The 68980-nt window shown below is 38.2% G+C and overlaps 1 protein-coding gene across 2 annotated transcripts; it reads right to left on the reverse strand.

Annotated features, from left to right (window-relative positions):
• Positions 1-5743: 5743 nt before the first annotated feature.
• On the reverse strand, positions 5744-55720 carry LOC106084662 (uncharacterized). Of its 2 annotated transcripts, none has more exons than XM_013248525.2 (5): positions 55573-55720; positions 13626-14176; positions 13450-13566; positions 9154-11896; positions 5744-9092 (listed from the first exon to the last, which is right to left on the reverse strand). In XM_013248525.2, exons 2-5 carry the CDS (start codon positions 14001-14003, stop codon positions 8542-8544), a joined length of 3789 nt encoding a protein of 1262 aa, XP_013103979.2. In that variant the 5' UTR covers positions 14004-14176; positions 55573-55720; the 3' UTR covers positions 5744-8541. The 2 variants fall into 2 exon arrangements, with proteins under 2 accessions (XP_013103979.2, XP_013103978.2); XM_013248524.2 differs by lacking the exon at positions 55573-55720 and adding an exon at positions 16350-16929.
• Between the last annotated feature and the right edge of the window lie 13260 nt (positions 55721-68980).

Here is a 68980-nt window from a genome sequence, read left to right on the forward strand (position 1 = left end):
TAAAGCTTCTACCCCAACAAACAATTTCTAACTCAAAGCTAATGGCCACTCCCCCATTTGCTGAGTGCTCAGTGTAGAAGAGGAAAAGCCAATAATAAATGGAAAAAAAAAAATAATAACCTCTGGGTTTAGCCAATGGTTTAAAATCCTTTTTGGGTTTTGTTTTTTATAAATTGTGTTTTTATTTATATATAAATTTATCATTGTTGTTGTTGTTTGTTTGTGGTTTGCTTGTGGTTTCTTGTTGTATAAATCTTTTTGTTGGTTTATTTTCATTTGTTTGCTATTTGTTGGTTTAACTTTAAATCTTACAAGGGTAACGTACAAATATTGTGTTTTTTTTAATTGGTTGCTTTTGTATGGGTATGGGTATGGTTTTTTATTCATTTATTGTATATAATATTGTATATAATAATAATATAAATATTTATATAAAGTATATGCATGATTTTTTTTTTTGCTTAGATTTATTTATATATTTATGTGTATGTGGTTGTTTTTGTTTTGTTCACTTATTTCTGCTTTAATTTGTTAAGGAAAACTATGATTACACAGTATTTAGTTGTTGCAGCTGGCTGGCCGTGTCCTTCAATCTTGTCCAAGTTAAGAAGCTATGTGGCAGGCCAACCTTAATTGTTGTTGTTTTCTTATTTATATCTATTTATACATTTTTTCCAAGAAGTTTGCCTTAAAACTAATCAGCCTCATGTTATAAATTTTCAAAAATTTCATTTTCTTGTTGTTGCTTTAGTTTGTTTTTCTTGTATTTATCTTTTTTTTTTTATAAATATTATTTCTTCTTTTTGTTTATAATAGTTTTGTAAAAACTAAGGGGGGATGAGTTTGGGGTGGGGGGGGGGGGGGGGCTTGAGTGGTAGGGTCAAATAAGTTCTAGGTTTTGCTTTAGATTCCCCGAAATCTTTATAAGATCAACAAAATACGGTGGGTTTTTAAAATTAAGGAAATTAAGTTCAGTTTTTTGTTGTTTTTTTTTTTTTTGAGAATAAAGACAAGTATGTCTTACATTTAGGGATCTAGGTTTTGGAAAATAATTGGTACATTTTCTAGAAATACTGTTTCATTTTTTTTTTCATTATATTTATGTGGGTTTTTATACAAATTACAATTCTTGTTTCTATTATTTTCGGTAATATAATTAATAATAATACATAATGTTAAGATTTATTTCTTTAGTTTCTAGTTTTGAAAAAACATAATATTTTCCCAAAAATATAAGCCTTTTCATTTGGTTGTCCTTCATCGGCATTTGGGATTTGGATTTTCTTGCCATTATTGTTGTTTTTTTATATATAATTGTGAACAATTCCAATGTGATTTTTTGGTTGGGGCCCTTTCTCTGGTATAGTCCTCAACTATGTGTTTTTTTTTCATAATCCAATTCCAGACACCAAATGAAAGCTGGCTCTTAAAAGCACCGATTTTTCAGCTACAATTTTTTTTTGTTTTCTTTTACTCTTCAGTATTAAACTACGCTACAAATGTAAAAAAATCTACAATTACAAGTATCTGCTAATTCTAGGCTTTTTCTCATTCACTAATTTTATATACAAAAATTATATAAAATACCAGACGTGAAGCCGGTGCCTATGGGAGGCTAAACGTTAATGACCAGAGAGTGGGAAACTTTTTTTTCTCTTTTTTAAAAGAGAAGACAAACATTTGCAGGGTGAGAAAACAGAGTAACTAAATAATAAAACACCTTTTAAAGTTGCCTTTGCCTGGAACTCTCTATTAAATGCAAATTTTTAGGACTCACTTGTCGATCGCTACTTCTTAATAGAATTGGAGGGAGGGGGTTTTTGTTTTAGAACTGTATAGTGCAAATAATCTTGAAATTTTCACAGATTATGTAGGTTGATATGGAAGGAAACATAGGCTATATAATTTTTTTAATATCGGGAGGGGGGGCGGACCCTCCCCCTTACCCCAAAAGTACTACCCAAAAATAAAAGTAAAGCTATGGGAACAATATGGTATTCAAATAAAAGGTATTCAAGAGTAGAGCACGAATTTCATAATAAAAGTTGGGTCCAAGTACCTGGGGGGCCGCCCCAGCCCCAAAACCCCTTCAAATAGGTTTATTTGACGATCATGACAATATGGGACTCAAATGAAAGGTATTCGGGAGTAGCTTACGAATATGGTCAGGAAGAAGACGAATATGCTTTATAATTTGTTAATATCGGGAGGGGGGCGGACCCTCCCCCTTACCCCAAAAGTACTACCCAAAAATAAAAGTAAAGCTATGGGAACAATATGGTATTCAAATAAAAGATATTCAAGAAAAGAGTAAGAATTTCATAATAAAAATTAGGTCCAAGTACCTGGGGGGGCCGTCCCAGCCCCAAAACCCCTTAAAATAGGTTTATTTGACAATCATGACAATATGGGACTCAAATAAAAGGTATTCGGGAGTAGATTACGCATATGGTCAGGAAGAAGACGAAAATGCTTTATAATTTGTTGATATTTGAAGGGGGGCGGACCCTCCCCCTTAACGCAAAAGTACTACCCAAAAGTACTAGGGGGGAGGGGGGATTTGCGCCCTAGCCCCAAAAACCCCTTAAAATATGTTTATTTGACAATCATGATAATATGGGACTCACATAAAAGGTATTCGGGAGTAGATTACGCATATGGTCAGGAAGGAGACGAATATGCTTTATAATTTCTTAATATCGGAAGGGGGGCGGACCCTCCCCTTTACCCCAAAAGTACTACCCAAAATCACAAGAGGACCGATAAAGACAATATGGGTATCAAATGCAAGGTATTGAAGAGTAGAATACGAATATGGTATTAAAAATTGGCTCCAAGTACCCAGCAGGAAGTCGCCCTAACCTCAAAATGTCTAAAAACAGACAAATTGCCTGAGTCTTAAATGAAAGGTATTCAGGAGTAGATTACAAATCTGGCATACGAAATCAGATCGAAGTGTTAAAATGGTTCTGAAGCATGAGTACTTGTGAAATCAGATGAGGCAGTGCTAGGAGTATTTGAGAGAAAGATTCTTCGTAAAATATATGGACCAGTTTGCGTTTATGGACAATATTGGCGACATATGAACCACGAGCTGTATGACGACGATAGCATAGTCACACGCATCAAAATACAACGGCTGCGTTGGCTAGGTCATATTGTCAGAATGGATGAAGAAGCTCCAGCAAAGAAGTCTTTTGAAGGCAAACACGGTGGTACACTCAAACCGGGAACACCAAAAGCCCGATGGAAAGATCAAGTGGTGGGAGACACCTCGAAACTTGGTGTCAGAGATTTTAGAATGAGCGCAGAAGATCGAGGCGCTTGGAACACTATTCTACGTTTGGCTAGTGGAAGAAACTATTCTGTCATAGCCCCCAAAAACTCCCCAAATGGGCATGTGACCCATCACGAGTATATGGGACTCGGTTTATTTGTTTGTTCCGTAGAATCAAAATAAAAAAAAAAAGGAAACATAGGCTATATAATTTTTAGATATCGGATGATGGCTAACCCTCCCCCTTACACCAAAAACGCCACCCAAAACCAAAAGAGGACTGATGGGCACAATATGGGGTATCAAATGAAAGGTCTTTGGAAGAAAATGTAAATCATATTAAACTTTGGATCCATTTGGATCCAGCGGGCCGCCCCCACCCAAAAACTTCTCTAAACAGAAATATTCGAAGTTCCTATCAATATGGGACTCAAATGAAAAGTATCCTGCAAAAGATTACAAATATGGCATAAAACATTAGTTTCAAGTAATGGGAGGTCGCCTCACCCCCAAATACCCCCCAAATGGGCATATCAGCCGACCGGAGTAGATTAAAAATATGACATTAAATTTTGCGTACAAGTCAAGGTGGCTCTTTTCCTCCTAAAAATGCATCGAATTGACCCATTATGGCAATATGGAACTCAAATGAAAGGTATTTGAGAGTAGAAAACGAATTTGATATCCAGTTTTGGGGGTACGCCCTAAATCACTCTTAAACTGAATTTTATTACCGACTATAACAATATGGAGCTCAAATTAACGGTATTTGGGAGTAAATATCGACTTTGAAATCTATTTGCAGGGCAAAGTGCCGGTGGTCTTCCAGCCCAAAAAAAAAAAAAACATCGTTTCTACTGTTTGGGACAGGTGCCGCGGGGACAGCCCAAAACCAGCCATATGGATTTATGGACCAATCACTACATTATAGAGCCATGTGTTTGGGAGCCGTCCCACCCCAAAATACCTCAATATTATATAAAAGCTATTTGGGGTGGATATTTTTTGATTTTCGGGACAAAGACTTTTATGGCCCTAGGTCGAATGCTAGTGATTTTGATAAAAATCGGTTCAGATTTGGATATAGCTCCCATGTATATGTATCGCCCGATTTGCACTTAAATGGTCGTAGTAGCTAAAATTTTCAATCGATCTTCACAAAATTTGGCACGGATTGTTCTGCTACTGATTTTAACATATCTGCAAAATTTTATCAAAATCGGTTCAGATTTGTATATAGCTTCCATATATATGTATCGCCTGATTTGCACTTAAATGGCCGTAGTAGCTAAAATTTTCAACCGATCTGCACAAAATTTGGCATGGATTGTTTTGATACTGATTTTAACATATATGCAAATTTTCATCAAAATCGGTTCAGATTTGGATATAGCTCCTATATATATGTATCGCCCGATTTTCACTTAAATGGCCGTAGTAGCTTCAATTTTTAACTAATCTGCACAAAATTTGGCAAGGATTTTTTCGTTGCTGATTTTAACATATCTGCAAAATTTCATCAAAATCGGTTCAGATTTGGATATAGCTCCCATATATATGTACCGCCCGATTTTCACTTAAATGGCCGTAGTAGCTTCAATTTTTAACTAATCTGCACAAAATTTGGCAAGGATTTTTTCGTTGCTGATTTTAACATATCTGCAAAATTTCATCAAAATCGGTTCAGATTTAGATATAGCTTCCATATATATGTACCGCCCGATTTGCATTTAAATGGCCATAGTAGCTAAAATTTTCAATCGATCTTCACAAAATTTGGCATGTATTGTTTTGATACCAATCTTAACATATTTGCAAAATTTCATCAAAATCGGTTCAGATTTGGATGTAGCTCCCATATATATGTATCGCCCGATTTGCACTTAAATGGCCGTAGTAGCTACAATTTTCAACCGATCTGCACAAAATTTGGCATGGATTGTTTTGATACTGATTTTAACATATATGCAAATTTTCATCAAAATCGGTTCAGATTTGGATATAGCTCCTATATATATGTATCGCCCGATTTTCACTTAAATGGCCGTAGTAGCTTCAATTTTTAACTAATCTGCACAAAATTTGGCATGGAAAGTTCCTTTATTGATTTTAACATATTTGCCAATTTTCTTCAAAATCGATTCAGTTTTGGATATATCTCCCATATATATGTATCGCCCGATTTGCACTTAAATGGCCGTAGTGGCTACAATTTTTAACCGATCTGACCAAAATTTGACACAGATTGTTTTGTTACTGATCTTATCATATCTGCAAAATTTCATCCAAATCGGTTCAGATTTAGATATAGCTCCCATATATATGTATCGCCCGATTTGCACTTAAATGGCCGTAGTAGCTACAATTTTCAACCGATCTGCACAAAATTTGGCATGGATTGTTTTGATACTGATTTTAACATATATGCAAATTTTCATCAAAATCGGTTCAGATTTAGATATAGCTCCCATATATTTGTATCGCCCGATTTTCACTTAAATGGCCGTAGTAGCTTCAATTTTTAACTAATCTGCACAAAATTTGGCAAGGATTTTTTCGTTGCTGATTTTAACATATCTGCAAAATTTCATCAAAATCGGTTCAGATTTAGATATAGCTTCCATATATATGTACCGCCCGATTTGCATTTAAATGGCCATAGTAGCTAAAATTTTCAATCGATCTTCACAAAATTTGGCATGTATTGTTTTGATACCAATCTTAACATATTTGCAAAATTTCATCAAAATCGGTTCAGATTTGGATGTAGCTCCCATATATATGTATCGCCCGATTTGCACTTAAATGGCCATAGTAGCTACAGTTTTCAACCGATCTATATAAAATTTGACATTGATTGTTTTGTTACTGATCTTAACATATCTGCAAAATTTCATCAAAATCGGTTCAGATTTAGATATAGCTTCCATATATATGTACCGCCCGATTTGCATTTAAATGGCCGTAGTAGCTAAAATTTTCAATCGATCTGAACAAAATTTGGCATGTATTGTTTTGATACCAATCTTAACATATTTGCAAAATTTCATCAAAATCGGTTCAGATTTGGATGTAGCTCCCATATATATGTATCGCCCGATTTGCACTTAAATGGCCGTAGTAGCTAAAATTTTCAACCGATCTGAACAAAATCTGGCTCGGATTGTTTCGTTGCTGATTTTAACATATCTGCAAAATTTCATCAAAATCGGTTCAGATTTAGATATAGCTCCCATATATATGTATCGCCTGATTTGCACTTAAATGGCCATAGTAGCTACAGTTTTCAACCGATCTATATAAAATTTGACATTGATTGTTTTGTTACTGATCTTAACATATCTGCTAGATTTCATCAAAATCGGTTCAGATTTAGATATAGCTCCCATATATATGTATCGCCCGATTTGCACTTAAATGACCATAGTAGCTAAAATTTTCAACCGATCTATATAAAATTTGACATTGATTGTTTTGTTACTGATCTTAACATATCTGCTAGATTTCATCAAAATCGGTTCAGATTTGGATATAGCTCCCATATATATGTGTAGCCCTATTTGTACTTAAATGGTCGTAGTAGCTAAAATTTTCAACCGATCTGCACAAAGTTTGGCGCGGAAAGTTCCTTTATTGATTTTAACATATTTGCAAAATTTCATCAAAATCGGTTCAGATTTAGATATAGCTCCCATATATATGTATCGCCCGATTTGCACTTAAATGGCCATAGTAGCTACAGTTTTCATCCGATCTGCACAAAATTTGGCACGGATTGTTTTGTTACCGATCTTAACATATCTGCTAGATTTCATCAAAATCGGTTCAGATTTAGATATACCTCCCATATATATGTATCGCCTGATTTGCACTTAAATGGCCATAGTAGCTACAGTTTTCATCCGATCTGCACAAAATTTGGCACGGATTGTTTTGTTACCGATCTTAACATATCTGCTAGATTTCATCAAAATCGGTTCAGATTTAGATAAAGCTCCCATATATATGTATCGCCCGATTTGCACTTAAATGACCGCAGTAACAACCATTTTCAAACGATCTGTTTAATAGTCGGTTCAGATTTAGATATAGCTCTCATATACATATATATTTATATGTTGCCCGTTTTCATTTATTGTAGGGTAGGTGTAGGGTATTATATTGTCGGCTCCGACCGACTTTTGCCTTTCCTTACTGGTTTTAACTCGATTTACAACTTTCTAGTTGATGTTTTTGCTGTAGTAGCAGTGTGTGGTACACTGAGGCGGCAGCCCTTGCCGATGTTAAGGAATTCTTCGGGTCAATCTGGTACGTACAACCGGCCTGCCTGGGATTGGGAATTTTCTAGTCATTAACGTTTGCATGTCCCACATGATTTTGAGTTTTTGTTTTAATTTTGTTTTTAATGCTTGTTCATACTAGTTGTTTGTTTGTGTTTAATTAAGAATAATTCTAATGAAATAAGGCAACTTTTATGTAATTTGATATTTGTTATTTTAACGATATTTACAATATGGTTTCGTTTCTTCTTCGACTTCTTCTTCTCCTAATAACTTTATGTATGCTGTCTGTATAGCCGTGTATGAAATGGTATCAAAGGTTTATAATTTTCCATTGTGGTTGTATTAAATGCACTTTCATTTACTTCATTTTTTTTTTTTTTCATATAAATGTGTTTCTATAAGTTATGACGATATCGGAGTATGATTTTGTGTAATTTCTTTATGTAAGGGGATTGATAGGCTTTTCTGTGTGTGTGTGTGTGTTTTAACCGCTTTTGATGACTTTAAAAGAGGGACAGGGATTCAAGCGAGTTTTACACACTCTAGATACTTAAATATATACAAAATATTTTTTTTATTTTATTTTTTAAGTTATATTGGGTGATGAGAGGGGGTGTTTAATTTAGTTGAGTTAGGGCGGTTTTTTTTTTTGTTTTGTAATTGGCTGCCAATTGTTGAGATCGACTGTTTTTGAAAATTTTCATCATTTGTGGTTTTGTGTGAAATTAAAAAAGAGCAGAACGAATGATGGGTTTTGTTAATGTTATCAATACCTCTCTGGCTCTCTTTAGACTCTCTGCTTCTTCTACTAATACCGATTTGTGTATTGCACTTTGTTTGTTGCTGTGTTGAGGAATCATTGTGGAGTATAACCAGACTCCTTGATTTGATTTTCTCTCCCATTGCTTTGATTTTGGCCACTCTGAACCTTTCGCCACTCATGGAGAAGGCTTTGTCCAATGTGCTCTCTCTCTCTCCGATCTACGTGCACTCTATGATCATGGGCTGATTGGATTCAATTACCGAGGGTCGATTGTCTTGGGGCGCTGCCAAGGAATGGGAATTGGCCGCCGCATGGGCAGCCGCAGCAGCTGCTGCCGCTGCATGTGCCGCCGCTGCTGCTGCCACATGGGCATGAGATACACCGTTGACCGTGCCTGTTGGCGCATTGTTATCATGTGGATTTCCCGGCATCATATGTATCTGGGGCTTCACTTTCAGCGATTGTTGTTGCAGGAGATGTTGCGGATGCTGGTGTTGCTGTTGATGCTGATGCATGGCTGGCTGTTGATGCAATTGATTGGCTGTGGTCAGCAGCATTGAAGCGGCCGCCGAATTTGGTGGGGGCAAGTGCTGATGCATCATGCTGACATGTTGCTGTTGCATATGGGTCATATGTTGTTGCTGGGGATGGGACAAAACTCGATGGTCTGGCCCCCCTCCACCGGCAGCCATGTGTCGCAGATGGGGATGAATATGCTGTTGAATTTGTTCAAATGCCTCCCGGGAGTCAGGTTCAGGATGATCATTATCTGTAAAAGACAAAACAAAATTAAAATAATTTAAATCTATTTTCTTACCTAAAGCACTTACCCAAACATTCTGTAGTCGCTGCTGCAGCCATGGCCAATTCCTCCTCCAAATTATTCGGCTTACAGCTGGTGGTTTTCCAATGGGTTCTCAGACCCGAAGCACTAATGTACTTCTTATCACAACCTTGACATACATAGGGCCTGTCGTTGGTATGCAGCCGCTTGTGCAGTTTCAGATGCACAAACTGTGTGAATTTCTGAGGACACAAATCGCAGGCATAAGGCTTTTGGCCACTGTGCAAACGGAGGTGAGTCTTCAAATTGGAGGTGGAGGAGAAACGTTTCTTGCATATGTCACACTGGTGGGGCTTCTCACCCGTATGCACTAAATGATGCTTCTGTAAATGCGCCAGTTGGGTAAAACTCTTGGTGCAGACATTGCACTTGAAGGGTCTTTCGCCTGAGTGTGTTCTCAGATGAACTTTCAGGTTGCTCAATTGGCCAAAGGTCTTACAGCAGACATTGCATTCGTAATGCATTTTGCCATCTTTCTTCTTTAGGGGATATGGCAGAGATCGATAGCCCCGCGAGCCCAATGAGTTGGGACTTAGGGGGCTGCCGCTGCGTGGACATGAATTGCCATCGGGACTAAGACAACTGGGCGGGGAAATGCGTAACGGAGACAGCCTTTGAAGCGGCGTCAGAGGCTGCATGAGAGGGTGATTTAACATTTGAGAGCTGCCTTGCAGCATGTGCAGATTTTGATTGGATCCACTGGAGGAATGTGACTGCCGATCGAACGGCGATTGAGCACTGTGTGGTGGCGAATGGAACGTGGAGGTTGGAGCGTGCAATACGCTCACCGACTGGCCATTGAGGCTGCCATTCGAATACGAGGAGTAGGTGGAATAAGGCGGTGTGTGATGGCCATCATTAACATAGGCCGCATGAACACCATGTGGTGAAAAGAGGACATGATGTTGTTGATGTGGGGCTGGTGGGGGCGAGCAGAGATCTTTTTTGCATGTCGGCGACGAGTTGAGATGCAAGTCGGTTTCTGTTTCATGGCCCGTATGATCGCCTCCGGTCACCATGTTATTGGAACTGGAGTCGGGGCTGACTGCATTGCCATAGCGATGGGACTTCTTATACGAATAGGCCATTTCTGTGGGTGAAGAGGGCGGGGGAGTGGCCGAATTGGCCTGGCGACAGGCTACCGCAGCGGCTGCTGCCGCAGCAGCTGTTTCCAAACGATGCTGATGCTGGCCTGTCAATATGGTCTCCAAAATGCTCGAAGGCGGAGTGTAACGTATATAACCTTGGCCGGCGGGAGGTGGAGAACTGGACTCGGCCTCATAGTAGGGTTTAGTCAATGGAACTATTGTGCGTTTTTGGCTATTCTCCAAGACGATGACAGTACTTGAAGCTGGCTGCGTGGTGGTGTGGGTGTGGGTGTGATTGTGGTTGTTAGAGGCAGTGTTGGTCTCCATAATGCTTGATGGCCGGCAATCGGCCTCCATCAGCTCATCGATTTGCGTCGAAGAGCTAATGGAAGTTGTGCGCTGTTCATCCTCGCTGGAGCTTGCTTGCAGTTCGTCCAGCTTGAGGGTTGTGGTCGAGGCGGAGGGGGAGGAAGAGGAGTTAGTCGTGCTTGGGCTGCTAATTGTGGTGGCATTGTTTGCCTCAGTCTTGATGCTATTCTTAAACTCGTACTTCAGTGGCATTTTTACTTTGAACTTTCGGTATTCGTTCTTACCGCAATCGCCCGATGTGACAGCGGCAGTTACCGCCGCCGCTGAATTCGCTACAATGGCCTTTTGTGAGTGGGCAATCACAGTCTCTTTGGGAGCTATCGCCTTCTTGGAACAGTCCAGCACATAGTTGTGTTCACTCTCGCTGTCGCTGTCATCGCCGCCCGAGGGCGTCAGTCTATCCTCATGGTACTCATTGCTGTGATAACCCTCATCGGAACGAACTGAACGTACACTGCCATCATTGGGAGTGAGTTGATGTTCGTATTGTGGGTCCTTCTGGGATAGCGGCGAACTGCCCGCCACCTCTTTGAGTTCCTTGCTGGAGCAATCCATTTGCTGCAGCGTTGAGCAATGATGATCTTGAACAATCACCGACGATGGCTCCTGTTTTAAATGCAGCACATTGGGGTGAAGTTGTTGATGGGTGTGGCGTATCAGGGAGCGTGAATGATGATGCGGGATACCTTGGCTGTGATGTATATGCGGATGTGTGGTAGTGTTGGTGGCATTGCTGGTATTTTGAGCTTGATTTGTGGCAGGTGGAGAAGGACTCAAAGTGGGTGAACGTCTGTCGTTCTGTGCCGTAGATGAAGTGGCTGTGGGTGGTGGCAAATGTAGGCCCATGACATAGGTGATGTGATTGTAGGCAATCTCTTGTGGTATCTCTGGCGCTGGCATGCTGTAGGGGGAGGATGCACGCCCTTCGGTTTTCTTACTATGACAGGGATAGTCCGCTTCAGCATCATCTTCAGGATCTTGGTCTTGTTCGACTTCATCGTCCTCATCGTTGGCCTCCTTGCAGGCCCCAAACAAGGTGCGCTCCGGATCAACATCATAGCCCAGACGTTTGGCGAAATCCTTGCAATACCAGACCATCAGTTCCTCATTGGGCATAATGTCGCGTGTGGTATAGAAGTATATATTCTCCTGATGCTGACAAGCCACCAAGTTCATGGTGTCCAGACTATAGGCGGAGGCAACGTAACGCATCCAATTGGCTTGAGAGCGATCGGATCCATCCAGATAGTAGTAGTCATCATCTTTGAAGATCTAATTGAACAAAGTAAAGACACAGGGTAAATGTTAGCCAAATTGGAAATTCTCTCAACCATATTCTAATAACTACAATTTGCTTGCAAGAGCGACATACAGAGTAAGAGAATGAGACAGAGAGAGAGATACAGAGAGTTGGAAATAGAGTTTTATGTATAACGACCCTCCAGCTTTATCAGGCCTGACAGTTTGTTCTGCCTGGCAAAACACTGCCGCTTGAGTTCAGGAGGTCTAGCGAGCATTACAATAGGTACCATAACATACAACTGAGAGAGAATGACAGTTATTGAGAGAGCAATACAACAAAATTCAACATCAATAGTAATACAACATACAAAATAGCGTTATACAGAGTGTGTGAGAGAGAGAGAAGGAAAGAGTAGCAAACAAAAACAGTACCTTTATGTTTCCATAGGTAATATGGCGTGTTCCCTGCACCTGATTGTTTAAAGTCGGTTATGATGTTGGATGGATGGACAATTGGTTGTTTTTATTTTAGATGAGTGGGTTAATTGTGTGGTGTATTTTTTTTTTGTTGTGGTTAAGATTCGCATGAGTTTCAACATAAAATAAAATAGAATGATTTTGTTCGGATTAGTAAAGTTTTGGTGATATTTTTTGTTAGTAATTTTTAAAAAAATGTTAAAAAAAAGTTTTTTAGAAACTGCGTCAATTGTATTAAAAATAATTTTAAAAATATTAAACAGGAAGCTAACTCAAATATCAAATAGGGTTTCAGTTGTTGTAAAGAGAAATTTTATTCCATGGGGGAAATTTTAACGCGGATGAAATCACATGACCTTACTGTAACACGTTAGCAGATGTGATATAAATAATAGTGTATGCAGGTTAGATTAGGTAAGAGTGACAGTCCTTTACAGACAATTTTTAGTGACTTGTGATACCACAGTAGCGACAGACGAAGGCCTCTTGTGGGAATCGAATCCACCACCCACGCACTGCCAATACGAGCACGCTATCAACTCGGCTACCGGGGCGCCTAAAAGTATATGTTACATTCCATTCCGTTAGAAGGACATTTCCCAATTGCACAAATGGGCTAGATTGAAGGTAGGCTAGAAATGGAGAGCCGACTGAGAGGAAAACTTTGAATGTACTTTGAAGACCAGATTGGTTCTAAAGGTCCTCTGAGCATATATAATTAAAATGGTAGGCCAGAGTTTACACGAAAAATAGGCTGATGAATTTTTACCACAAGTTTTATCGCAAGAATGCTCTAAAATGCTAATAATTAAAAACAGTCTAATCGAGGAACGAGTTTCAAGAGAAAGAGAGAGAGAGAGAGAGACACAAACTCGTTTCTAAGCAAGAATCATCTAAGCGACAATAGACATTATGCTCTTTAGTCTTAGGGCTTATGACAAATCCCCCCCCCGCAAGACTTTTGGGTCTTTACAGAAAATGAAAAATTGGCAGCAGCAGCAGCAGAGACAGTTGGTGATAGTGAGATAGAGAGTGAGAGTTTAAAACTGGGTTGGAGAAAATTGCCTTAGTAATGTCTTCAATAATTTTTTCATAATATTGCTTACCCTCCAAAAGTAGCGGGCTGTATTCGGGTCATTGGGATAATGCGGTGTGGGCACACCTTCGAAGGGACCAAAACGTGTACCCCTAGGTATAACCCCTGTGCTCCAGACACCTTCAGTCTATAAAAAAAAATTAATTTAGATCATTTGCCACAATTATATTTTGCGACATCATTTACCTTAACATTTGCTGACGAGAATACCAGCGAGGGTTTTAGAGTCAGGCTGCGTGGCAACGTTTTATCTGCTCGATTTGGCAGGCCCCTTTCACATTGTACATCGGGCACCAGATAAACGGCCAAACGTTCAAAGTCTTCTTCTCTCATGCGGGTTACATCATAATCACGTGTACCGTCAGGCGATGGACTGCGTCCAGCTGCCGGACTAGGCCGATGGGGGATTTGTGAAGAAGCCACGTTTGGCGCCACCGCCGTTGAACTTGGTTCTTGTAGGCTGTTGTGTTGTTGCTGTTGTTTGCTGTTAGAGGCCGCCAGTGTTGAGCCTGATTGATTGCAGCGGCTGCTTGTATTGTTGTCTGTTGGCAGGTTGATATTCATTTTTTGGATTAGATATGCGGTTGGGTGTGTGCAATGCAGGGAATGGAAAAACTTCCAGGAGGGGTTTCAGCAGATTGAATTCGACTTGTTCTCCTTCGTGTGGAGTTGCCTAAATTATTATGCTAAGGGTCTGTTTTCTTTAGCTATGTATGTGTGATATATATGAAGTTAATCTGAAAAGAAGAAGAATAAAATCAAAATTTTGATGCATTTTTCTTTTATATTCTATATATTATGATTGTTTTTTTTTTAGTCTAAAGGCGTTCATTGAGAAATTAAACTAAAGTTCAAGGTTATCCAGTTGCCTTGGCTTTTTCCGTGTCGCTGGCTCTGTTTAGCTTGTTGCTCTTGCTTTATTTTTTTTTTTGCTTGCTTGACTATAAATGTTTGTATTTGTTGTTTTACACAAAGTGCATTTCCCTTCCCTCGTTCTTTGGCCTCTTTACTTGGGTAATAGTTGTTTGTTTTTCTTTGCATTTACATTTGACTTAAATTCACTTTTACTTTAGTTCATTCGTTCTAATATCGTCTCGTTCTCGGTCGCGGTCGCGGTCTTGGCTGTCTGATTGACCATACCCTTTGCCGCATTATGGGGTCCCCCCCGCCACTTCTCTGCCCATAGTTCAGGGCTCAGACTGGCGTTTACCACTTTAAGCGAATGGTTTCATTGCATTTAACCTATGGTGGTGTGTGTGCGTCAGCATGGACGGATGTGTGGGTATGATGAATTGTGATGATACTATAATTAACAACACTCACTTTTGCAATTGAATGCGTTCGATATTGCTATGTGTGTCATGGTGTGGGTGAAAATGTCTGCGTATTTGAGCTCAGGGTTTTCAAAAGCTTTTCTCTTTTATATGCCCGGCTGCCTGGATATTCTGGTTTTTTTGGATGGATAAAATTATCCTTGAAATGTTTTTAATAAAAACCAATTTTTTTCAGAAATTTTAGCTTAGTTCCATTAAGCTTTTTTTTATTTGTAGTTTTTACTACCTCTTAGTTACTTGCTTAAAGGTCCAACTCATTTTTCTTAATATATTTGTAATTTTTTTCTGGCACCCTTACACGACCACATAACAAATTATACTTCGGACGAGTCATTCCCCCAGTAGGAAGCCAACCTAGAGGCGGCATTATTTTTCATATTTCACATTTGGTCTTTGAATTGTTGTAGCTGATAGTGTAGCAAACATTGTTGTTGTTATTTTCTATTTTTTTTTGCAAAAAGAAAAAGATTCTAAACTTTTACTCCATCAAAAAGTTCTATGCACCAATACAGGGACAAATGCGGAAATCGAAATTGTTCAAAAAAAAAAAAAAAAAAACAAAAACGAATGCATATTTCAAGCACTAACCAGGGCCCCTTAAACGACACACCACCCTCTTTGTGGCTGCCAACACCACCTACTGACCCATATCTATGTGTTTGTGTGTGTGTGTGGATCTGTGTAACAGTGATGAGTTTTTGCAAAATGCATTCGCACTCTAAACGCACGCTCTCATACTCATTCTCTGGCGCACTTACACACACACACACACACTCTCATACGCGTGCAATGTCAATAACAGGCGGTAAATGGGAAAAGTTTTAATGTAAGTTCTATGCAAGCAAACACATATAAACCCGGTCTTTTTTTTACTAGTGTTGGGGTGAGAAAGAGTGTGTGGTGAGAACATGCCAACACACCAAAGGCAGAGAAGATGTGCAGGCAGACAGACCCCACAATGATGTTATGTGAAGTGCATTTGAATACAAATTAACAAAGCTTTTCGATTGTGGTGCTGTTCCTCTTCCGTGTTGAAAAAACAGACAACCCTAACATAACGAGAGAGCGCAAAGTAATGGAGAGAGAAATACTTAAGCAATTAAAAAGATAATAGAATTTTTAAAACTTAAGTAAATAAAAGCCATAAAATAACTGTTTCTTATTAAAAAACACAAATTGAGGTTAAAAAGTTGAAAAAAAAGAAAAAGTTTTAAATATAGAAAATAAAAAAAAAAAAAATAGAAAAAAATATTATGAAAAGTAAAAAATACAAAAATTTTTTTTTATGATTTTTTTAGTTAATGTTATTATTTCTATTATATAGTCTAGAAAAAAATGTTTTTTTAATTTAAGTTTTATTTAAAAAATGAATGATATAATCCACCTTAAGACAGACTATATTCAATTATAAAAAAATTAAAGGAAATATTTAGCCACCATTTTCATTAAATTTTTTTTGAGATATACCTAGCTGAAAGAAAATTACGGTATAAGTAATTTTATGACGTTTTTACGAAAAAAAAAAAAATATGGGAAATGAAAATAGTCTCGCTCTTATGCTTAAATAAAAACATACCTTTTGATGTTTTTAAAACTAAATTTAAAAAAAAATATTTTTGCCCCTAAGGCTGGCAGTTTTAAGATGTTGTGGTAAAAAAGATTTTGCACTTATTGAAAGGGCTATCTGCTTAAGCCCTGATATTTTTCACTTTACAAGAGATATTCCAAAATGTCAAGTTTAACATGGTTTATTCTTGATTTTATGTAAGATAAGAAAAAATGCTTTTATATTTCTTCCTACTTTTTTTTATTTCTTTTTAAGGATTTTCCATAAGTTTTTTTTTTTTTTTTTACTTAAAAAAAAAACTTAAAATAAAAAACACATATTTTTATTTTGAAAATTAAATTTTCTCTTTTTAGATATTTTTTTTAATTTAACTTTCCCTTTCAATGAGGTTTCGTTTTTATTTTTCTTCAAATTTTTGTGAAACGATCATCAATCAATTTGCGTTGAAATTCATTTTCTTTGGCCGATCGCCTTTGCCCGCAACTTGCTTTTTTTATTCATCGGGTCTTTTTCGATTCGATTCGGATTGTATAGCCGATATTCAGACGCAACGTTTATACTAACTAAACGCGTAACATAACCGTTCGAGCCACTTGCAAAAACATTCTAAGTACCTAAAACATGCGGAAAACTGCGAAACCGCGAAAAACGTTTTACTACTACATAATGTAGGAATAGAAAAGCAATAGGCAACAATAACAATAACAAAACACAAAAACCACACACATACAAAACTATTCGGCAAATTCTAGCCACGACACATTACTCGGTGTTTGTATAAGTGGCTCACTGCCCGCCTGCCCAATGTAAAGCTTCAATTGATAATGATCGTTTGTAGTGGTAGTAGTGGTGGTGGTGGTGGTGGTGGTGGTCTACTGCCAGTGTTGTTAGACAAATCAGAAGAATGACGGACAATGTCGGTGAGTGTACCGCCTCCACCGCATGTCCACACATAATTCTAGATTGGTGGTGTAGGTCACAACAAAAACAAAACCAGGAAAAGAGAACCTTATTTGTTCCTTGTTGCAGAGAGATAAGACCGACATACAACCATTTGTTGTTCTTCTTGTAATCCTTGTCTTATCACAATCAAAGCTTAGGCACATGAATGTAGAGATTTCTTTCGGTTAATTGAGGAATATTAACGTAATTGTCATTGTGGTTATGTTGTTGTTACTCATGGCGCCATATTTTTTAAATTGTTTTTGATTTTCAACACTATCACCCAACAAGTGAAGCAATAAGGAAAAGCTATGAGTGATATAAATCTGGGGACCCTTACACTCAGTGGCGGTTATAGCAAAATTTTTGATAATGAAAAACAAAAACATACAATCAAATGCGGAAGAAATTAGGAAGAACTTAAATTATCGGAAAGTTGAGGGCTTTGAACCTTTAGATATAGAAATTTATTGAAGGAAGTAACGAGTTTTGTTTTGTACATTTCAAGTATAAGGTGTTCAAGCAGAGCTATGCCAAAACGACGAAGTCTTAACAAAAGAATTCTTTACAACTTAACAAGTAAGAGCGTGCCAAATGCGGCCGGGCCGAATCTTATATACCTTTCACCATGGTTCACATCTGTTGATTTGATTTGACTTCTTGAGAACGCAATTATTATCCGATTTGGCTGAAATTTTGCCCATAGAGTTTTGTTTTGATTTCCAAAACACACGCTTCATACCTCATAAACCGAACGCCCGATTTGATTCTTAGGCCCCTAGAGGGCGCAGTTAATATCCGATTTGGCTGAAATTTTGAACGTGGTGACATGACAAATACATTCAACATCCATCCAAAGAACCTATCCCATGCGATACATGTTGGCGGATTCCCAAGATTAGGCCCGCCTAAACTTAATACCCTTTTACTTGTTTTTTACATAATTTTTTGATATTTCAATATTCTTATTCTTATTTGTAATACGCATCGCAGAAACGCTCCCCTAAATCATATAAATTTCTATTTAAAACAAGGAAGTGTTGCTTTGCACTTAGTATTCATATGAAAAATGAAAACGAAACGACACAAATTGAGTGCGAGTGTGTAATTGACATAAAAATAAATGCATATCAAAGCATTTTCGCTTGTAAATAAATATGCATATATATGCGTATGTATGTGCAAATGAAAATATATGCAAATACGTAAGTGAGTAAGTATAAATGGATATATGGATAGATGGACGGAAGACGTTAAGTGCAAAGAAGAAGAACACGTATGGACAATCATTTGATTGTGTTTGTATTTGATGACCATAACTAAAAGCTGGGTGCCTTAAAAAAAAAAACCAAAACAAAAGTGAGAGAGAATGCGAAATATGTTAGGGTATACAGGTACATGTAACTACTCTTCAGATACTTTACTTTAATAAGTATTAACCTTTTTTATACCCACCACCCATAGGGGTATATTTAATTAGTCATTCCGTTTGCAACATATTGAAATATCAATTTCCGACCCTATAAGGTATATATATTTCGGATAATCGTAAAATTCTAAGACGATTTAACGATGTCCGTGGGTCTGTCCGTCCGTCTGTTGTAATCACTCTACAGCCTTCAAAAATTGAGATATTGAGCTGAAATTTGGCACAGATGCGCCTTTTTGATGCACGCTGTTTAAGTTCTTGAACGGGCCAAATCGGACCATATTTGGATATAGCTGCTATGTAGACCGATCGGCTGATAATGGGTCTAATACCCATAAATGCTTTATTTTTTATTCGATTTCACTGAAATTTCAATCAGTGAGTAGCTTAAGGCTTTCCGACAATTGACCCAAATATGGTTCAGATCGGACTATATTAAGATATAGCTGCCATATAGACCGATCTCCCGACAAAGGGTCTGAAGCCCATAAAAGCTTTATTCATTTCCCGATTTTACTGAAATTGAAAACAGTGGGTTATTTCAAGCCTCCCAATATCTGATCTAAATATGGTTCAGATCGGACTATATTTAGATATAACTGCCATATGGACCGATCTCGCGATAAAGGGTCTGAAGGCCATAAAAGCTTTACTTTTTATCCGATTTTGCTGAAGTTATCAACAGTGAGTTATTTTTCTAGCCTCCCGACATCTGATATAAATATGGCTCAGATCGGACTATATTTAGATATAACTGCTATATAGACCGATCTGCCGATAAGGGGTCTGAAGCCCATGAAAGCTTCATTTATTACTCGATTTCGCTGAAATTTAAAGCAGAGGGTTATTTTAAGCCTCCCGACATCTGAGATAAATATGGATTAGATCGGTCCATATTTAGATATAGCTGCCATATATACCAATCTCCCGATAAAGGGTCTAATGCCCATAAAAGCTTTATTTATTACGCGATTTCGCTGAAATTGAAAACAGTGAGTAATTTAAGGCCTCCCAATATCCTACCTAAATATGTTTTACATCGGACTATATTTAGATATAGCTGCCATATAGACCGATCTCCCGTTAAAGGGTCTGAAGGCCATAAAAACTTTACTTATTACTCGATTTCGCTAAAAGTTAAAGCAATGGGTTATTTTAAGCCTCCCGACATCTGACCTAAATATGGATTAGATCGGTCCATATTTAGATATAGCTGCCATATTGACCGATCTCCCGATAAAGGGTCTGAAGGCCATAAAAGCTTTATTTATTACCCGATTTCCCTGAAATTTAAAACAGTGAGTTGGTTAAGACCTCCTAACGTTCGACCTAATTATGGTTCACAACGGATTCTATTTAGATATAGCTGCCATATAGACCGATCTGCCGATGAGGGAACTGAAGCCCATAAAAGCCTTATGTATTACCCGAAATTTGAAACGGTGAGTTTTTTTAAGCCTCCCGATATCCGACCTTAATATGGTACAGATCGGTCTATATTTGGATATGGCTACCAAAAAGACCAATATTTTGTTCTACAAAATTTAACAATGCCTTGTACCTATTAGACCTCTCAATATCCTTGACTATTTTCGTTCAAATCGGACCATATTTCGATAAAGCTGCTATGGGGGCATAAATTATGTATTTTACACCAGATTATAATGAAAGAAGGTTTACATATATGCCCAAGGTGGTGGGTATCCAAAGTTCGGCCAGGCCGAACTTAATGCCTTTTTACTTGTTGAATGTAGTTTTTATACCCTACACCACTACTGTGGTACAGGGTATTATAGCCTAGTGAATTAGTTTGTAACACCCAAAAGGAAGAGAGATAGACCCACTGATAAGTATACCAATCGACTCAGAATCACATTCTGATTCGATTTAGCTATGTCCGTCTGTCTGTCTGTCCGTCTGTCTGTCCATGTTAATTTGTGTACAAACTACAGGTCGCAATTTTCATCCGATCGTCTTCAAATTTGGTATGGGCATGTTTTTCGGCCTAGAGACGAAGCCTATTGAAATTGGAAACAATCGGTTCAGATCTGGATATAGCTCCCATGCATATGTTCGTCCGATTTTCAGTAATAATTTAATAAAATGGTCTTTTGTTAACCGATTCTCTCAAAATTTGGCAGGAGGGATTTTCTCTTTACTCTCAATATTTCAAATGAATTTCATAGAAATCGGTTCAGATCTGGATATAGCTCCCATATATATGTTCGTCCGATTTGCAGTAATACAGCAATAATATGGTCATTTGTGAACCGATTTTCTCGAAATTTGGTTGCCCAAAAAGTAATTGCGGATTTTTCATATAGTCGGCGTTGACAAATTTTTTCACAGCTTGTGACTCTGTAATTGCATTCTTTCTTCTGTTAGTTATCAGCTGTTACTTTTAGTTTGCTTTAGAAAAAAAGTGTAAAAAAAGTATATTTGATTAAAGTTCATTCTAAGTTTTATTAAAAATGCATTTACTTTCTTTTAAAAAATCCGCAATTACTTTTTGGGCAAACCAATATGTTCGTCCGATTTGCAGTAATACTGCAATAAAATGGTCATTTGTTAACCGATTTTCTCGAAATTTAGCAGGAACGATTTTCTTATGACTCCCGACATTAAAAATCGGTTCTGATTTGCATATAGCTCCCATATATATATTCGTTCGATTTGCAGTAATAATGCAATCAAATGGTCATGTGTAACCCGATTCTCTCGAAATTTTGCAGGAAGGATTTTCTAATGACTCTCGACATTACTGGTTAATTTAATGGTAATCGATTAAGTATTAGTTATAGCTCCCATATATATGTTCGTCAGATTTTGGGTAATTTGCAATAACGTTGTCATTTGTCAACCGTAGTTATTACAGTTTGAACATATTTTTGCTCGCCGAGGTCCATCAAAAATGGTTCCAAATTGGATATTGTCCCACATTGTACATATAGGGTAGGTGTAGGGTATTATACAGTCGACACCGCCCGACTTTTGCCCTTCCTTACTGGTTATGGATAATTTTTATTAAAATTGGCCACAATAAATTTGTATTTAAATCGTTATACCTTTTTCCTTGCAATGCCTTTCTATTATAAAAATTATTTCTCTTTTAATTTTCATTATCTATTTTTTACTTATATCCTCATGTCTTTAACACTTGGGGCTTGGGGTAGGATCTCATAGTTCTTGTGCTCATGTTTTTTTGTTGGTTTCCCTCTCTTTTTTTTCGTCTATGGTTGGCGCTGCTGGGGTGGACATATTATTTATAGCTGAGCGTAATAATGTAAACAGCGCGCCAAAATGTGTATTTTCGCATTCAAACGTTGGAGCTGTAACAAAATGACGAACACGACAATAGTGGCGGCGGCAACGCCGGCGACATGCCTCTGATGCAAACAAAAGCATTTTGAAGGACATTTCATTTCGTTGCATTAAATATACAAATGTTGCGTTTTCTTTACAATAGATAAAAAAATGTCTTGGCATTTTTGCAGTCCACACACACACACACACACAGACAGCAACGATTAGCATTGACATTCAATTTGAGCGGAAAAGAAATTTAGAATGCGGACGCTCACCTTTCGAGGAAGTAAGGTGGGTTTTTATTCTCAAATAAATGAAAAAAATGACCTATTTAATAATTTGAAATAAAATAAAAAATTTCACTTTTATGTCTGCCACTGTGCTTGGAGCAAAGCTCAATGGAGGCATTTTTTTTTTCTCCGGTTTTGATACTTAGATACTCTATCACATATTTGTTATGCATTATTGTAATGTTGCCGTCAAGGTCATGATGCGCTGTAGTGTAGCCGCGTTTATTGTTATTTTTAATAGACTTCACTTTTTTTTTGCATTTTATTGTATTGCTATGTTTTGTTCTACAAACTCTCAGTTACATTATTATTCGTCTCATTCGATTTCCTGGTTCTCAAGTGTCCACTTGCATGTACTAGAACGAGTGTAAAGAAGACGTTGCAAGGCGGAAAAGTTTTCAGTTTTTCTCAAATACGGAAACTTATACGCCACACAATACAAATCCCAATACGTTACTCATACGCACTGTACAACACAACAAACTCTTGGGGCAAAGTGAGTAAATGAGCAACCAAGCAACAAGACTGTTAGAGAGCAAAGAGGGGTTATGCGAACAACGAAGAGAACTACAACGTTCAACTAATGAGTATTGGTCATTTTGGTTGTGAAAATGGGAGGAAAGTTTTGATAGGTTAAAACAAAAACTCTTGTTGTTATTTTTTGGGAGACTATTTGGATTTTTTTTTTTTTTTTAAATAACAATAATAATATATTGGGTTGCCCAAAAAGTAATTGCGGATTTTTCATATAGTCGGCGTTGACAAATTTTTTCACAGCTTGTGACTCTATAATTGCATTCTTTCTTCTGTCAGTTATCAGCTGTTACTTTCAGCTTTCTTTAGAAAAAAAGTGTAAAAAAGTATATTTGAATAAAGTTCATTCTAAGTTTTATTAAAAATACATTTACTTTCTTTTAAAAAATCCGCAATTACTTTTTGGGCAACCCAATATATAAAAAAAATTTCTTAAAACTTTTCATAATTAATCAAGCCTGTTCCGGTTTTCGAAAACGCTTAATGCAAGATGTTTTTTGTCTTATATCTTGCAAAACCCGCCATATCCATGTTGGGAGGCATAACTCAATCAAATTTCCGAAAACCGCAACAGGTCTGATGTTTTTTATAAACTATTTATTTTTATACCCACCACCGTAGGATAGGGGGTGTAGTCATTTAGTCATTCCGTTTGCAACACATCGAAATATCCATTTCCGACCCTATAAAGTATAAATATTCTTGATCAGCGTAAAACTCTAAGACGATCTAGACATGTCCGTCCATCTGTCTGTTGAAATCACGCTACAGTCTTTAAAAATAGAGATATTAAGCTGAAACTTTGCACGGATTCTGTTTTTGTCCATAAGCAGGTTAAGTTCGAAGATGGGGTATATCGGAATATATCTTTATGTAGCCCCCATATAGACCGATCCTCAGATTTAGGGTCTTAGGCCCATAAAAGCCACATTTATTATCCGATTTTGCTGAAATTTGGGACAGTGAGTTGTGTTAGACCCTTCGACATCTTTCGTCAATTTGGCTCAGATCGGTTCAGATTTGGATATAGCTGCCATATAGACCGATCCTCCGATTTAGAGTCTTAGGCCCATAAAAGCCACATTTATTATCCGATTTTGCTGAAATTTGGGACAGGGAGTTGTGTTAGACCCTTCGACATCCCTCGTCAATTTGGCCCAGATCGGTTCAGATTTGGATATAGCCTCCATATAGACCGATCCGCCGATTTAGGGTCTTAGGCCCATAAAAGCCACATTTATTATCCGATTTTGCTGAAATTTGGGACAGTGAGTTGTGTTAGACCCTTAGATATCCTACGTCAATTTGGCTCAGATCGGTTCAGATTTGGATATAGCTGCCATATAGACCGATCCGCCAATTTAGGGTCTTAGGCCCATAAAAGCCACATTTATTATCCGATTTTGCTGAAATTTGGGACAGTGAGTTGTGTTAGACCCTTCGACATCCTTCGTCATTTTGGCTCAGATCGGTCCAGATTTGAATATAGCTGCCATATAGACCGATCCTCCGATTTAGATTCTTAGGCCCATAAAAGCTTTACTTATTACCCGATTTGGCTGTAATTTGCAACAATGGGTTATTTTGAGCCTACCGGCATCTGACCTAAATATGGTTCAGATCGAACTATATTTAAATATAGCTGCCATATAGACCCATCTCCCGATAAAGGGTCTGAAGCCGATAAAAACTTTATTTTCTAACCGTTTTCGCTGTAATTTGGAATAGTGCGGAAATAAATTTCAGTTTAAGGGGGTGTTTTTGGGCATACCCCAAGCACTTAGCTCCAGCTTTGCTGGGTTGCCCCCTGGGTACTTGGTACCAAATTTTATTATCATATTCGATTTCTGGTCTCCAATACCTTTCATTTGCTTTCGTGGGTGGCGTTTTTGAGGTTAGGGGGAGGATCCGCCTCCCCCCAATATCTAAAAATTGTATGGCCTATGTTTCCTTCCAGACAAACGTATACAATCAATGAAAATTTTAAGAAAATCGGTTCAGCCAAGTATCCTATAGTCATAATGGGTCTATACTTCGATCTGATTTTGTATGCCAGATTCCAAATCTACTCCCGAATACCTTTCATTTGAGACCCATATTGAAATGAAGTATATCTGTTTGGAGGAGTTTTGGGGTTGGGGCGGCCCCTAGGGTACTTAGACTCAAATTTTAATACCACATTCGTATTCTACTCTCCAATACCTTTCATTTGATACCCATATTGTCCCGATCGTTCCACTTTTGATTTTGGGTTGTGTTTTTGGCATTTGGGGAGGGTCCGTCCTCCTTCCGATACCGAAAAATTATTTCTGCATTCGTAATACCCCGAGAAGTAAAAAAAATTTCCGCGGTAGTCATTTGTGAGGTACTGTACCTTATCAGGTATGGCAGCCATGTAGAAGCTTCTCCATAAAGAACGCTGCGGAACGCTGTTCGGACTCGGCTATAAAACAGAGGCCCCGTATCAGAGAGCTTGGAGGCCACCGTAGCGCAGAGGTTAATATGTCCTGGGTTCGAATCCTGGCGAGAACAAAAGCATACATTTTAGCGGTGGCTATCCCTTCCAGATGGCGACGTTTGTGAGGTATTGTACCATTTGGTATGGCAGCCATGTAAAAGCTTCTCCCTAAAGAGGTGTCGCATTGCGGCATGCCGTTCGAACTCGGCTATAAAAAGGAGGTCCCTTATCATTGAGTTTAATATTGAATCGGACAGTATCCATTGATGTGGGAGAAGTTTGCCCCTGTTTCTTTATGGAATGCTCATGGGCAACATATCCAATATTGTTTTCAATTATGAGACAGAAATTTATATATTTCATAATTTCTTCAAAACAAGGTATATTTATGTATCTCAAAAAAAAGCTTCTTATTTCTCATTTTTATGTTGTTCCGTGATTTGTTTTGTTGTTTATTTCTTGCTTTCAGCTTGATTGCTGTTTTTATGTCGTATTTTTGCATTGTTGTTTCTGTCGTTGCCGTTGTTGCTCTAATTTTGTGAAAATGCGTGCCAAGTGCAAGTGCAGCGAGCGAAAATTAAATACAACAATGCTTAAAGTGCAAAGTGTCTAATTATAAAACGACGACGATGACAGCTCTCTCAATAGCGTTGGCAGCGGTGCTACACAATAACATAAAAACCCCACAAAATGCACATTGTGGCGGCAGTTGCCCCCTCCGACTATGATGAGGAGTATGAGTATATGTACATAAAGTTGGATGATTAGTGGCCAAGCGACCAAATAACCGACAGAAAAAAAAAATTCTTTGGGGTGTGTGTTTGGAATAGTTGGGGAAATTGCGTTGTAATTTGGTAAAATCAACGAGATTAGGGGGCCTCCTATACGATCTGATAAGTGTTCTAGAAAAATTTTACAGAGGTGTTTGCTCGAAATCGGTTTAGAATTAGATATAGCTCCTATATATATGTTCGTCCGATTTTGAGAAATATTGCAAAAAAGTGCTCATTTGTCCGATACCGATTCTCTCGAAATTTGGCAGGAAGGATTTTCTCTTGACTCTCGACATTGCTGGTGAATTTCATGGAAATCGGTTCAGATTTAGATATAGCTCTCATATATATATATATCGCCCGATTTTAACTTCAAGAGTCACAGCAAGCGCATTTATTGACTCATCTTGCCAAAATTTTGTAAAACGCTTTCCTCGGCGTCTACCACATTATCTGAGAAATTTTCTCGAAATGGGTGTAGAATTAGATATAGCTCGTTCGTCAGATTTTAGGTAATTTGCCATAATGTTGTCATTTGTCAACCGTAGTTTTTATAGTTTGAACATATTTGCTCGCCGAGGTCCATCAAAATTGGTTCAGAATTGGATATAGGTCCAACATTGTATATATAGAGTAGGTATAGGGTATTAAAATGTCGGCACCGCCCGACTTTTGCCCCTCCTTACTGGTTTTTTTTTTTATCAGTGAGCTTAAACTTGACTCGGACAGCACTCATTGATATAACCGCAATTTACCGCTGCTCCTTAAGGGAATGTTTGTTGGCAAATTTGCATTTGCATACCATCATATGGTCCGATCTGGACAATATTCGCCAAAAAGGTGTAGAGGTCTATTAAAACTTATTATTTCAAATTTAATCAAAATCGGATGAAAAATGCTGCTTTGCTTTATGGGCTCAATATCGGGAAATCGGTCTATATGACAGCTATTGGGTTGCCCAAAAAGTAATTGCTGATTTTTTAAAAGAAAGTAAATGCATTAAAAAAAAAAACTTAGAATGAACTTTAATCAAATATACTTTTTTTACACTTTTTTTCTAAAGCAAGCTAAAAGTAACAGCTGATAACTGACAGAAGTAAGAATGCAATTACAGATTCACAAGCTGTAAAAAAATTTGTCAACGCCGACTATATGAAAAATCCGCAAATACTTTTTGGGCAACCCAATATATCCATATATGGTCCGATATGGATCACATTCAACAAATAGATGTAGGGGTCTACCAGAAGTCAATGTGCCATATTTCATCAAAATCGGATGAATAATGCCCCTTTTATTGGCTCATTACACTATATTGTAAGATCGGTCTATATGGCACCTATATATAAAAGTGGTCCGATCTGGACCACATTTGACAGGGGTCTATCAGAACTCATTGTGCCAAATTTTATCTAAATCGTATGGAAAATGACCAATTTATCGCCTCAAGGCTGTAAGTCTGGAGATCGGTCTATATATCGGCTATATTCTGATTTTATGAGATCAGAGGATCAGGTTTATAAACAAAAAAATACAGAACATTTATAAATACCCAACAAGTGAAAAGGCGTTAAGTTCGGCTGGGCCAAACTTTGGATACCCACCACCTCGGCTATATATATTAACCACCTTTCGTCAAAATCCGGTGAAAAATCCATACCTTATACCCCAGAGCAGCTATATCGAAAAATGTAGATCGGTCTTTATGGCAGCTATATTCAAATCTGGACCAATCTGGGCCAAATTCAAGAAGAAGTATGTCGAAGGGCCTAACACAACTCATTGTCCCAAATATCGGTGACATCGGACAATAAATGAGCCTTCTATGGGCCCAAAATCTTAAATCTAGAGATCGGCCTATATGACCTTCGGTGGTGGGTATGAAAAAGGTATTTATTGGGTATTTACGCAATAAATACCCAAACATTGGGTATTTACCCCGTAGAAACCCATATCCAATTATGATTCATTCTACTCTGGTTGACTTTCAATAATAGACGATAAAAGCTGATGCGTTACATTTCATTACATAAACAGCAAAATTAGTATAACTGAGCATATTTCAAAGAAACATATGACTATTGACGCTTTGCAAACCAGGGTAAAGTAAATTTGAAGCATACTCCCATATTAGCTATTTTATCTGAACTTCCTACAAATTGCATATCTCGAACACATCGCTGACTTTGGTTTTGTGCGCCCCTTTCAGGTTCACTGTGCTTCGTCAAACTATTAACAGAATGCGGTGCGCTTGAAAAATGCATTTATCTCGACCACAGTAAAGTCTATGTAAACAAAAAAGCTTTACAAATGAAATTGATAAGCTTTCAAGGCCACAAAATTCTCTAATGCACTTAGGCGTTGGTGATGATGAGGCTGATGACGATGACGACGACTATACGAGTTTGTAAGTATATGGTGTAGTGCATTTGGAATAGAATACTTGTACAGCACACAATGAACAAACACACACATACTAGCCAGGCAACGATATCAGCAAACACAAAAAACAAATGTCATAAAAAAATGCAATGTAAAGTAAAAAAAAAAATATACAGCTTTAAAAAGTAAACAAAGTACTCATCGTTCAAATGGAAAGAAAAAAAAAAATGAATTACAATGTGTGATTTTATTTCCTTATTTTTAAGAAAGTTGAACTTTTCAAGGAAATTTCTTAAATTAATTAATTATTAATTGCCTTTTTTCGGTCTGTATGTTCCAAAGTCCCATTGGGACTTTTTCCCCCATTTTAAATTTTTTACAGAAGTAAACTCTTACTCTGTTATCAGAATCCCTCTACCAACATTCCATTGACCTTGAATGTGTTTTAGAAGCCAGCCATGGCTGTCCATGTGTATGTGCATGTGGATGTTGTGGTTTGTTGGTGTTCATGTGTGCACTCATTTTCACACTGTTCTGGCTTTGACTGCTTATCTCTTGTTTCAATGCACTTTAACCTTGAAAAGTGTTGCAAACTGTTATGGTAAACATGCATGAGAGCATGCGTGGTGAGTTACCAATCCCCTCCCAAAATATATAAAATAACTCCATTTAATAGAGCAAAAAACAATGTTCCTGTGAATGGAGCCTTGCAGTTATTAGAGATTAATTCTCTGTCTTGTTCTTACTCTCTCTCTCCCTCTCTCTTTCTCTCTCCCCCCATTGAGAAGAGAAACAAATTCTACGTTGTTGTTCTAGTGGGAAGTATTATTTGTTGTGCTGTGCTGTGCTGTGCTGTATAGTAGGGTGGGCTATTTGGGTTGTTGTTGTTGTTTTTTTTGTATTCTTGGTGTGGGGCTGTGTGAATGCATGTGCTGTTGTTGTTTTTTATTATTGTCACTTTCGCTTGTATGCAATTACTCGCATATTGTGTGTGCCCATGCCATACACATGCACTCGACAGCTTCTTCATTGCCGCCACACCGTATTTTCTCATTCGCTCATACATACATCACAATGTTCTCGTATTTATCTACTAATTTTACAGCCAGGGGTTGAAGTTCTATTGAAGTTTTCTCTACAATAATACGAAAATTTCTGGAATTTTCTGCGTAAATGTATGCAGGAACTGGCATATTTTTAAGCAAACATTTTGCTGAGATGTAGCGTTGTCTTAAAGGATAAAGGCTTATGAATTACTAATATTGGGAATTGCAGTGATAAATAGTTCATGGAAATGAAAATGATTCATAAAATGCCGTGCTGAACCTGGGATAATCGCCGACATGGATTCGTTTTAAGATTTACAAAAATTAGCTCTGTTTATACTTGTAGCATTTTATATGAGAAGAAGTTCTTGGCACGGTTTATCTGTATTCGCAGAAAAAGGGGAGTATGACAATAGATGGATGAGAATTGCTTCCTGTGGGTGCTTAAGAAGTCACATCAAGTTGTATGTTATTATGGGCGCCCCAGTAGCCGAGTTGGTAGCTTGCTTGGATAACCAGTGCTGGGGTCGTGGGTTCGATACCCGCAAGAAGCCTTGGTCTGTCGCTAATGTGGTAACACAATGGACTTAAAATTGTCTAAGTGAGTCTCTAAAGGACTGCCACTCTTACTTAACCTATATGTTATTATCGGACCACACTTGGCTTGGGCCAAATCGGTTACGAATTTCGCCCTTTAGGGGCTCTAGAAGTAAAATCGGGAGATCGGTTTTTAAGGTTGCTATATCATGTTAGGGATCGATTAAGACCAAACATTGCACATATGTTAAGTTCATAGAAAAAGTCATTGTGCAACATTTTGAGCTAAATCGAATAAAAATTACACCCTTTAGGAGCTCCAGACATATTGAGGGATCACTATATATTGGTACTAGATAGAAACTTGAATTCCTAGCAATCTACATGAATAACAAGTATCTAGGCAAATTTTCAAATGGCTAGCTTTATTCGTTTGATCGCTATCGAACAGGCGTATAGATATGGCTAGATCAAATCAGAATGCCAAGACGATGAGGAATATACACTTTGGTGGGTCACCGATCAATATTTCGAGGTGTTACAAACGCAATGACCAGAGCAGTATACCCCCGTCCTATGGTGGAGGGTATAAAAATAATAATCTACAAATAGGGGATCAGTTTACAAGAGGGCTTTATCTATCTACACTCAAAAAATAGTTCATTTGTCATAAACAAATTTTTCGACAAGTAAATTTTCTTTTCGGAGGCCACCGTAGCGCAGTGGTTAGCATGTCCGCCTATGACACTGAACGCCTGAGTTCGAATCCTGGCGAGACAATCAGAAAAAAATTCTCAGCGGTGGTTTACCACTCCAAATGCTGGCAACATTTGTGAGGTACTATGCCATTTAGAACTTCTCTCCAAAGAGGTGTCGCACTGCGGCACGCCGTTCGGACTCAGCTATAAAAAGGAGGTCCCTTATCATTGAGCTTAAACTTCAATCGGACTGCACTCATTGATATGTAAGAAGTTTGCCCCTGTTCCTTAGTGGAATGTTCATGGGCAAAATTTGCATTTGCAAACTTTCTTTGGGGAAAATGTTGGGTCATAGATACATATCTAGCAGTAGATACTGACATATTTTCCCAAAAACATTCCATTAAGGAACAGGGGATACTTCTCTCATTACTAAGTTTGATTAATAATTTTATTAACTGTAGGGGAAGATGGTGAGACGTTGGAGCATTTCTTTGTCAGATACCGACACTTAGGTGGACACACAATACCAGACATGAACCAACTTAGGGGAGTGGTATTGAAACAATTAAGGATTTTGTAAGTAGCACGGAATTGCTAAATTAAATTTGTTTTTTTAGAGTTTATTTTATAGTTTTTAGAGCGCACAACAAGCCGATTAGTGGCATGGGACGGATTCATATCTGCACCGTTTTTTCAATGAATGTTTCCAAACGCACCCTTTTTATACCCTCCACCGTAGGATAGGGGGTAAATTCATTTAGTCGTTCCGTTTGCAACACATCAAAATATCAATTTCCGACCCTACAAAGTATATATTGGGTTGCCCAAAAAGTAATTGCGGATTTTTTAAAAGAAAGTAAATGCATTTTTAATAAAACTTAGAATGAACTTTAATCAAATATACTTTTTTACACTTTTTTTCTAAAGCAAGCTAAAAGTAACCGCTGATAACTGACAGAAGAAAGAATGCAATCACAGAGTCACAAGCTGTGAAAAAATTTTTCAACGCCGACTATATGAAAAATCCGCAATTACTTTTTGGGCAACCCAATATTTCGGATCTTCGCAAAATTCTAAGACGATTTAACGATGTCTGTCCGTCCATCTGTTGTTATCACTTCACAGCCTTCATAAATTGTGATATTGAGCTGAATTTTGCCACAGATTAGTCATTTTGATGCACCCTGGTTAAGTTCTTGAACCGGCCAAATCGGGCTATATTTGGATATATCTGCTATATAGACCTATTTTACGATAAGGGGTCTAATGCCCATAAATGCTTTATTTTTTATCCGATTTCACTGAAATTTGAAACAGTGAGTAGTTTAAGGCTTCTCGACAACTAACTTAAATATGGCTCAGATCGGACTATATTTAGATATAGCTGCCATATAGACCGATCTCCCTATAAAGGGTCTAAAACCCATAAAAGCTTTATATATTACCCGATTTCACTGAAATTTGCAACATATTTAGGTCCCGACATCTGACCTAAATATGGATTAGATCGGTCCATATTTAGATATAGCTGTCATATAGACCGATCTGCCGATAAAAGGCCTGAAGCCCATAAAAGCTTTATTTATTACCCGATTTCGTTGAAATTTAAGAGAGTGGATTATTTAAAGCCTCCCGACATCTGATATAAATATGTTTCAGATCGGTTAATATTAAGATATAGCTGCCATATAGACCGATCTCCCGATAAAGGGTCTGAAGCCCATAAAAACTCTCTTTATAATCCGATTTCGCTTAAATTTGGAATAGTGAGAAGGTTAAGGTCTTTCAACATCTGACCTAAATACGGATCTGATCGGACTATGTTTAGATAGAGTTGCCATATAGACCGATCTGCCGATAAAGGGTCTGAAGGCCATAAAAGCTTTATTTATTACCCGATTTCACTCAAATTTGAAACAGTGAGTTTTTCTGAGCTTCTCGATATCCGACCTTAATATGGTTCAGATCGGTTTATAGTTGGATATATCTGCCAGAAAGACCAATGCTCCTCCAATTAGACCACTCATTGTTCCATTTTGTTCTACAAAATGAAATAGTATCACATATATATTGACAGAAAAGTTTAAGTTCTAGTTCTTATAGGAATGTTTGTAGAACCATACCTGATCCAAACCGGAGCATGTATTGAAATAGTTTCGAGCCTGGGTTTAGGTTTCTTCTTCTGCCTATAGAAACTCAATTTTTGGAGAACTTAATGAATATAATCTATGATGGGGGATATACTCGTATATGATTTGGTCAGACCAAACATAATGCACTTCATTTAACAACCTATGGTTATTTATGGAATATTTTTAGATCTATACAAATTTTGGTAGACCGCAAGCTTGAAATACCCTAAATACGTCACCCCTTCCATAATTTACAGCTATAAATCCCATTTTTAACGTAGGTCAATTGTAATTCCTTGCTGGCATGTTAACAAAACGTGCTGCTTACCTAAAACTATTTGAAATGGCATTTCAAAAAAAGCTTTGCTAATAACCTCTTATCACTGCAAAATATCTTATCATGTAGGAAAACTGATAAGGAATTATAAAAATTGCAATTGCTTAGAAAAAGAAAATTATTATTAATAAAAAAAATGCCAACAATTGCGCAGTGAAAGTGTTTGTACGTTGTAAATATTTAGTAAAAAGGGGCGAAAAGGGCAATAACGTCGAATTCCCATAATGATGATTGAGATCAGCAATTGTTTCTAATTTATTGATTATTTTCCGGCTAGGTTTTTAAACCCTCTAAAGCCTGCCTAAACCGCCTTAAATACACACACACACGCACGCACACACACACACATAGGCACAATCAAACAAACCCAATCAGAGACAAAGCTTTTGCCTGCTGAACTCCCCATGAACGCAAGTCAAAGTTGAACGAACTAAGGCAGCGTGTGAAAATAGGCGGCTGTAATATTGCAATGTTTGTTTCCTGCCTCTTGATCCTGCTAGACACTGTATGCGAAGGAAGGTTGGTGCATTATTTTTGTTTTTTTCGTGTTTTTTTTTTTCGTTTCATTCCTCATCAGCCAGTCAGTCATTGTCTAGTCGCACCCATTTGAATGTCAACAACCAGAGAAAACAAGCACGTCAGACAGCATTTACTCACACTTAGTTGGGCCTATAGCTATCGTCATCGTCATCGCCATCGTCACACAGTCGTTGTCGTAGTCCTTGCATATAATTTTTATGCTGACTTTTATCCTTTTCGCTTTTAATACATAAATCGCATACATACTCAATGGGAGGACACTCACATTGTTCATGGCGGCCTAGCACACAGAGTTCAGTGTTCAGGTCAATGAACTAGCGCCAAATCGGTTGTTGACGCCGGTCGTCGCCTTATCATTTCTCTCTGTGAGCTCCCCATTTGCGGGAGGGGAGCTGTTAGTATACACACCCAAATGAAAAGCGAAAGACACCAGCCGCAGCAGCAGTAGCTAGGCGGCAGCAGACATTCTACCGCCCGACTCATGCGACTCAAGAGCCAGACCTGTTTTTTTTGGGAAGGAAAAAGGAAAACTTGCACTCTTGCGTCGCCATGTCTGGCCAAAAGGACCTTACTCAATACTTAAATGTTTGTTGTTAGTGTTAGTGGCACAACAACCCAAGCAAACGGGCGTTGACTTTGCCATAATACTATGGTCTCTTGTGGCCCTTGGACAAGGTTCGCGGATTGAGGTAGGATCCCATTCGATCCGTAAGGCTATTGCCATCAGTGCAGCCCTGCTCATCTTTTCTATGATGCTTTCCATTTTCCTATGGCCAGGCTCGCTTGTTCGCTTTTCCCACAGAATGAATGCTGCAGACTTGAAGCGATTCTGTTGTGTGGCTGGTCAATGAACTTCTCTTAGGCGTCGCGTAGTACGTCTACCATTTGTCTGCAGAAAAATTGAGCAAAGTTTCACTTTTAATTTTCCCCCATCATTCAGAAACACAAAATCACCTCCTCATGCACCCTGGTCTCCGCCGTACCCTACCCGCCCGAAGGGGGCCGAGAGCCTGCTTGACGGAAATGTTTATGACCATCATTTTGCAGAGGCAATTGTTGTCGCAGGTTCACGACTACATGATTCTTGTTGCTGTTGTTGTTGTTGTTTTTGTTGCTGCAGTCGACGTCGTTTTCGCCTTTGGTATTTGGCACTTGCGCAATGGCTTTGCAGATTTGGTATCCTTTACAGTACAAGGCATAAGGATAACAATTTTCATATTGTGTGCGATTGTCTGTCATTCGTTGTTGTGGTTATTATAGAAGAGTGTGTGAGTCCGTGTGTGTGTGTGTGTGTGGTTTGCGATTTTGGTTTCTGAAATGCATTGCCCTTAATGGTTGGTTGGTGTTGTTGCTGTTGGTTTCATTGAAGCTGGCGGTCAATGAACCTGGCCATGGCGTCAACGTTCACAAAGGACAACAATACGGCAGCAATATGAAACATGCAAAATAGGGTGTGCTCAAATAAATGCACAGAGTTTCACAAGGAAGGGTTTGTATGGGAAACTCTGAAGGCTTGCATGACAATCATGTGGGCATGCGATCCCCAACTTACATTACAAACAAGTAAAGGGTGCTAAGTTCGGCCGGGCGGAATCTTATATACCCTCCGCCATGGATCGCATTTGTCAAGTTCTTTGAATTACTTTTGCAATATATATGAGCTATATCGGGTTATTGACCATGGCTGTTAGAAATTTTAGAAAAATACCACCTTCAAAATTTTACGCAAATCATGTGAAAATTGCGCCCTCTAGTGGCTCAGAGTGTGAAATAGGGAGATCGGTTTATATGGCAGCCAAAAATCAGGTTATCAACCGATAGACCATAGATCACACTTGACACAGTTGTTGGAAGTCATACCAAAACGACTTAGGCAAAATTTCAAGCAAATTGGATAAGAATTCTAGGGGGCGCTGGAAGCTCAAGATGTTAATTGGAAGATCGATTTAAATGGCGGCTATATCAGGCTATGAACAGATTTAGACCATACTTGGCAAAGTTTGTGAAAGTCAAATCTCAACGGTATGTGCAAAATTTCAGCCAAAACGGATAAGAATTGCGCTCTCTAGAAGCTCAAGAAGATATCTGGAGATCTGCTTATATGACAGCTATATCAGGTTATGAATCGATTTGAACCATAGGTTAGGTTTAAGTGGCAGTCACTTAGACGTTTTCGTAGATTGTGATACCACAGGAACAGAAGAAGTAAAATAAAATAAGTATGGTTGAAATCGATCCATAACCTGATATAGCTGCCATATAAACCTATCTCGGGTCTTGACTTTTTGAGCCCCTAGAGAGCACAATTCTCATCCAATTTGGCGGAAATTTTGCATGAGGCGTTTTATTATGATTTCCAACAAATGTGCTGAGTATGGTTGAAATCGGTTCATAACCTGATATAGCTGCCATATAAACCGATCTGGGGTCTTGACTTCTCGAGCCTCTAGAGGGCGCAATTCTTATCCGACTTGGCTGAAATTTTGCATGAGGTGTTTTACTATGATTTCCAACAACTGTGCCAAATATGTTTCAAATCGGTCCATAATCTGATATTGCTGCCATATAAACCGATCTCGGGTCTTGACTTCTTGAGCCTCTATAGGGCGCAATTCTTATCCGATTTGGCTGAAATTTTGCATGAGGTGTTTCATTGTGACTCCCAATAACTGTGCCAAATATGTTTCAGATCGGTCCATAACCTGATATGGCTACCATATAAACCGATCGGGGATCTTGACTTCTTGAGCCTCTAGAGCGCGCAATTCGTATCCGATTTGACCGAAATTTTGAACGAGATGTTTAGTTATGACTTCCAATAACTGTGCTGAGTATGGTTGAAATCAGTCCATAACCTGATATAGCGGCCATATAAACCGATCGTGGGTCTTGACTTCTTGAGCCTCTAGAGGGCGCAATTCTTATCCGATTTGGCTGAAATTTTGTACGAGGTGTTTTATTATGACTTCCAACTACTGTGCCGAATATATTTCAAATCGGTCCATAACCTGATATGGCTGCCATATAAACCGATCGGGGATCTTGACTTCTTGAGCCTATAGAGGGCGTAAGTTTTATCCGATTTGGCGAAAATTTTATACAACGGCTTCTTTCATGACCTCCAACTTACGATTTACATATGGTCTGGATCGGTCTTTAGCCGATATATCAGGTTATGTACTGGCGCAAATCAGTACATAGCCTTATATAGCTGTCATATAAACCGATCTGGGATCTTGAATTCTTGAGCCTCTAGAGGGCGCAATTCTCATCCGATTTGGCTGAAATTTTGTACAACGACTTCTCTCATGACCTTCAACATATTTGTTTAATATGGTCTGAATCGACCAATAGTTTGATACAGCTCCTATATAAACCGATTTCCCTATTTTACTTCTTGAGCCCCCAAAAGGCAAAATTCTTATTCGATTTGGCTGAAATTTCACACATAGACTTCTACTGTGGTCTCCAACATTAAATTCAATTAGCACAATTCTTTTCTTTTATCCTTTGTTTGTCTAAAAGGAGATACCGGGAAAGAACTCGACAAATGCGATCCATGGTGGAGGGTATATAAGATTCGGCCCGGCCGAACTTAACGCCTTTTTACTTGATTTGAACAATTTGAATTAAAATCATTAAAAATTCTCTTAGGCACACCCTAATATTAATGGTTGCACAAGGAGAACAGCCAGAGTAGGACTAGACCCAGACCAGCTCAACAGTATTTGCCTTGGTTGGCTACACTTGCCTCTTGTCATGCCTTTCAATAGGCAAGATGTTGAGGTAGGTGTTGTTGATGACGTTGCACCCCCTTCCTATACAGCCATGGCATTTGGCTAAACCCACACCCCTTCTTAGAAGTTTTTTCTCAATGAGGGCCAATGATTCTTAAGGAATTTTTTTTTTTCAAATGAATGGTAGAAAATGTAGGAAAAAGTGATTACCTTATGAAGTATTAAAGTTGAGGGTTAGTTTTTTTTGAATTGATTTTGTTTGTCTATGGGATGTTTGATTAAAAATTAACTTAAATTTTAATGATTGCTTGCTTATTTATTTAATTATACTGTATCAGTCTTTCACTCTCTCTTTTATTTTTTTTTAATTTGCGTTTCGTGTTTTTTTGGAATTTTTTTGGGTTTTTTTGGGGTTGTTTGTTCTCTTAGGGCGAGTTTTAGTCCTAACGCAGTCTTCGTTCTGAGAGTTTTTTTTTAATAAATTTTAAGTTTGTTTTAAACGCGATTTGAATATATTCACAAATGCAAAGATATCGCGAAAATATAAAGGATATAATCGCAACAATTTGCTGAATCCTGAACACATTGCGGTGGCACAATATATATTATTCGCAATAAAGGGTTTTTAAGGAATTTTCGTTTTGTTGTTGTGATGTGATTGAAGATTTGGATGCTTTGTAATCTCACTTAAACTTAAACTTTGCGATTTTTCCGTAACTTTTTTTCTATTTCGTTTTGATTACTTAGATCTATATGAGCATGAGATTTGTTTCTTTTGTTTTTCGTTTTGAATTGAATGATGATTTTGGGTATTACAAAAAATCAGTCTTTTTCATGTTGTTTTTGTTGCTGTTGTGTGCATTTTTCGAGATATATACTGCTGCTATTTTTTTTTATTATTATTATTATGGTTAGGCATGACCTGCCCTACACGTCAGCAGCCCGGGATAGGACTAAATGTTCTCATGTTAGAACTTTCAACATAACTGTCGTTGCTGCTTCGCTCTTCTGTTTGAGGGTGATGGCGGTAGTGTTGGTCTTTCATTATAACTGTTGTTTGTGTGTTGGCATTGATGTCTGTGTCTGCAGAACGCACGAATGTGCAAAACGAGCGAACAAGGAAAAGGAGTCTGCAAAGCATGTTACTTAACTCACACACAGCCTCAAAAGAGTTGCCATATAACATATCCCCCCAAGCAACATTCATACACACATGTAGTACGAGTCAATGTTTGGCTCCTTCTCCCAACTTCGTATGCATTCGTCTGTGTTTGGAGTTGTTAGAATTTCAATATCGTTTAGTGCTCGTTCGTTGTGCCGTTGTTGTGCAGAATGTCATTTGATTCTCTGTCTGCCTCCTTCTGACTTGTTATTGTTGTTGTTGCTGTTTTTTTTTGCCGTAAACGTCTAGTGTTTGTGTGTGATTTTTTTTTTTATTTCTCGTCCAGACAGAGAAAGGCAAAAGTTTTGCTTAGACATTTCGCAACTCTGCAGAAAGTTTGACTTGAATCTTTGGGTCGTCAACCTTTTTACAAGTGCAGCAGCAGGAGCTGTTCAACTGAAGTGGCAACCAGAGGGGATTGTATGTCGATGGGCTCCAGCCCGTAATATTATCATTGATAGAATGTGAAGTGCAGGGTGTTAGTTATGTTATATTATTTAATAATAAATTTGAAGTAAGTAAAGGGTAATATGAGGAGGAAGGATGTATTAAAAGTTAAGTTTATATTATCTAAGTATTATGCCCTCCACCATAGTGTGGGGTTCATACTAACAAAGGAACTCTATCTTCTAAATGGGGCAATCCATTACAGGTTTTGCACAAAAACTATTAATCGATATAGGTCCCTAGAGATTTTAAATGAACTAAAACGGGCCGTATATCCATAGAAAAAATTAGGCACGGCATTATCAAAACGACCACATTCGTTCATAAAACTGAATCAACATACAGATGTTATCAGATCAACCAGAAAGGTTTATAAACCAACAACAGTTTTTGTGAATGAAATGTCCACAGCCGTTCACATTCTGACAACGACTAGAGCACAGTTTTTTTTTTTTTTTAATAGTAAAAAGTTTCTTATACCCTCCTACCCTCCAACTAATTTCGTCATTCTGTTTGTAACTCCTCGAAATATTCGTCTCAGACCCCAATTCAATTCGGTTCATAATCTGGTATAGCTGTCATATAAACCCATCTCTTTGCACGAAGTATTTTGTTTTGATTTGCTGATAACTGTGCTGAGTATGGTTCATATCGGTTCATAACCTGATATAGCTGCCGTATAAACCGATCTTGGGTCTTGACTTTTTGAGCCTCTAGAGGGCGCAATTCTTATCCGATTTTCCTGATTTTGTATAACGACTTCTCTCATGACCATCAATATACGTATTTAATATGGTCTGAATCGATCAATAACTTGATACAGCTGCCATATAAACCTATCTCCCGATTTTGCTTCTTGAGCCCCTACAAGGCGCAATTTTTATTCGAATGGACTAAAATATTACACAATGACTTCTACAAGGTTCAGCATTCATTTATGGTCCCCATCGGACATGTCGTGTGTCGTCCCAATATGTGCGCATAATTTCATCTAAATCGGTTCAGATTTAGATATAGCTCCTATATATAACTTTTGTTCGATTTGACCTATTAAGGCTGTAGAAGGCACAATTTTGGTCAGATCTTTATAAAATTTGGCACGAAGTGCTTTTTGTAACGGCTCAATATGTGTGCAAAATTTCATGAACAATCGGTTCAGATTTAGATATAGCTCCCATACATATTTTTCATCCGATATGGCCTTTTAAGGCTGTAGAAGCCATAATTTCGGTCCGATCTCCACAAAATTTGTCATGAGATGGTTAATTTGGCATCCCAATACGTGTGAAAAATTTCATCAAAATCGATTTCGATAAAACTCCCATATATATCTTTTATGCGTTTCGACTTTTAAGGCTGTAGAAGCCACAATTTTCGTATCATCGTAAGAAAATCGTATAAGGTGATATTCTAAAGGGTGATTTTTTTGAGGTTAGGATTTTTATGCATTAGTATTTGACAGATCACGTGGGATTTCAGACATGGTGTCAAAGAGAAAGATGCTCAGTATGCTTTGACATTTCATCATGAATAGACTTACTAACGAGCAACGCTTGCAAATCATTGAATTTTATTACCAAAATCAGTGTTCGGTTCGAAATGTGTTCATTCACCGTAACGTTGCGTCCAACAGCATCTTTGAAAAATACGGTCCAATGATTCCACCAGCGTACAAACCACACCAAACAGTGCATTTTTCGGGATGCATGGGCAGTTCTTGAACGGCTTCTGGTTGCTCTTCACTCCAAATGCGGCAATTTTGCTTATTTACGTAGCCATTCAACCAGAAATGAGCCTCATCGCTGAACAAAATTTGTCAAAATTTGAACACATTTCGAACCGAACACTGATTTTGGTAATAAAATTCAATGATTTGCAAGCGTTGCTCGTTAGTAAGTCTATTCATGATGAAATGTCAAAGCATACTGAGCATCTTTCTCTTTGACACCATGTCTGAAATCCCACGTGATCTGTCAAATACTAATGCATGAAAATCCTAACCTCAAAAAAATCACCCTTTATTTGTCAATAGGTATGTAAAATTAAAGTCTGACTAAATTTAGATATAAGTGCTATCCATTAAAAGTATTACGTATACTCGGTGGTGTAGGGTATTATATAGTCAGCTTTGCCCGACTTTTGCCTTGCCTTACTGGCTTTTTTATATACCCACCAATTTGTAAAGGGTCTATACTAATTATGTTCCATTCCTTTTATATACCCTTGAAATATGGATCAGTAACCCACTGTAATTTGATGGATGATTGGAAATGGGCTATATCGGTTCAAGTTTGGATATATCTCCTATATGAAGATATCCTCTTTGAGCTCCTAGAAGTCTGAATTTTTATCCTATTTCTCTGAAATTTTCCATGTGATGTACACTTCTGTCCCACAAAACTCAAGAGTCCCTAAGATCCACAGTTATTGCCCAATCGCAATTCAGTATAATTATACACCCATATAAAAAATCCACCACGGCGTTGTCAATATCAATCTTGACGTGGTCAAATATGTAGCAACAGTAATCTGTTCTCAAATTATGCATGAAATGTGGTCCAACTGACAAATTATCCCACGAACATTTCATTAGAGCCCATGAGTGCTGTCTGATTCAAATTTAAGTTCAATGATAAGGGACCGGCCGTTTAGCATTATCGGCGGACAAGACAACCTCTGCACCACGGTGGCCTCCTCCTTTTACAAATACTTATTTATATGTTTTTTTTAATTTTGTCACCGCTGATGATATTTTTAACAGTTTAATTTGTTTTTAACAGCGTAATCGCAAAAATTTTTCTCATAGTCGATTTTTCTTTTGGTATTTCCCTTTTTCAAATAAGAAATTCCCTTAGTATCAAACATCCCAATGTACCTACATACATATATCGTTATAGATGGCTTAACTAAAGTTAATTTCTCTTCCCCCCCCCCCATCACCATGTGTTAATATATAAATCATTAAAAAACACATTGTTTCATGTTTTCCATTCATTCATTGCATTATGATTTCAGGTCATTAGCCTTAAACACGCTGCAAAGATAAACAAAACCTTAGCAGAGAATCAACCAGTCTAGCGAAGCGAATAGTCAGCGAATCCGCCAGGTTAAAATACACCTCAGTTTCAGGCGTAAGGAAAATGTTAACCACAATTAAAACATGTTTAACCTTACGCCTATGGAACAGTAGCTGCATCAGCAGCAGTAGTCTGTCTAAAGCCTTGCCTTTGGAGTTGCAGTTGTTTTTGTTGACAATGTGTCATTGATATGTGATTTGCCTAAAGAATGAATGTGTGTAGTCTTGTTGTTATTCTTACTGTTTTATTGGCTAGTGTTTGTTGAACTTTCCATAATGTATGGCAAAGAATACCGTTAACCATTCACAACATAATTCGTATAAACAGCAATAACAGGGGCGACTGCAGCAGCAGCAGCAGCAACAGAACTCTCTCATTACATATGCAGAACCACACAACAGTCAACAGCAGAAACCCCCACGAGTGAGTGTGCTTGTACTTCGCCAATGCCCCCTATAAACGAGGAGCTTATTGACGGGTGAATAAGTGTGTGTGTGTGAATGTGCGTATTTTATTCAAAGAGAAAGAACCTTGTTAAGAGTTCATGGTGACTAGTGCCTTGACATTCGCTTTGATTTTTCATACACACACCCACATTCACACACTCACCCACTCGTATGCTCATTCACATGCCGTTTTATGTTATTGTTGGGAAATATATACAACCATGGTCACCCTGTGTTGCATTGTTGCTCTCTGTCTCTCTGTATTTTTACTCTTGCTTTATGGTTTATTTGGACTCTTTGAATTTTACTACCACTTCGGAGCCATTGAGCCTGAAATTTTGTAACGCGCTTGAGTAGGTCGGTCATTGAACTGAAACTAACAACGACGATGGTGATAATGACGATGTGGATGAAGACGTTGTTGTTGCTTTATAGAAAGAAATCAAAAACCCGTTTGCCTCACCTTCTCACACACCATTGCAGGCCTTCTGAGCAACTCATATTGCTGCCTGGTGCTCGTTCATTCGTTTGTTGGTAAGTTCTACTGCAGACATTGCGTCTAACTTAAATGGCAAGGAGATGGTAGGTTGGCTTATTTGATTTGTTAGCTCTTTTGGACCATATGCATACAAGTAAGACAGGGTTGTCGTTTCTACAAACTTTTATAAGCAAAAAGGGAGTGTTGTATAAAAAAATTGAAATGAAATAAAATATAGTACAGTAAAATGAAATAAAATAAATAAATTACAGCACTCATTGTTGTGAGAGAAGTATCCCGCTGTTCCTTAATGGAATGTTCATGGACAAATTGTGCACAGTTATACCTATAACAAGCCTATAAAGACCTCAAAATTCGTCTTTCAAGAATATCAAATACGAGTCGTTATTTTGATTTTTTGATTTCGATAAAAGTTAGAAGGCGAAATTTTAACCACCTGAAAGGAATGTGGATAAAACATATTAAGGTTGCGACAACACTGATGATGGTGTACTCAAATTGTTTAGCATGCTTGCTTGGATTGCTCTTTTCATTAAAGAGTAAAATTTTCTGTTCTTCGGGTTATGCTTAAGAGAGTGGTCTTGCAATCGGGCTTTAATGCCATCGCTCGGTAGATGTGTGTGTGTGTTTGTGTTGGTGTAACTGTTAACATTTTATGTGAGCGACATTGACCATCATCAGAGTCACAATGTATTGTCGTCGTCGTCGTCGTCATTGTCATTGCAGTCGCCTTTGTTGCTTGGTGTTGGCGCTGGTGTTTCGTTGGGTGTCTTTTTTTTATTGTTCTGATTGAGCGCCTTTTTTTTTCTTCTCCACATTTTTTTCAATGGCTTGGCAGTGAAGCAAAGAAATTCAACACGCTTTTGACTTCGAACATTGCGGAAATGCACTTGTTATATTTTTTTTTGCCAGTATAATGTAAATCGAAATGAATTGTATGTGTTTTGTACCATCATTCTATTTATACGTATTTGTCTAGCCCTTATCACTCGAGCATGAATGTGTCGTTCATTTTATTGCGTGTGACATAATTGGTGTATGGTGGTGTCAAAAGCCTCACATAAAAAACTGAAACATTAGTGGGAAAAGGTAATGGACAATTCGCCATTACATAAATATTTAAACTTTGGGAGAGGCAGGGTTTATTGACCTTTAAGTTTTGTTTTTCTATGTTGACTTGCATAATTCACAGCAAGCTGGGAAATTTACCGATTGTATGATGTGGGAAGTGTGAATCAAAATCTCAACAGAAATTTGATATACCGAGAGACAATCATTTAACAAACAAAAGCCAGTGCAAAGAATTTGACTCTTCATTTTGCCCTAAGTAGCGGTAAAATTTCTTTTAGTTTCCCCCTCATTTGGTTGATCGCTCTCGTTTGTCACCACCACTACACTATAGGCCACCTTAAAGCAATTAAGAGATCAGGTTTGTTGCTCAAGTCTTTTGTTTTTCTTTGTCTCATCGTCTTCTGCAAAGGCAATGGTGGGAAACATTATCAACAAAAGTAAAAACAAAACAACAGAACACAAAACATTTGTTGCTTTCTTTGTCGACAGCATATACCAATTTTGGGGATGATCATCATCAGAACCAAACCAAAGGCAATGCCATTGACCTTTCTGCTTCTTTGCATTGCGAGTGTATCGGGTGCTTGGTAACCAAACCTGCCCACTTGTTCGTTGCACAAGAGTAAGAGTGATTATGGGTTCGTTGAGGGAATGCGAGCAAGGTAACTAACATGATCATTATCGGCAGCCAACTGCTAATGATCATTGTAAACTTCAACTCATCGAAATTGAGATCTTCAAGAACGAATGGGAAAAGGAAAACATCATAATGTTGCCCATATGTGGCAAAGATAAAGATAATAATGGCCATTGGCAGGCGGACTGGCTGCTGCTTGGGCTTCGCTATGCCATGAATGTGCTTTCTTGGTTGAATAACCTTTTCACGCCAAATGATTCTGTCAAGATTCCTACTTAGACCATTGTGCCTGCCCGGGCTTTGAGCCAGAGACAACAGAGAACAGAGCAGCAGAGGCTATATGTGATGCAAGCTGAAATGCATGGAAAGAGATGAACTGGTTTCCCTAAGGCCTGGCTGTCAGGCCAGCGAGCCACAAACACACAAGACCTTAGAAGGCAACCGGAGTCACACTGGGGGAGGGGGGAGTGTTGGAAAGCTAATAAGCCGGGCCTGAAGTACAACAATACAGAAAAAAAGAAAACAACAGGCAAGCGTACACGTGTTTGTTCCCTCTTCAACCGGCTGGTAAGATTCACTTTTTGTTAACGTGCTGCCAAAGACGGTCAGGTCTCCTTGCTTCCTTTTTGTTTTGGTCTTGAGCCTAGTGGGCTGCTGTTACGCTTGAATGCTCTCCTTGCGTGCGGTTTATGCTGCTGCTTTCATGTCACTTTTAACAGTGCAAGCAGCAAATGCAACAGCATTAGGCAGCTTAAGGTTTATGGCCTTTGCCGGTTAATGGCTTTGCCATGGCAAGAACCAACACAGCCACAACCACGACCTGGACAAGTCTCGTGTGTGAGAGCAGCTCTAATCTTGGCTGTTGTTTATTTGTATGGAAAAATGTATTTTTCAAATGAAAATGAAAACGAAAGAGCCAAGAACAAACACTGTACCTGAGCTGGAGGATAGTGGTGGAGCAGCAGATGACTATGATGGTTACAATGATGATGCTGCTGAAGCTGCGTCGAATGGTTGTGCTACAAGTATTGGTAATAAACAGCCAACAGAATCATGCTTCGAAAGGGTTCGACTTTTCTTTCTAAACACACTATTGCTGCTGCTGCCTCGATTATTTCAGTTCAAAGACTTGGTGGCAGTGTTTTTCTACGGCTGAGAGGTTGTTGCACTCCACATGAAAAGTGAATGAACGAACTTGGTTTGTTGTTATGATTTTCTTTTCGTTTTCTGTTGTTTCAAGTAACTCGTTGTTGTTGTGTTGGTCGTTTTGTCAGTTGATCGGCTAAATGTTCTATAATATGTGTATAGGTTGCCTGAAAGGGGGTATTGTGGATATCATGCTGGTTAAAAAGAAGTAATAGGAATACCTTTTTATATGATACTATGGTGAGCCAATAAACGAAGAGCATATCTGCTTTTAAAGGCAAAGTGAAAATAATTTGAAATATTTTTTGATGATTTTAATTGTTTTTCATATCGTTTCTCATAGAATGGGGGTTGGGTTGGGGAAAATGGGCTCAGAAACCTATGGAAGTTGGCTATTTGTTAAAGGAATCATAAGCTGATGATGAGTCTTTCATCCTAAAATATCACTAACATAGTATGTACTTCCATGGTCTATAGTTTATAGTATTCGCAAAACTAAAAATTCTTCTATGCTTTGTATCTTGACATTTAAACTTTTGATTGCATATCTAATCACAATGTTGAATGCATAACTTGACCAAAGGGACGTTACGTATATATCATTTGATAGTCATTTTGTATCTGGTAGGCTTTTAGTATCTGGTGGTCATTTTGTACACTGATACTTTCTAACACCCACACCAAAAACTATGCATTTGGGTCCATGAATGTTGTCTCTGTATTTACCGTTTCTAATATTAAACTACTTGAACCCCTATAAGCCTTGTTGTTTTATTCGATTTAGTCTGAAACTTGAGATGTGACAATAAATGCGCCTTTTATGAGCCCAAAACCTTAAATCGAGAGATCGGTCTATACGGAAGCTATATCCAAATCTGGACCGATCTGAGCCACATAGAAGAAGAATGTCGAAGGACCTAACACAACTAACTGTACCAAATCTCAGCAAAATCGGATAATAAATGTGGCTTTTATGGGCCTAGGATCCTAAATCGGCGGATCGGTCTATATGGCAGCTATATTCTAATCTGGACCGTTCTGGACAAAATTGCAGAAGAAAGTCGAGGGTCTTAACTTAACTCACTGTTCCAAATTTCGGCGTCATTGGACAATAATTGCGCCTTTAATGGGCCCAAAACCTTAAATCGAGAGATCGGTCCATATGGCAGCTATATTCAAATCTGGACCGATCTATGCCATATTGCAGAAGTATATCGAGGGGCTAAATCTAATACACTGTCCCAAATTTCAGCAAAATCGGATAATAAATGTGGCTTTTATGGGAATAAGATCCTAAATCGGCGGATCGGTCTATATGGCAGCTATATCCAACTATGAACCGATCTGAACTAAATAGAAGATGGATGTCGAGGGGTCTAACACAACTCACTGTCCCATATTTCAGCAAAATCTGACAATAAATGTGGCTTTTATGGGCCTAAGACCCTAAAACGGCGGATCGGTCTATATGGCAGCTATATGCAAATCTAGACCGATCTTGGCCAAAATGAAGAAGCATGTCAAAGGGTTTATCACAACTTACTGTCCCAAATTTCAGCAAAATCGGACAATAAATGTGGCTTTTATGGGTCTAAGACCCTAAATCGGCGGATTGGGCTATATGACAGCTATATCCAAATCTGGTCCGATCTGGGCCAAATTGAAGAAGAATGTTAAGGGGCCTAACACAACGCACCATCCCAAAGTTTAGTAAAATCGGCTAATAAATATGGCTTTTATGAGCCTAAGACCCTAAATCGGCGGATCGGTCTATATGGGGGCTATATCCAAATCTGGACCGAACAGGGCCAAATTAAAGAAGGTTCTCGAGAGTCTAACACAACTCTCTGACCCAAATTTCATCAAAATCGGCTAATAAATGTGGCTTTTATGAGCCTAAGACCCTAAATCGGCGGATCGGTCTATATGGGGGCTATGTAAAGATATAGTCCGATATAGCCCATCTTCGAACTTAGCCTGCTTATGGACAAAAAAAGAATCTGTGCAAAGTTTCAGCTCTCTCATATCTCATATCTCTATTTTTAAAGACTGTAGCGTGATTCCAACAGACAGAAGGGCAGACGGACGGACATGGCTAGATCGTCTTAGATTTTTACGCTGATCAAGAATATATATACTTTATAGGATCGGAAATGGATATTTCTTTGTGTTGCAAAACGGAATGACAAAATGAATATACCCCCATCCTTCGGTGGTGGTTATAAAAAGATGTAATACACAAAGTTTTGAATGAATGAAATTTTTAGGTTAGTTTAACCTTTTTGCAAATTTTGCCCATTAACATTCCACTGAGGAACAGGGGCAAACTTCTCACCTATCAATGAGTGCAGTCCGATTCAAGTTTAAGCTCAATACCAAGGGGCCTCCTTGTTATAGCCTAGTCCGAACGGCGTGCCGCAGTGCGACACTTCTTTGGAGAGAAGTTTTTACATGGCATAGTACTTCACAAATGTTGCCAGCATTAGGAGGGGAAAACCACCCCTAAACATTTTTCCAATGGTCTCGCCAGGATTCGAACCCAGGCGTTCAGCGTAATAGGCGGACATGCTAACCTCTGCGCTACGGTGGTCTAATACTATTATATTTATGCTTGTTAACAACAAGCCTTCAAGTTTATTGAAATTGGAAAAAATCGGTTCAGATTTAGATATAGCTCCCATATATATGTTTGTCCGATTTGCAGTAATAATGCAATAAAATGGTCATTTGTTTACCGATTCTCTCGAAATTTGGCAGAAAGGACTTTCTTATGACTCTCGACATTATTGGTGATTTCTATAGAAATCGGTTGAGATTAAGATATAGCTCTCGTGTATATATATAGCCCGATTTTCACTCCTAGAGCCATTGCAAGCGCATTTATTGACCAATCTTCCCAAAACTTTGTACAACGCTTTCCTCGACGACTACCACAATATATGAGAAATTTGCTCAAAATCGGCTCAGATTTCGATATAGCTCCCATATATATGTTCGTCCGATTTGCAGTAATAATGCAATAAAAAGGACATTTGTTAACCGATTCTCTCGAAATTTGGCAGGAAGGATTTTCTTATGGCTCTCGACATTATTGGTGAATTTCATAGAAATCGGTTCAGATTTAGATAAAGCTCTCCTATATATACATAGCCCGATTTTCACTCCTAGAGCCATTGCAAGCGCATTTATTGACCAATCTTCCCAAAACTTTGTACAACGCTTTCCTCGACGACTACCACAATATATGAGAAATTTGCTCAAAATCGGCTCAGATTTCGATATAGCTCCCATATATATGTTCGTCCTATTTGCAGTAATAATACAATAAAAATGACATTTGTTAACCGTTTCTCTCGAAATTTGGCAGGAAGGATTTCTTTTTAACTCTCGACATTACTGGTGATTTTCATAAAAATCGGTTCAGATTTAGATATAGCTCTCATACATATATATCGTCCGATTTTCACTCCTAGAGCTATTGCAAGCGCATTTATTGACTAATCTTCCCAAAACTTTGTACAACGCTTTCCTTAGACGACTTCCACAATATCTGAGAAGATTGCTGAAAATCGCTTCAGATTTAGATATAGCTCCCATATATATGTTTTTTTTTTTAATTCATGACATTTTTGAGTTTTTTCCCCGTTTGAACTCAGCATAAAATGTTTGCCGTTTTAGCAAAAAACAGCAAACTTTCTGCTATTACAGCAAACATGTTTGCTGGTTTTACTAATAAAATTTCTCTGAGTGTCCCTTAGAAGATTGCATTTACGATTTTGTTTCATCATAATCTCCCCCTTCTCCGGAGGCAGTGGTTGACAGTATATCCATGGTTTGTTTATATTTTGCTTTATTATTATCATTATCATGGTTGTTGTTGACGTTTTTAATTCATTAAAAATATGTATAAACCTGACATTATTCGAAAAAAGTCATCTAAAGTCAAAGTCAAGGTTTTCGAAAAGTTGTTTTAGCTTTACGTTATAAATATGTGAATATGACTTGTTTTTGTTGTAGCTGTGGATTGTTTTTGTTTTGGCCAGTTGTCTGTGTGTGTGTGTGTGTTTTTTTTTGCTCAACCAAACGTAATTTGCACAAAACCTGTTTTCTAATTCTTCTATACTCAATTTAAGCAAAAAAACAAAAAAAAAAACAAAACACAATTTATTATAAACAAATGTTTAGGATTTAGAGAGGTGCTCTCACATGGCTTGGGCCTGTTGCTGATTCGTGCTGGTAGTGCTGCTGACTACATCGACGACGACAACGACAACGACGATATCAATGCTGATGGTAATAATGACTATGAAGATAATATTGTTTGCAGTTGTAGCTGATGATTCCATTCGAAATTAAATGAGTGGAAAAATTCCCTTCGCAACATTTAACAACAACCAGGGGATTGTAAAGGCAAAAAAATAAAAAAATTAAAAATCCTATTATTGAGTTACTTTAAATTTGTATTTTTAGACTATTCGACTACTCCGAAGAAGCTGGTTGAGGTTAAGGCAGCGGCGAGGGGTGAGAGGCTTATGAAATTGTATTGTTCCGAATAAACACACAAAAACTAATTAATCATTCTTTGTGCTTTTTAGCTTTGCTTTTTTTTAATTTTTATTATTTTCTGGCTTTTAGTTGGTCTTATGTAATTGTTTGGGATTTTTTTTAGCTGGGAATTCAAAAATGTCTACCTCCTTGTGGTTTTCTTTTGGCATAAAAATGGTTCTAGGCTTAAATTCGGTTCTGTAGCTGAAATTTTGATTACCCCTTACATTATTGGCTAGCCTTGGGCTCTTGTATGCTAAGTCATTATTCTTCTGTGGACCTTTGTATTTGGAAAGTTCTTAAAATAGCATGGTGAACTGATGGTACTGAAAGTTGAAAGCTTATGCCTTAGGCTGCTGGATTCAGTGTGTGATGCCTTTAGACTTTCAAAATCACATCACATGACCTGGGTCATTATTACCTCATTTTTATTTCTCTTGAGCTGGTTTATTATAATTTTTTCGTGCTATTGGGAGACTTTTTCAAAAGCCATTAAGCAGGAATTTGTACATTTTTACGAATTTTTTTCTTTGCCATGTTTGTGTCTTAAGTCTTTTGTTGTTGTTTAGCTTTGGCTATGGTTAAGATGAGAAAAGTTGAATATTTATTATGTAATGTAGTATGACGAATATGTTTGGCGAAGGCAATTGCCAATTCCCCACAATAACCATATCTATCACAATTTGTGTGGTTTAAATGGCATTTGTTTTTATTTTGTATTTTAGAATCAGCATACGCAGATATACACTGAAAACAAAACTGCTAGACTATAATGAAAAGTAAAAAAATGAAAAAAAAAACATACCAAAAAACAATGTATTTTGTTGCCCAAAAAGTAATTGCGGATTTTTTAAAAGAAAGTAAATACATTTTTAATAAAACTTAGAGTGAACTTTAATCAAATATACTTTTTTACACTTTTTTTCTAAAGCAAGCTAAAAGTCACAGCTGATAACTGACAGAAGAAAGAATGCAAGAAGAATCGCAAGCTGTGAAAAAATTTGTCAACGCCGACTATATGAAAAATCCGCAATTACTTTTTGGGCAACCCAATACAAAGTGATGTCCGTTGGGCTAAACGTGTTCAAGTGTTTAGGCTTCCTTAAACGGTCTAAGAATTACTTCACTCCGTCGGATCTTCTTAACATCGACAACACTTTCATAAGGCCGAAAATTCTTTTAAAAAATCCGCAATTACTTTTTGGGCAATCCAATATTTTCATGGCCACAACATCAAGAGCTTCTGATTGCTCAACATTTACAACGTTGATAGACAAAGATGATCGTAATGGGTCAGCGAATCGTTTGTGTGACAACAAGCAGCACTGAGTCTTACGTGCATTAAAATCTACTCGATTCGACATTCGATCCCACTCAGAAATGGCCAGCAAATCCTGGCGGAGTGTATCATTCATAACCCGCCTCTTGTCCTCAATCTCTGGAAGACTCGGCCTATGGTATAATAAGTACGAATGACAGAGATTACTGAGTAGATCGGATTCGATGTCTGACCCAACAGATCGTTGATGTAAATAAGAAAAAGAGAAGGAGTAAGAACAGAGCCCTGGGGTACACCTGCTGTCAATTTATGCTCATTAGATGAAAATCCATCTCTAACGACTCGAATAGTGCGATCTCTGAGAAAGCTCGAAATAAAATCGAAAGAAGCCATTACCGACACCAAATGCGACAAGCTTTGATAGTAGTGCACCGTGCCAGACCCTATCAAATGTCTGGGAGATAACCAGAGCCACAACTTGACTCTCACCAAACTGGTGGTGGATGGAGCGACTCCAACGTTCCGACAGAAGTGTCATGAGATCGCCCGTAGAGCGATTTCTGGGGAACCCATACTGTTTGGTCGCTAAGAAGGCCATTAGACTCTAAATACCTCACAAGATGGTGATTAACCATGCTCCCAATGAACTTGGAGAGAGCGGAGCATATCGCAGGGTTGTTTGCCTCACCCTTTATAGGTTTAGGGGTAATAAAACAAAACAACCTTAATTTTCTGTCCTATCGAAGCTTCCTTCAAACATTCATTTAGCCTTATAAAATAAGTGATGAAACTGTGTAGAATAGTAAGCAGTAAGTTAATGAATGTCCCTTCAAAAAGAAATAAAAACACAGTTCAGTACATAAAAAAAGTGTTTAAGATCTTACAACATTAGCACTGCTATGGCATTGTTCGAATTCTGGTGAGGAGAACATCATCATGCCTCACTAAGTCTGCCTAATAAAAGTTACATGCAGCAAAACCTTATACCTCTTTAAATCAACTGAATGCAATTTCTTATTAAATATCCTGTAGTAGTGCTATTTTATAAGCAGTGTGGTAATGCCTTTCTCCTAATCCTAAAAAAACTGCTATAAAATAATCTGCTTGTGATCTTAACTATGCTAAGGCAGTGCATTAGTAAGCATTTCTCTCCTATGCCGCTGAATGCTTGGGCTAGAGTACCAGCGGGAAGGTTAGGTTCTGTAAGAGTGGCAGTCCTTTGCAGACTCACTTAGACAATTTTAAGTGCATTGCGATACCACAGTGGCGACAGACCAAGGCTTCTGGCGGGAATCGAACCCACGACCCCTGCACTGGTAATCCAAGCACGCTACCAATTCTGCTACCGGGGCGGGAAAATTAGATATAATTTTCAGCAATGGTTATGCCCTTACTTATGCAAGTAACTTTTGTGAGTATTTGTCGCTCTGTGCCACACTATACAAATTTGGCAGCAGAAAGGAAGCCTATTATCAGCAAAAATTTGATTTGGTGAAAACTCTAGTCCACACTATACAAATTTGACAGTGAAAGGGAAGCCCATTATCAGCAAAAAATTGAATCAGTGGCAACTCTAGTCCGTTTGAAATTTTTAAAAAAAAAATGTTTCTAGGATGAAATTTCAATCATTTTTACGGTTTGAAGGTGCCCCTCCCCAAATGATATACTGGCTACGACCATGGCTCCCATATGAAATGGTCCTTCGATTTGACTTCTAGAGATCATAGAAGCCGCAATTATTATCCAAATGCAAATCTTGCCCATGACCATTCCACCAAGGAACAGGGGCAAACTTCTCACATGACAATGAGTGCAATCCGATTCAAGCTCAATGATAAGGGGCCTTTTTTATAGCCGAGTCCGAACGGCGTGCCACTCCTCTTTGGAGAGTAGTTTTACATGGCATAGTAGCTGACAAATGTCGCCAGCATTAGAAGGGGAAAACCACCGCTGAAACTGTTTTCTAATGTTCCCGCCAGGATACGAACCCAGGCGTTCATTGTCATGGGCGGACATGCTAACCTCTGCGCTACGTCAAATTGTTATCCAATTTGACTGAAATTTTGCCAGAAGTGTTTTGTTATGATTCCGAACATTCTGGGAAAGTATGGTAAAGATCGGTGCGATAACCTGATTAAGCTCGTACACCCAGAGATACTATTAACTATTTTTATTAAATTAAATATGTTAAACTTTTGAAAAACGAATCAAAAATTAGATATGTCCGCCATATCTAGCGCGCTTTCGACTGACAGACGGATGGACAGAGGGACAGTCCGTCCGTCTGTCAGTCGAAAGCGCGCTAACTTTGGAAGGAGTAAAACTAGCCGCTTGAAATTTTGTACAAATACTTTTAATTAGTGTAGGTCGGTTGGGATTGTAAATGGGCCAAATCGGTCCATGTTTTGATATAGCTGCCATCTCAACCGATCTTGGGTCTTGACTTCTTGAGCCTCTAGAGGGCGCAATTCTCATCCGATTTGACTGAAATTTGGCACGTGGTGTTTTGGTATCACTTCCAACAACTGTGCTAAGTATGATATAAATTGGTTCATAATCTGGTATAGCTGCCATATAAACCGATCTTGGGTCTTGACTTCTTGAGCCACTAGAGGGCGCAATTCTTATACGATTTGAATGAAATTTTACACGTGGTGTTTTGGTACCATTTCCAACAACTGCCATAAATATGGTTCAAATCGGTCTTTATTTTGTTATAGCTGCCATATAAACCGATCTTGGGTCTTGACTTCTTGAGCCTCTAGAGGGCGCAATTCTCATCCGATTGAACAGAAATATTACACAATGACTTCTACAATGTTCAGCATTCATTTATGGTCCGAATCGGACTATAACTTGATATAGCTCGAATGGCATAACAGTTCTTATTCAATATTCTTTGTTTGCCTAAGAAGAGATACCGTGCATAGAACTCGACAAATGTGATCCTTGGTGGAGGGTATATAAGATTCGGCCTAAGTGGACCTGTCCCTCAATAGGTTAGTCGAAAGACTGTTTGTGTGGGAGTTTTTTTTATCAAAATTTCGAGCGGCTAGACTTTTTCAAAAACGAACGATCATAACAGTGCTAGCAAAACTTTCTGATTTAATTAAAAAAATGATAAAATCAATTAATTTTCAAATTAACATGGCAATAATTTCAATCGCGTAGTTGAGAAAAACTAAAATTTTTATTAAAAAATGATTGAATCAATTAATGTTGTTTAACCGAAAATTGTCTTAAAGTTCATTCAAGATTGTAATAAAAAAAATTCTGATTCAGTTAAAAAAAATAATTGATTCAATTAATTTTTTTCATTTTCAATTATTTTTTTAATTGATAAATTTTTTTTCTGTGTATTGATGATATGTTTAGCATTTTAGTTATTTAATTCCCCTAAACATAGTCATTACGTAACTCTTTTCATTTCTGTGTTTTGTAATTTCGTCTTGCCAACTGGCCATAAATCTAAAAGTCGAAAAAATCCCCATCCCCAAAGCAATCATTCATAATATAAAGTTTGTGTCTTAAGTCTTTTGTCTTAACACTACATCAAGTATGTGTCTTAAGTCTTTTATATTTTCGTTTCTTAGCCATTCTGTGTACATTGAAACTGCATGTTTTTCATGATATGCCATGTCTTAGTGTACTAATGAGTCTACTTTGAGTTTCATATTTAAAATCCTTACCTAAAAAGCCAGCTTAACTTTAGATTTAGATTTTGGTGCATTTTGAAAGATTTCTTAACATTTTGACTTTGTTAAATCTCGAGGACTCACCATTTTCTGAAAACTTTAATCCGTTTTGGTAATCCATTTGTAATCCATTGATTTGTCTGCATTAATCCATAAAGTAAGATTTTGGATGAATGATGTTTTTCAGGTTGGGTTTTTAGTGAACAATAGAAAAACACTTGCTTCAACACTTGTTGAAAAAATTTTTTTTTTAATTTTTTCTAAATATTATTTTTGTATAATTTGTTTTCATATATGAATATATATATATATATTTTTATTTTTTTTTTTTGAAGAATGCAACAAACATTCACTGGTCTTATATTATTTTCTCTTTATTGCCATTTCCTTTAACACTGTCTTGTTTTGCATATGGATTTTTTTATTCAATCATTTCATGTGTTGTTGTTGTTTATCATTATATAAAATAAGTTCTGGATCTGCCACCTGTGTGTGGTGTGACGTAGTCTCACATTAAGTATTTATATAAATGTAATTTATTTTCATATATTTTTTCATTTGTATGTTACTGACATTTGCATTTGGATTTGAAATTAATTGCATCTCTTTTTTTGCATTACAACACTTTCTTCCATCTTTCTTGCGGTGTTTGTTGTGTAAATTTAGAATTTTTTGATTTGATGTGTTTTGTATTTGAAATTGAAATATTTTTTTGCTGTGTGTTTCTTGTTTGATTTCTGAGTTACGCTACCGTGTGTGTCGATCGCGTTGTTGCTTACGGAAAACTGATTCACGGATGAGTCGTGTCTCAACTTCAATGTCGAGCCGTGTTATGAGGAGACTTCTGAAAGTAACAGCTCAGCTCATGGTTAGACTTTTTCTTCTTACCCGCACACACACACACACACTCAATCAATGAGAACCACATTCACCTTTTGCTCCTCTTCTTAGTACAAAAACACACGCATACCATTACATCAGGAGAAAGACACAGCCTGTCTCTTTGCCGCACATTCATCCGAAAGCGTACCTCAGGTGTTGTGTTCTAAAAACACAACAACCAACAAACAAAAAAGGTTCTGTGCAGCGAAGTGCTCAGCTCTAAGCCACACTCACCACTTGTTGTGTTTGAAACAAACTGGGAAAGGTGAATGAGTGGCTCTGTCCGCTTGAATATGCGATTGCTGGCGTATGTGTGTGTGTGTGTCGGGATGGGAATTTGAGGTTCTTACACAAAGAGAGAGAAAGAGAGAGAGAGAGAGAGAGAGTAAAATTAATTCCCCCTACATACAGAATGCTTCTAATGCTTTGAGGGATCGTACGGTGTAGGTTTGTAAAACATGTTGCTTTGCCAATCATTCTTGCTCACTGGTCTTGTAAACATTCTCTTTTTATTGCTCTCGCATATGCTCAGTAAAAGCCTCTCTTCTCCTGGCTTGGAGATCTGCAAATTGTGTAACGTTCTAAACCCACACACGCAATTAGATATTTGCAAAAGAAACATACTCACACACATATGTCCATAGGTTTTGTTATTGTGTTACAGAACGATTCTGATTGGCTGTGCCACAATTATTTGAAGAGGCTTTGCAAGAGGTAAATTTAAATATAGAAAGCATCCATTCAGATTATATAATTTCAATTTTATGTCCTTCGCATGTGACCCATATGTAAACAGCAAAATTTAGTTTATGGCGAGAATATACAAGTTTATCTCAAAATGAATCTAAAAGGAAAAGATTGCATACTGTCAAAGAATAGAGTGGCATACTTTGTAGTGGCATAATGTTGTAGGAGTACGCAACGAAAGACACTTAGTTTATCTAAGGATTATTAACATTTAAGTAATTTTTATACCCACCACCGATGGACGGGGGTATATTCATATTGTCATTCCGTTTGCAACACATCGAAATATCCTTTTCCGACCCCATAAAAGTATATATATTCTTGGTCTGGGTAAAAATTTAAGACCATCTAGACATGTCCGTCCGTCTGTCTGTTGAAATTACGCTAAAGTCTTTAAAAAAAGAGATAATTTTGCACAGATTAATTTTTTTTTGTCCATAAGCAGGTTACGTTCGAAGATAGGCTATATCGCACTATGTCTTGATATAGCCCCCATATAGGCCGATCGGCCAATTTAGGGATTTAGGCTCATAAAAGCCACATTTATTATCCGATTTTGCTGAAATTTGGGACAGTGAGTTGTGTTGGGCCTTTCGACATTCTTCGTCAATTTGGCCCAGATCTGTCCAGATTTAGATACAGCTGCCATATAGACTGATCCGCCGATTTCGGGTCTTAGGCCCATAAAAGCCACATTTGTTATTCGAAATGCTGAAATTTGAGACATTATTTTGAAAAATGGCACAGGTGGGTCCAGATTTGGATATAGCTGTCATATAGACCGATCTCTCGATTGATGGTTTTGGGCCCATAAAAGGCGCATTTATTGTCCGATGTCACCGAAATTTGGGACAGTGAGTTAAGTTAAGCCCTTTCGACATCCTTCTTTAATTCGGCCTAGATCGGTCCAGATTTTGATATAGCTGCCATATAGACTGGTCCGCCGATTTAGGGTCTTAGGCCCATAAAAGCCACATTTATTATCCGATTTTGCTAATACTTGGGGTAGTGAGTTTAGTTAAGCCCCTCGACATTATTTTAAAAAATGGCACAGATCGGTCCAGATTTGAATATAGCTATCATATAGACCGATCTTTCGATTAAAGGTATTGGTGCCATAAAAGGCGCATTCATTGTTCGATTTAGCCGAAATTTGGGACTGTGAGTTGTGTTAGGCTCTTCTCCATTTTTCTGCAGTTCCAATTCGGCCTAGATTTGGATATAGCTGCCATATAGACCAATATTGGTCTTTTTAGTAGCCATATCTAAAAATAAGCCGATCTGAACCATATACGATACGGTTGACGAAATGCCAAACATAAGTCACTGTGTCAAATTTCTGTGAAATCGGATTATAAATGCGCCTTTTATGGGGCCCAGACTTAAAATCGAAATATCGGTCTATATGACAGCTATATCCAATTCTGAACCGATATGAACCAAGTTGCAGAAAAATGTCGAAGAGCCTAACACAACGCTATGTCCCAAATTTTCGCGAAATCGGGTAATAAAAGCAATCGGGAGATCGGTCTATATGGCAGCTATATCTAAATCTGAACCTATCAGTGCCATATTGCAGAATTATGTCGAGGGGCTTAACTTAACTCACTGTCCCAAATTTCGGTGACATTAGACAATAAATGCGCCTTTCATAGGCCCAAAGACTTAAAACCAGAGTTCGGTCTATATGGCAGCTATATCCAAATCTGGACCAATTTGGAGCAAATTGCAGTAATATATCGAGGGGGTTAATTTAACTCACTGTACCAAATTTCGGCGACATCGGACAATTAATGCGCCTTTTATGGGCCCAAAACCTTAAATCGAGAGGTCGGTCTATATGGCAGCTATATCCAAATCTGGACCGATCTGGGCCAAATCAAAGAAGGATGTCGAAGATCCTAACACAACTCACTGTCCCAAATTTCGGCGACATCGGACAATAAATGCTCCTTTTAAGGGCTCAAACCTTTAAATCGAGAGATCGGTCTATATGACAGCTATATCCAAATCTGGACCAATTTGGGGCAAATTGCAGAATTATATTATATCTGATAATAAATGTGGTTTTTATAGGCCTAAGACCCCAAATTGGCGGATCGGTCTATATGAGGGCTTTATCAAGATATAGTCCGATATAGCCCATCTTCGAACTTAAACTGCTTATGAGCAAAAAAAGAATCTGTGCAAAATTTCAGCTCAATATCTCTATTTTTAAAGACTGCAGCGTGATTTCAACAGACAGACGGACGGACAGGCTAACCGACAGACGAACGGACAGACGGACTGACATGACTAGATCGTCTTAGATTTTTACACTGATCAAAAATATATATACTTTATAGGGTCGGAAATGGATATTTCGATGTATTGCAATCGGAGTGGCACCGTAGCGCAGAGCTTACCATGTCCGCCTATGACGCTGAACGCCTGGGTTCGAAAACCATCAGATAAAATTTTCGGCGGTGGTTTTCCCCTCCAAATGCTGGCAACATTTGTGAGGTACTATGCCATGTAAAACTTCTCTCCCAAGAGGTGTCGCACTGCGGCATGCCGTTCGGTCTCGCCTATAAAAAGGAGGCCCCTTATCATTGAGCTTTAACTTGAATCGGACTGCACTCATTGATAGGTGAGAAGTTTGCCGCTGCTCCTTAGTGGAATGTTCATGGGCAAAATTGGCATTTTTGCAACCGGAGTGGTTGGTGGGTAAAAATTTCCCCCTCTAGAGGCTCAAGAAGTATAATCGGCCCATTTACAATCCCATCTGACCTACACTAAAAAGAAGTATTTGTGCCAAAAAACAAACGACTAGCTTTACTCTATTGAAAGTTAGCGTGCTTTCGACAGACAGACGGACGGACATGTCTCGAATGTCAAGTCGACTTCAAATGTCAAGACGATCAAGAATATATATACTTTGTTGGGCCCAAGATCAATATTTCGATGTTTAACCAACAGAATGACGAAATTAGAATACCCGCAGCGTATGGTAAAGGGTATAATTATAATTTTATATCAGAAATTGGCACCAAGTTACAGGGGGCCGCCGCATCTCCGAAATCCCCCTTGTAATATTAGTAAAGGCTTTATGTTATTGCCACAACCGTAGGTTAAATTATTTCATACATCGAATTACAGATAGTCATACAAAAGAATTAAACAGAATTGAATGGTTTTGCCTTCGCCAGAAAACCGATTCCCCAACAGATTGATTAATTGACGCTAGAAAAGAGCGCAAAACAACTTGATACTGCATCGCAAAGTGGCCATGATCATGACAATGATCTTGACAGTGTATTGTAGCCATCACATTGAGCGAGTGCGGCCAGGTGGTACACGTATAGAAAAACACACATAAGCTTTTTTCTGTGCGCTTAGAATCTGTCCCTCTCACAGTCTCTCTCGAGATCAGATCGCCTGTGTCTATGGTTGGTTCTCAATGATACGAGGCACGAATAATTTTAATTGTGCGATATACGAACGACCGATCAGTTTGTACTATGGCGGTGTGTTTTCGCTTGTAATTCAATTGCCTCTTCAAATTGTGGCATGAGATGATGACGATGGTCGTCGTTGTTGTGCTTTTTTGTTGTAACGCGTTTCTGTGTATCTGCTCTCGAGCCCCAAAGCTCCGCACACAACAAATGGCAATTAACAACAAGTGTTAGTAAGACTATTAAACACTCAAACGCTAGCGAGCAAACAGCATTCAGAGCAAACAGTAGCCAGCCACCACACAGAGAAGGAGATCTTAGAAGAATCGCTCAATAATGGCATCTGAAATTTCTAAATGAACATATTCGGGATAGAGGCAGAGAGAAAGGCTGGCGTATATTAACTCTATGACAGGCTGTGTATAAATGTGTGTGTGTGTGTGTTTTTGTATGGCTTATGGGTATTGAGGGGTTTCCGACTCTGCTCATCAAGTCGAATGAAACATTCTATGATCACAGCAACGACAACAAAATCAACATCATAATTAGAAACCAACGGTCATTGCTCTTCTCTGCTTTTGCTTTTTTGCCTGACTGCCTGGCTGCTTGACTGATTGTTTTGTACATTGTTGATTGGGGGTGGGGGGCTTTAGGGTATGCGAGTGAGTGCGTGTGTGTGTTTGCGATGGCGATTCAAGCAAATGTTTACATTTTCAATTTCTGTTCTTATTTTAGTACAGATTACAATTTCGCTACTCACTTTTGCTTCAGATATTTGGTAAAAAATATCTTTAGAAGAAAAGGTACTTTCCAGCTTTCCTTTTTGTTTAGTACTTACTGCCCCATCAAGATCTAAGATAAGCAAACTAGGTATGAAATGATAGGTTTAGAACTTTAAACAGAGAGTGAGAGAGAGAGAGTTTAATGATTTTAATTGCCAGAACTAATCAGCCCAAACTTTTGTTTTTAACCTTGAAATCTAAAATTCTTAAGCTTAAATATGGGGGAAGGAAAACCATAAAATGAAACAAAACAACTAATGGTCTTTAGTTTAGAAAATAATTATTATTTAAAAGGATAGTATTAAAGTCAACTAAACAGGCAAAGAAAAATTGAAACCAGTAAAAAGGCATTAAGTTCGGCCGGGCCGAACTTTGGATACCCACCACTTCTCGGGTATATATGTAAACCCCATTTCTTCACAATCCGGTGAAAATTGCTAAACTTAAGCACCCAAATTCGGCACTGATATTAAGCGGTCTAATATATATATGACACTTTTCAATTTTGTAGAACAAAATATTGGTCTTTTTGGCAGATGTATCCAATTATCAACCGATCTGTACCATATTAAGGTCGGATGTCGTGAGGCTCAGAAAAACTCACTGTTTCAAATTTCTGCGAAATCGGGTAGAAAATAAAGCTTTCATGGTCTTCAGCCCCTTAACCGGCAGATCGGTCTATATGACAGCTATATCTAAATATAATCCGATCAGAACCATATTCAGGTCGGATGTTGGGAGGTCTTAACCTACTCACTGTTCAAAATTTCTGCGAAATCGGGTAGTAAATAAAGCTTTTATTGGCTTCAAAACCCCTTAGCGGCAGATTGGTCTATATGACAGCTATATCTAAATATAGTCCGATCTTTACCATATTTGGGTCGGATGTTGGAAGACTTAAAAATGCGCACTGTTCTAAATTTCAGAGAAATCGGATAAAAAGTTAAGCTTTTATGGGCTTCAGATCCTTTATCGGGAGATCGGTCTATATGACAGCTATATCAAAATATAGTCTGATCTTTACCATATTTGGGTCCGATGTTGGGAGGTTTAAAACTGCGCACTATTCTAAATTTCAGCGAAATCGGATAAAAAATAAAGCTTTTATGGGCTTCAGACCCTTTATTGGGAAATCGGTCAATGTGGCAGCTATATATAAATATAGTCCGATCTGTATCATAATTGGGTCGGATGCTGGGAGGCTTAAAACTGCGCGTCATTCTAAATTTCAGAGAAATCGAAAAAAAACTAAAGCTTTAATGGCCTTTTATCGGCAGATCGATCTATATGGCAGCTATATCTAAATATAGTCCGATCTGAACCATACTTAGGTCAGATGCCGGAAGGCTTAAAATAACCCACCGTTTCAAATTTCAGCGAAATTGGGCAATAAATAAAGCTTTTATGGGCTTCAGACCCTTAATCGGGAGATCGGTCTATATGACAGCTATATCTAAATATAGTCCGATCTGTATCATATTTGGGTCGGATGTTGGGAGGCCTAAAACTGCGCTCCATCCTAAATTTCAGAGAAATCGAATAAAAACTAAAGCTGTTATGGCCTTCAGACCCTTTGTAGGGAGATCGGTCTATATGGCAGCTATATCTAAATATAGTCCGATCTGAACCATACTTAGGTTAAATGCCGGAAGGCCTAAAATAACACACTGTTTCAAATTTCAGCGAAATCGGGTAATAAATAAAGCTTCTATGGGCTTCAGACACTTCATCGGGATATCGGTCTATATGGCAGCTATATCTAAATTTAGTCCGATCTGAACCATATAAATGTTCAAAGATGAGAGAACTAGAACTACTCACTGTTTCAAATTTCAGTGAAATCGGTTAAAAAATAAAGCTTTTTTGGTCTTTAGACCCTTTATCGGGAAATCGGTCTATATGGCAGCTATATCTAAATAAAGTCAAATCTGAACTATACTAAGGTCAGATGTCGGGAGGCTTAAAATAACCCACTGTTTCAAATTTCAGCGAAATCGGGAAGTAAAAAAAGCTTTTATAAGCTTCAGAACCTTTATCGGGATATCGGTCTATATGGCAGCAAATTTTGAAGGCTATTGAGAGATTACAACAGACGGACGGACAGACCTACGGACATCGTTAAATCGTCTTAGAATTTTGCGACGATCCGAAATATATATACCTTGGAGGATCGGAAATTGATATTTCGATGCGTAGCAAACGGAATGACTTAATGCATTTGCTCCCTTTTCTACCGTGGAGGGGATAAAAACAACGCTTCAAAAATTCACCCCATCTTTCATTTGATACGCCTTTCTATGTTATGCTGAGATTGGCTAAGCCTGCAATCGCATTGTTGTGAACTCTTAATACCGAAAATAAATCGATGTCAGGAATATTGTGCTGCTCATAAAATTCCTGATCGTTCTCCATTATATGCTTCCAAGTTGGTTCAATTCTGGTATAGTAAACGCACCCCCAAGATCCGCATTCCTCATTGGCTTTTCGTTGTTCTTCCGACTGCTTCACTGTTATGTAAGCGCTCTCACTGTCCTAAACATGGACTGCCTTTGCTTGGGCACCTTCAATTTCTGGGCATTTTTATACCCTCCGCCAAAGGATGGGGGTATACTAATTTCGTCATTCTGTTTGTAACTCCTCGAATTATGAGTCTAAGACCCCATAAAGTATTATATTCTTGATCGTCGTGACATTTAAAGTCAAACTAGCCATGTCCGTCCGTCCATCCATCTGTCGAAAGCACGCTAACTTTCGAAGGAATAAAGCTAGGTGCTTGAAACCGGAGGAGTAAAGCTAGGCGACCAATAAACCGATCTTGGGTCTTGACTTCTTGAGCCTCTAGAGGGCGCAATTCTCGTGCGATTTGACTGAAATTTTGCACATAGTGTTTTGATATCACTTCCAACAACCGTGCGAAGTATGGTTCAAATCGGTTCATTATCTGGTATAGCTGTCATATAAACCGATCTTGGGTCTTGACTTCTTGATTCTCTAGAGAGCGCAATTCTCATCCGATTTGCCTGAAATTTTGCACATAGTGTTTTGATATCACTTCCAACAACCGTGCGAAGTATGGTCCAATTCGGTCCATATCCTTATATAGCTACCACATAAACCGATCCGATGATTTCCCCTTACTTTGCTATGGCCCGGCACACGAACGAGGTAGATCGTGCCAAGTGTATAGGCAAATTTACCCACGAACTTTCTATGCAGGAACTGGAGGCATACTTTTCACCAGGGCGTCCTTTTTATAGTCTAGCCCGAAAACCGTGCCGCAGCCTGACACCTTTTTGAAGAGTAGTTTTTATACGGATTAATACCTCAGAAAAGTCACCATCATTATGAGGATCTCGAATGCAGCTACCCAGCGTCATAGGCGGACATGCTAACCTTTAAGTCACGAGGGCTTGTAAATCGCTTTCAAGTAGAAATTTCATCAAAAATTTATTTCCTGTGCTATGGCAGCGACAATTTAATGTTATGCCTACAAAACAGAAAATGTTCTAAACGAAACAGTCGTATATGATTTTAGATTATACTAGCCGAACAGGGCCCGCTCCGCTGCGCCTTCTTTAACTCTCTAATATCATTTAGGGTGGGGACACTTCGCCCTGAATGCGGATATCGAATTCGTGCCATTGTGCCTATAACGCTGAACGCGTTCTTTATCTCCTCTTAAAGTTGGCGCCATTTAAAAAATTTTCCCCAAGGAGGTCTCGCACTGCGGGACGCCATTCGGGACTCGGCTATTAAAAAAGGTCCCTTATCATTGAGTTTAAACTTGAATCGGAAAGCTTTCATTGATGTGTGAGAATTTGCCCCTTCTCGATTACCGGTGTTAATGTTCTTCCTTAGGGTAATGTTCTCATTAGGGGAGTGATGGCACCTCAGACATTTCGACTCAAATATGGATATCAAATTCGTGCTGCACTTCCAAATCCCTTTAATTTGAGCCTCTTATTGCCATGGCCGGTAAATATGAACCATTTGGAGGGTGTTTTGGTGCTGGGGTGGCCACCGGCACTTTGCAATGAAAATAGATATCAAATTTGTTCTTTACTTCCAACAGAAATTAAGTTCAGTTTAGGGGGTGCTTTAGGGCGTAACCCAAATTCGTTTTCTACTCTCAAATACCTTTCATTTAAGTCCCATATTGTCATAATGGGTCAAATAACCCAAATAACCCATAGACTTAAACGCAAATTTTAATGTCATATTCGTAATCAACTCCCTAATACCTTTCATTTGAGTCCCATATAGCCATGATCGGCTAATGTGCTCATTTGGGGGTGTTTGGGGGTGGGCGACCTCCCATTACTCTGACTTTATGTTTTATGCCAACTTTGTAATCTACTGCCGAATACTTTTCATTTGAGTCCCATATTGACATGAACTTCGAATTTATCTGTATAAAGAAGTTTTGGGATTGTGGGGTGCCGCCGGGTACTTAGACTCATATTGTAATACCATATTCGTATTCTACTCCCCAATACCTTTCGTTTGATACCTATATTGTTCTGATCGGTCCACTTTTGATTTTGGGTTGTGTTTTTGGCATAAGGGAAGGGTCCTTCCCCTTTCCGATACCGTGAAAATATATTAGGTTGCCCAAAAAGTAATTGCGAATTTTTCATATAGTCGGCGTTGACAAAAATTTTTCACAGCTTGTGACTCTGTAATTGCATTCTTTTTTCTGTCAGTTATCAGCTGTTACTTTTAGCTTGCTTTAGAAAAAAGTGTAAAAAAAGTATATTTGATTTAAGTTCATTCTAATTTATTATTAAAGTGCATTTACTTTCTTTTAAAAAATCCGCAATTACTTTTTGGGCAACCCAATAATTGCTATGTTTCCTTCCAGACCAACCTACACAATATTCAAAAATTTCGAGAATATCGGTTCTGCCGTTTTGCAGTCTATACAGAACAAACAAACCGAGTCGCATATACTCGTTATTGGCTAATGTGTCAATTTTAGGCGTTTTTTGGGGGGGGGGGGGTGGGGTTACCCCCTACAGATATTGTTATCTACTCCTTCATACTTTTCATTTGATACCCATATTGTCTTTATCGTTCGACTTTTGCTTTTGGGTGGTGTTTTTAGGATAACGGTGGAGGGTCCGCCCCCTTCGGTTGTCAATAAATTATAAAGCCTATATCTGCTTCCTGATCATATTCGTAATCTACTCCCGAATACCTTTCATTTGAGTCCCATATTGACATGATCGTCAAATAAACCTATTTTAAGGGGTTTTGGGGCTGGTGCGGCCCCCAGGTACTAGGACCCAACTTTTATTACGAAATACGTACTCTACTCTTGAATACCTTTCATTTGAATCCCATATTGTCCCGATCGGTTCACTTTCATTTTTTGGGTGGTACTTTTGGGGTAAGGGGGAGGGTCCCCCCCCCTCCCGATATCAAAAAATTATATAGCCTATGTTTCCATCCAGACAAACCTACACAATCTGTGAAAATTTCAAGGTAATCGGTTTAGCCCCCCTCGAATTCGTAATTTCCTCTCGCCAACATTCATAGGGGACATCCCCTGCGTGTTGGCTAACAGAAAAAAAAGATAATCGGTTTAGCCGTTTTTGAGTCTATACGGAACAAAGAGACAAGCCGACAAAGCCCCCAGGTACTAGGACCCAACTTTAATTACGAAATACGTACTCTTCTCTTGAATACCTTTCATTTGAATCCCATATTGTCCCGATCGGTTCACTTTCATTTTTTGGGTGGTACTTTTGGGGTAAGGGGGAGGGTCCGCCCCCTCCCGATATCAAAAAATTATATAGCCTATGTTTCCATCCAGACCAACCTACACAATCTGTGAAAATTTCAAGGTAATCCGTTCCTAATTTCCTCTCGCCAACGCAATGCACTGCATTCATAGGGGACATCCCCGGCGTGTTGGCTAACAGAAAAAAAAGGTAATCGGTTTAGCCGTTTTTGAGTCTATACGGAACAAAGAGACAAGCCGACAAAAAAAAACAAACACAAATTGAATTTTTTATATAAGATATATATGGGTTGCCCAAAAAGTAATTGCGGATTTTTCATATAGTCAGCGTTGACAATTTTTTTCACAGCTTGTGACTCTGTAATTGCACTCTTTCTTCTGTCAGTTATCAGCTGTTACCTTTAGCTTGCTTTAGAAAAAAGTGTAAAAAAAAGTATATTTGATTAAAGTTCATTCTAAGTCTTATTAAAAATGCATTTACTTTCTTTTAAAAAATCCGCAATTACTTTTTGGGGCAACCTAATATACATATATATTTTTTATACCCACCACCGAAGGATGGGGGTATATTCATTTTGTCATTCGTTTGCAACACATCGAAATATCCATTTCCGACCCTATAAAGTATATATATTCTTGATCAGCGTAAAAATCTAAGACGATTTAGACATGTCCGTCCGTCTGTCCGTCTGTCTGTTGAAATCACGCTACAGTCTTTAAAAATTGAGATATTGAGCTGAAATTTTGCACAGATTCTTGTTATTGTCCATAAGCAGGTTAAGTTCGAAGATGGGCTATATCGGACTATATCTTGATATAGCCCCACATATAGACCGATCTCGCCGATTTAGGGTCTTAGGCCCATAAAAGCCCACATTTATTATCCGATTTTGCTGAAATTTGGGACAGTGAGTTGCGTCGGGCCCTTCGACATCCTTCGTCAATTTGGCTCAGATCGGTCCAAATTTGGATATAGCTGCCATATAGACCGATCCTCAGGTTTAGGGTCTTAGGCCCATAAAAGCACGTTTATATCCGATTTGGATGAAATTTGGCACAGTGAGTTGTGTTAGGCCCTTCACATTCTTCGTCAATTTGGCCCAGATCGGTCCCGATTTGGATATAGCTGCCATATAGATCGATCCTCCGATTAATGGTCTTAGGCCCATAAAAGCCACATTTATTATCCGATTTTGCTGAAATTTGGGACAGTGAGTTGGGTTGAGCCCTTCGACATCCTTCGTCAATTTGGTCAGATCGGTCTAAATTTGGATATAGCTGCCATATAGACCGATCCTCCGATTTATGGTCTTAGGCCCATAAAAGCCACATTTATTATCCGATTTTGCTGAAATTTGGGACAGTGAAGTTGCGTTGAGCCCTTCGACATCCTTCGTCAATTTGGCCCAGATCGGTCCAAATTTGGATATAGCTGCCATATAGACAGATCCTCCGATTTAATGGTCTTAGGCCCATAAAAGCACATTTATTATCCGATTTTGCTGAAATTTGGGACAGTGAGTTGCGTTGAGCCCTTCGACATCCTTCGTCAATTTGGCCCAGATCGGTTCAGATTTGGATATAAGCTGCCATATAGACCGATCTTTCGATTTAAGGTTTTGGGCCCATAAAAAGCGCATTTATTGTCCGATGTCGCCGAAATTTGGGACAATGACTTGTGTTGGGGCCCTTCGATATTTGTCTTCAATTTGGCTCAGAATCGGTCCAGAGTTTGGATATAACTGCCATATAGACCGGTCTCTCGGTTGAACAATGACTTGTACTTATAAGCATTTGGTCTAAATCGGATGATATCTATAGAGCTGCTATGGGGCATAAGGGTATGCATTTTTCACTGGATTTTGGCAAAATGTGGTTCACATATATAACCGAGGTGGTGGTAT

Source organism: Stomoxys calcitrans, chromosome 1, assembly GCF_963082655.1.
Source record: "Stomoxys calcitrans chromosome 1, idStoCalc2.1, whole genome shotgun sequence".
In the NCBI taxonomy this organism is placed as follows: domain Eukaryota; kingdom Metazoa; phylum Arthropoda; class Insecta; order Diptera; family Muscidae; genus Stomoxys; species Stomoxys calcitrans.

Excerpts from the sequence above, each read along its gene's own strand:
- LOC106084662 (XM_013248525.2), bottom strand. The coding sequence starts at position 14,003 with ATGAATATCAACCTGCCAACAGACAACAATACAAGCAGCCGCTGCAAT. Across the intron at positions 11,897-13,449 it reads CAGCCCGCTACTTTTGGAGG|ATCTTCAAAGATGATGACTA; the intron begins GTAAGCAATATT and ends TTGTTCAATTAG. Across the intron at positions 9,093-9,153 it reads AGCGACTACAGAATGTTTGG|ATAATGATCATCCTGAACCT; the intron begins GTAAGTGCTTTA and ends TGTCTTTTACAG.